Source organism: Canis lupus, chromosome 6, assembly GCF_048164855.1.
Source record: "Canis lupus baileyi chromosome 6, mCanLup2.hap1, whole genome shotgun sequence".
In the NCBI taxonomy this organism is placed as follows: domain Eukaryota; kingdom Metazoa; phylum Chordata; class Mammalia; order Carnivora; family Canidae; genus Canis; species Canis lupus.
This window is the reverse complement of record NC_132843.1, coordinates 65428261-65498930: the sequence shown is the minus strand read 5'-3', so window position 1 is coordinate 65498930 and position 70670 is coordinate 65428261. Positions and strand designations below refer to the sequence as shown.

General features: G+C 44.9%; 3 protein-coding genes across 9 annotated transcripts; 1 reads left to right on the top strand and 2 right to left on the bottom strand.

Annotated features, from left to right (window-relative positions):
- Positions 1 to 17228: 17228 nt before the first annotated feature.
- On the top strand, positions 17229 to 20692 carry LOC140636071 (interleukin-1 receptor-like 2). Its single transcript, XM_072831541.1, has 2 exons — positions 17229 to 17237; positions 18955 to 20692. Exons 1-2 carry the CDS (start codon positions 17229 to 17231, stop codon positions 20125 to 20127), a joined length of 1182 nt encoding a protein of 393 aa, XP_072687642.1. The 3' UTR covers positions 20128 to 20692.
- Positions 20693 to 26424: 5732 nt separating this feature from the next.
- Positions 26425 to 50446, bottom strand: RNASEL (ribonuclease L). 6 transcript variants are annotated; one of them, XR_012033124.1, is made up of 8 exons: positions 50289 to 50441; positions 45690 to 47362; positions 37571 to 37656; positions 36178 to 36383; positions 34983 to 35115; positions 32017 to 32150; positions 31711 to 31868; positions 28661 to 31319 (listed from the first exon to the last, which is right to left on the bottom strand). XR_012033124.1 is itself a non-coding variant. In XM_072830996.1 (7 exons), exons 2-7 carry the CDS (start codon positions 47164 to 47166, stop codon positions 27192 to 27194), a joined length of 2040 nt encoding a protein of 679 aa, XP_072687097.1. In that variant the 5' UTR covers positions 47167 to 47362; positions 50289 to 50441; the 3' UTR covers positions 26425 to 27191. The 6 variants fall into 6 exon arrangements, 5 of the variants coding, with proteins under 5 accessions (XP_072687097.1, XP_072687094.1, XP_072687093.1 ...); XM_072830996.1 differs by lacking the exons at positions 28661 to 31319; positions 31711 to 31868 and adding an exon at positions 26425 to 27195; XM_072830993.1 differs by lacking the exon at positions 31711 to 31868 and having other exon boundaries at positions 45690 to 47264; positions 50289 to 50446.
- A 7630-nt stretch (positions 50447 to 58076) lies between these two features.
- RGS16 (regulator of G protein signaling 16) lies at positions 58077 to 64021 on the bottom strand. 2 transcript variants are annotated; one of them, XM_072830976.1, is made up of 5 exons: positions 63850 to 64021; positions 62853 to 62963; positions 61820 to 61884; positions 61368 to 61534; positions 58077 to 59995 (listed from the first exon to the last, which is right to left on the bottom strand). In XM_072830976.1, exons 1-5 carry the CDS (start codon positions 63891 to 63893, stop codon positions 59774 to 59776), a joined length of 609 nt encoding a protein of 202 aa, XP_072687077.1. In that variant the 5' UTR covers positions 63894 to 64021; the 3' UTR covers positions 58077 to 59773. The 2 variants fall into 2 exon arrangements, with proteins under 2 accessions (XP_072687077.1, XP_072687078.1); XM_072830977.1 differs by having other exon boundaries at positions 61820 to 61881.
- Between the last annotated feature and the right edge of the window lie 6649 nt (positions 64022 to 70670).

Sequence of the window (70670 nt, the reverse complement as noted above, 5' to 3'; positions counted from 1 at the left end):
CTATTCCAGTTGATAAAGAGAGCCAACCCATGACTGCATTTGCGTGGGAAGGCAGATACGTTTAGTAGGTTACCAACAGGATACCTTAACAACTGTTCTATATGGATAGATGTTTCTATGATTTGTCCCACATAACTGATCAGCTGGACTCCACGTTTGCAACCAGACTAAGAAAAACACATAGTTATAGGGTAACTTACCCTGTAATCCAATTCCAACTGACCATCCCCATAAGGGCCCTCTGTATTCATAGGCTGAGTAACCAACCAGATTCCAGGCTGAGTAATGGGGTTTGTAGTTAAGCATTTACCCATGTGCAGTATGGAGCGAGCTGCATTTCTATCATGTTTTTATAGTTTTAAGGAGCCTGGGCTATGTGTGTCTGCCTCCCCACCCAGATTCCATTCTCGGGGTCCAGCCCAGCCTGGAGCAGGAGGGAATGTGAGGCAAGATTTATAACTTTTGGCATCCAGAACAGAAGGGCCAGTTCTGACCTGGAGGCCAGATAATATATTAATATATTTTAAATAACCAGGCTCCCAAGGTTATTCATGTAGCATGAGTCCCACAAACAATTTTTCTTCCATAATCACCTATGAACAATAGATCCATGGGTATCAGGTCCAGAGTTTAAATGAACAGGGACATCTTATAAGGTACACAGTGAAATTTATATAGGAAACTTAGCATATAACACATATCATGGTCCTTCATGGTATATATGAGGCTTCTATTTTATACCACATACTTCTAACCCAAGAATATGGGAACCCCGATTAGTAAAACTTGTCTCAGTCTTATTGGAACCTACAATAAATAGCAGCCTATGCCCAGAAATTTAATATGCAGGTTTTCCAAGCCAGATATAGATCCCCAAATTGTTTTATCTGTCTGTGTTTATGCCCAATTTACAACCTATGCCAAAAACAGATGCACTAAAAAAAGAAGGAAGTCCTTGCAGCTCCTTGTTGGACTGGTAGGAGGCTTAATTGGAGGCATACGTGTCCTGTTTTAGGTCCCAGACTGCGCTGACCTGCATGGCAGGCACATTGTGCAGTAGCCCGTCAGCCAGCCTTGGGTTCCAGGGGGCATTCCAGGCCTATGGAACTCCAGCTGACCCCAAGCACTTGAGTAGCCTCAGAGTGGAGAGCCCACCTCCAGAAAATCCTAGTGAGGCAGCAGCTTTAAACTGGCATGGTCAGTCCCCACTTAGATGGGTTGCCTGGTTGGGGCACCTGTGTGTCTCAGTACGTTAAGCATCTGCCTTCCGCTCAGGTCATGATCCCAGGGTCCTGGGATGGAGCCCCAATTTGGGCTCCTCGCTCAGCAGGGAGTCTGTTTCTCCCATTGCCCTTCCTCCTGCTTGTGCTCGCTCTCTCCCTCCCTTTCTCTCTCTCTCTCAAATAAATAAAATTGTTTAAAAAGAGAGAGACAGACAGGTTCCCTTATGTGGTCCTGGCCTTCTCTAGCAATCAGGGCTCTCAGTTACTTACATAGCTTTATATATGTAGGTATATGATGGCCATAACATACACTATATTCTTGGGGTGGAATGATCCAGCGTGTTTGAAACCACTGTTCTTATATCACAGTCAGTTGAGCAACAAAAGGGTCTGTGCAGCCAGCTGAAATGGGGAATGCAAAAACAACCACCCTTCCTGCCCTGTAGGAGCACAGTGATAACTCTTCCAAACCAAACTTACACTTTTCGATAGGCTCACACTTTGTTGCCGTGTCTTTTCAGATTTGCACCTAGGCAACAACCTATTTAAAAGAATTTTCCCCATTTCTTATAACTACTTGCAAGGCTTTGGATTCTGGTGAAGACTTCCCAGATATTTATAGCTCTGTCATCAGTTTGAAGGTTGTCCTATTTTTCAAATCTTCAGTCTGTCTACTTAACGTTTTTAAATAAAACTACTAGAAATAATAAAAGTAAAAGAAAAGGATTGTATATGAAAAAAATGGTTTTTAAAAAGTAGAATGAGCGCCCGGCTAGCTCAGTCGGTAGAGCATGAGACTCTTAAAAAGTAGAATGTATATTTTAGATAAGGAAGGGTATGAAGGACATGAGGTTTGGTGGTGGTGGTGGTGGTAAAGTAAAAAAAAAAAGTAATTTTGTGCTAAAGTAAAATAATTGTTCCAGAATACTTTTCTTAATTTTTAAATTTTAAATAGATATAAAGAAGGAATAGAAGGCTTATGGAAAAGAAATATTGAGGAAGGAATTCTATATGTAGTCAATCTAAAATTAGAATGGATTTAAGTTAAAAAAAAGTTTCGATATCAAAAACACACTGGTGCATAATCAGAATTTTCCTTCAGTTAAAAGAATAAAGTTTTCTTATAGGTCTGCTCTCAATATGAAATTGTAAACAAAGGTTTTCCTTTACCTTTCATGTAATCTGCATAGAAAACAAAGATTCTATGTTGTGGCTTCATCAAGTCTCTGAGTACTCAGAAAACCACATCTTCTGGATATTGAGAGAGCTACGTTTCGCTTACAACTTTGTGACCCTTTTTATTTGCCATTGAAATCTTTTATTGTCGGGACACCTGGGTGGCTCAGCATTTGAGCATTTTGAGTCTGGCTCAGGGCGTGATCTTGGATTTGTCTTTGGCTCAGGACATGGTCCTAGATTCTCGGGATCAAGTCCTGCATCAGGCTCCTTGCGTGGACCCTGCTTCTCCTCCCTCTGCCTTTGTCTTTGCCTCTCTCTGTGTGTCCTCTCATGAATAAATAAATAAAATCTTTAAAAAATATACTTTATTGTCACTTTGGTCAAATAGGTAATAAAATACTGCTTCATAATGATTTGTAATCCTATTTGGTCAATCTCCCAACACCTTTTGATGTTTTTGACAAACTTCCCAAAATTCAATTCTAAAGTCTTTTTACCTAAAAGTAACTATGAGTATCTCCACAAGCTCTTTAGACCTTCTCAAAAGTTTTGTTCCCTCTCCTTATAAAAAGGGAAATGTTACACTGTACTAATGAAGCTTATTTGATATGTTAAATTACATGACAACTAGTGTCAAAGAAATGACACTAAACCTTCTTTGATTGTATTTGTGTAGATACGTGTTAAAACAAGTGTTCTATAAATTGTGTGAGACTGCTAAAAATCTGATATGTTCTTATATGTTATTATCTTGAAATATGTCACAGAAATAACCAAATTCCCTTGCTAATTACATCATAATAAACTCTCATGAGATCTCTAACCATTGCTATTTTTAAGTCTTTTGTCATTTAGTTATTGTTTTAAGTACTTCATCTTCAAAGAGATTTATGAGAAAGATTAGACAGGTTCTAATAAATTTAAGATCATAACACTGAACTGGGTAAGAATTGCTAAAACTCTAATGGAAAATGGATTGCTTTAAAGTGTCATTTTCCAGATTTAAAGGACCTCTGTTTTATTTCTCCTATAAGCTATCTATAACTCATAGAAATTTGGCAAAGTATATCTATAAATGCCAATTAAAACATTTAACTTTTTCTCCTTATCTGATCCCTCCAGAATTCTGAAACTCTTATTTTTATTAAATATTTAATATTAAATATTTAAATAATTTTTAATCTTAAACTCTTATTAAATATTATTTATGACAATGTATGCATTTACATACGTTCAGTAAGAATCTGTTCTCTTTGGAACAGAATACCCAATACTATTCACCCCTGCTTTGACCCACAGTTGATAAAAGGAAATACAACAATATTATAAAGGTCTAATTGCTCCCATTAAAAATAATCATGCTTGGGGCGCCTGAGTAGCTCAGTAGTTAAGCATCTGCCTTTGGTTCAGGTCATGACCCCGGGGTCCTGGGATCGAGTTCTGCATCAGGTTCTCTGCAGGGAGTCTGCTTCTCCCTCTATCTATGTCTCTGCCTCTGTGTGTCTCTCTTGAATAAATGAAAATCTTTAAAAATATAAATAAATAAAAATAAAAATAATCATGCTTTGTAGAGCAAGCATTCCACAGCACACACCTGGAGGACAGAAACCTAAAACATCACCTTTATAAATTTACAACTTCATCTAGCGGAAAAGACATCTTTGGAAAGATCCTCTTCAATCCCATTGTTAAGACCTTGATCAGGTACTGTTATACCAACCCTTGTGCCACCAAACTCCAAAGAATAGATTCTTGTATCTATGTGTCAAATCTCAAGAAAGCACCAAACCTTGACTAGCCCTCCACACCGACTGGCGACCTCAAAATAAAGATTTCCAGGAGCTGAGGCAGACAGCTGAAGGAGACAGGTTTCTCAAGATGGTCAGAACAGGCCTGTCTACCCTCTTCTCACTGCTGCTTTTTGACACACACACACACACACCCTTCACTTGAAAAGACAATGCTCTCATCTATATTTCTCAGTCTGTTGCAAAAGGGGGAAACCTCTCTGAGTATTATCGGAAACTCCAATCTGTTCACAATGATGGAGACCCTTGGGTCTTCCCTGTAATTAGCTTCCCCTTAGTCCTAAATGCCACTGCCAGCTACACCTACAAGCCTCTGGATACTACCTGTCAGGTTAAGTTGTTACAACCAGGTGTCTCCATAGCTTGTCTCAACCTTTCCCCAGTCATGACTACTAGCTCAACTAAACACCTTCCTATTTGTCAGTTGTACAACTTTGTCCCCCTGTTCTTTTCCCTACCTAAGTCCCATCTCTGTTCCCTTGAACCAAAGGGAATACAAATGGGTTTATGCCTATTTGCAAGAACCTTAGAAAAGATTCTTCCAGGAAGGGATAGCCTCTCAGAATAGCATTCCAACTCCTCTGATTCATGGCTGGAAAGGATCAAATAGATCCTAGCTAGGGCCCTTACATTCCACCTGGTTTCATTTCTATCTGCAGTAGACAGCATTTCCCATGGGCATATGAATGTTTAAAAGCTGGCAAATGGGAGGTCAATGCATATTGGGACATTTAAGTGTTCCTGTCCACATGCATAACAAATCAGTGGCCTCCCACTGGTATATCCTTTAAGCCTCCATGACTATCTTAACTGTTGTCAACAAGAACTTCGTGGGCCACCAAGATTCCATTCCCATGGAATGGGACTCTCCCATCACTCTCCCAACACTTGCCCTGTTCCAGGTCTCTGCTTAGCTTGACTTGCATGACTGGTGCAGGTGCAACATACACCCAGTGTGCTGGCCTTGCAGAGCTGGGGCCCTCTCAGCATGGGGAACTTGGGCCTGTTTACAACCATCTGGGTAGACATGAGGCTTCAAAGCATCTTCAGAAAGTATGAGGGCAGGCAAGAGCAACTTGAAAGATTTTCCTGGTTGGCAGTTTGTCTCTGGTGATCTTATTGAGTGGCCCAGCATGACAGGAATGAAGATTGCCCATATATGAGATACTGTGTTGATTTCTCTCAAGATCACACCAAGGCATTCATAATTCAATTTACAGGGCTGGGGGTGGGGGAGGGTAGTTTTAGTTCTCAATGATTTGAAGTCAAAAAGGTGTGTGAAAATTGGAAATTCTATTTGGAGAGTTGTAGTCAGATATTGAAGGAAACTAGAATTCAGGATCTGGTCCAGTTTACAGGGAGAAAACAAACCTTAAAGTCAATAAAGTGAGAATCTAATATGCACGAAAATATGTTACTGAGATCATTTTTCTCTCTGAAGTCACCCTCATTTTCAAAGCTGCTCAAATTAAGACATTTTTGTAAAAAAAAAATAAGTTTAGTATTAATAAACCTGACCTGATTATTTACATAAGTACAGCAAGAATAGTAATTGATCATACAGGCTCTTTTAAATCTGCTTTGCTAAAACTTTTCATAAGAAATCTCAAGATTGGGACACCTGGGTGGCTCAGTGGTTAAGCATCTGCCTTCAGCTCAGGGAGTGATCTTGGATTCTTAGGATCAAGTCCCTCCTTGGGCCCCCGCAGGGAGCCTGCTTCTCCCTCTGCCTGTGTCTCTGCCTCTCTCTCTCTCTCTCTCTCTCTGTGTGTGTGTCTCTCTCTCTGTCTCTCATTAATAAATAAATGAGAGATCCTATGCCAACTGTTGAGGAGGAAAAAGAAAGAAAGAAAGAAAGAAAGAAAGAAAGAAAGAAAGAAAGAAAGAAAGAAAGAAAGAAAGAAAGAAAGAGAGAAAGAAAGAAAGAAAGAAAGAAAGAAAGAAAGAAAGAAAGAAAGAAAGAAAGAAAGAAAGAAAGAAAGAAAGAAAGAAAGAAAGAGAAAGAAAGAAAGAAAGAAAGAAAGAAAGAAAGAAAGAAAGAAAGAAAGAAAGAAAGAAAGAAAGAAAGAAAGAAAGAAAGAAAGAAAGAAAGGAAAGAAAGAAAGAAAGAAAGAAAGAGAAAGGAAAGAAAGAAAGAGAAAGGAAAGAAAGAAAGAGAAAGGAAAGAAAGAAAGAAAGAAAGAAAGAAAGAAAGAAAGAAAGAAAAGAAAAGAAAAGAAAAGAAAAGAAAGAAAAAAGGAAGGAAGGAAAAGAAAGAACGAAAGAAAGAAAGAAAGAAAAAGAAAGAGTTGCTGCTGTTCAGGACAAGAATTTCCTTTTGGTGGTGGGGGTGGGCGGATCTAGGAGGTATCTGCAAAGGACAATGCTTAGAAATGTGAAAGGGAATATAAGGGAAGGGAGAAGAAATGTGTGGGAAATATCAGAAAGGGAGACAGAACGTAAAGACTGCGAACTCTGGGAAACGAACTAGGGGTGGTAGAAGGGGAGGAGGGCGGGGGGTGGGAGTGAATGGGTGACGGGCCCTGGGGGTTATTCTGTATATTGGTAAATTGAACACCAATAAAAAATAAATTAAAAAAAAAAAAAAGGAATGCCTGAAGGAGGCAGAGCCTGATAACAGAGACCTGGAAAGCAGGAGCAAAGCTAGACTTACTACCAGTCTCTGGAGCTTATGTGAAATTCATTTCCTAGCTTTCAGCACTTACATGAGTAATCTGCGTACTTTGAACCTAGAGATTAGGCCAGAGTGCTCTCTGTAAATCATACAGGGAAAAGGAAGTTAAAATAGGTAGATGGGGACAGGTTGTGAGAAGGGGGATTTAAGTTGGATGTGGACATTAAATTTGGTCTTAAGTCTAATTTCTGTTCTTTCATGTTATCAAGGGAGTCCCTAAGGCTAGTTGTTATACTAATAAGACAATTGATTGACAATTGACAAAGAATTTTCTTTTCTTTCAAATATAACAAATTTAAAGGATCCATCTTCTGGCCATTAACAAGTGGGAGCTTAATTAATGTCAACATTGACTCAAACCAATACACCTTTTAGTGGAAAGATCCAAAGTCAACTTTCCAGGCTTAGACCATGAATGCAAGGGGCATGCTTAGAGAGGGCATCGATGATGTAGCCCTCGTGATCCAAAAGTTTACTCCCCAAAATACTCTGAGAAAGCAAAAGAGTTCATCACACAGGCAGTAAGGATGGTGTAGTAAAGACAGTATCTCTGTTCTCTCATGAAAATGTGAGACACCTCCAGTTACACACCTGCTAATCGGTTGCAAGCACTACTGGCATGGGACTTTCCAGTATTAACAAGCAATGAGTTGAGAGACAAAGGCTCTTTATGGGCTGGGACCTCTTGTGACAAACTCCACTGAGAGCTGGCATGGATGGACAAAGAGAGTGCTGCTGGTGGCCTTGTGTTCCAGAACCGCACTCTATTCCACTGGCCACCTAGTATACTCCAATAAGGGCATCAGAGAGGATAGAGACCAGAGAAGATATTCTCACTGGTCACAAAGCCAAGCTCTTAGAGGACATAGAACAAGATGAAAGGAAAAACTTTATCCTGTTTTAACAGAGAGGACCCATAGTTAAGTTTGTCTAAATAGACACCAGTCGTACAAGAACTATCAACTCGCCACTCTGTGAGGCTGGCTTGGACAGCAGGCTTTTATGGGCTTAGACCTGCGCTCTTTCCCTGTGGTAATTCATTTTAATGACAAATGACATGAAAGACAAAGAAAAACAGTGACCATCTCTGGAAATGGATCAGTCACACCAAGCATACTCCACCGAATTTGCCAGGTACTAAGCCCAAGAAACCAGTTCTACTAATGATTTATCTTACTAATCTAGATTGAGAAAGTGAAAGAAAATCGACTCTTCCCCCTCTCACTCCATCGGACCCTGCAGGAAGAGAGCCAGGGGCTGACATGTAAGGATTCCTACCTCTGCCAGCTATTTCTCAGATGTTCCAGGATTTCTCAGCTGTGGCAGCCTCATAGCAAACAGTGTCCAGCCAGGGAAGTTTATCCTGCTGGCTATGGCAACTGTTGAGGAGGAAAACTTTTCCTTCACCCTCAAAATTCCTCTAACTTGTTTAATAATTAAAGTGACAGGAGGCAGATTCAAGGAGAAGAAAACAAAATTTAGTTAACTCCCCATGATAAAATTGAGACCCAAAGAAATGACCAAGGCAAGGCAGCTTTTGTACTTTTCAGACAAAGAAACAATAAATCTGTGAGAAGCTGACAGAACAAAGAACACTAATGTGTGGGACCTTCAATTAGCAAATAATTTGGGCTGAGGTAATAAATTAGTGAAAGTAACAAGGTTTCTTTCTTTCTTTCTTTCTTTCTTTCTTTCTTTCTTTCTTTCTTTCTTTCTTTCTTCTTTTTTTTTTGTAACAAGATTTCTTTAAACAGCCTTCTCAACTCTGAGTTCTCTACCTCTGGGGATAAGGATGTCTCTTAGATCTTGGTTCAGGGAGGGTAACTCACACATGTGAGGTTTATATCCTGCCTTCTAGAGACAAAGGGGATCTGGATGACCTCCTTGCACTGGCTGATTCTTAAGTAATGTTAACTCAAAATAATATACCAAAGTGGCACATGGTAGGGTTGGCCCCACAGGTGCATCTTTATTGGTTGGAATAAGGCAGATGCCATGAACCCCCAAGAGACTACCCTTGAGATCTGGATTCTCCAGATACTGCCCAGTTCCAGGTCCCTGGTTTCCCAGACCTTTGCGGCCCATACCAGGACCACTAGACTTTGGCAGCGAGGGCCCTCCAACCCTGTGTAGCTTGAGCCAGTTTGCAACTATACTGACATGGCTTCCAGGGTAGAAATCCACTCCCAAAATCTTTGTGAGGCATCAGCTTTAAACTTGAAACTGTCAGTCTCCATTTGACTGGCTGCCTGATGGGGTTCTGGACTCCTTCAGCAACCCGATCTCTCGGGTGTCTTATACTAAAAAGTACCCCTCCACACCTGCCCAGCCCTCCCCTCACCAGGCATCTAATTTCCTCCAGCCCTGACTTCAGGGGAAATGTATACGTTTGTAAAGGTTAGGGCTTGGAATTAGGCGGGTACTTTTGACCCACAAAAGCCCTCACCAAGAGCACGGCCCCTCTGGACACTTGCCCTGTTCCCCAGCTACACTGACCCACATGGCGCATACGTGCACTGCATGTGCCCCATCATCTGGCCACAGGCAGCCAGGGCCCTCGGGCTCAAGCCACTACTTAGCTATTTGCATAGTCTCCTGGGAGGAGGGATCCCTTCCCCTTCCCAAGGTGGCAGCTTTACCCAGGTGAGAGTCAGACCACTCCTGGGCTGGCTGCTGCTGAGGTCCTGGGCCTCTCTAGCCATCAAAGCTCCCAAGTGTCTCCTACAGGAGGCTACCCTAGCCACTCTGCCTGGCACCACGCTGGCAAGGCAGTCCAGCTTCCTGCTGATCTGCCTTCAGGGGAAATAAGCACTTTTATCTAGGTTATGGCTTGGAATCAGGCAGATACCTATAAACCCAAGAGCCTGCTCTCGGGAGCAGCTTCTGCCGACATTTGCCCATAATACTCCCTGGCTATGCTGCCGGTGTGGACTACGCATGCACAGTATGCACCCAGAAGCCAGCCTTGTGCAGACCCATCCCTCCAAGCTTGTAGAACCCCAGCCAGACCCCAACCACCTGTAGATCCTCTGGGAGTAGGGGGAGCCCACCTACTGAAAAAAATTCTGAGGCAGCAGCTGCAAATGTGCAACAGTCAGTCATCTTGTGATGCCTGAGCGGATCCTGGCCTGAACATGGAACCAGGACTCCCAGGTGTCTCCTCAGGGAGGGACACCCTGTCCTCCTCACCCTGACTCTCTGGCAAAGCACCTGAAAAACCTTCAGCTCTGCCTTTAGGGGGAACGTTGTATACTGGATAGGTCCACAATTAAGGACTTACAATTAAGTCCACACTTTATACCACCAAGAGCCTGCACCAATGACATGGCCTCTTCTGATACCTGCCCTGTGCAGTCAGCACTGCTTACGCGGTCACTTTGGGCTGCCAGGGCCCTCTCAACCTGCGGAGCTAGAGCCCATCCCCAATCGCCTGCATTGCCTCAAGGTTGGAGGGAGCCCACACTCCAAAAATCACTCTGAGGCAGCAACTGAAATGGTGACAGTCAGTCCCCATGTGGACTTACTGTGGCTGGTTTCCCAGGCTTACCAGTAGTCTCTTAGGCTCCCAGGGGTCTCTCACAGAAAGATACCCTGGCTAGTATGACTCACTCCTTCCTAGCAAGGAGGTCCAGATTCCTGCAGCCTTGCCTTCGGAAAGAAGTGCATTTGTGTAGGTTAGGCCTTGGACTTAGGCAGATGCCATGTACCCCCAACATTCCACTTTTGAGATCTGGCTTCTCCCAAGTCTTGAGCGGTTCCAATTTCCTGTCTATCCTGAGCTGCACTGCCAGGGCTTGCACAGTTGGAAGCCCTGCGTAGGCTATAGTGGGGAGGATGCTCACCCTCTACATCTACAACTGCAAATTGGCCACTATAAGTCCCAGTTTAGACTTGCTGCCTGACAGAGTCCTGGGCATCTCTAGCAACTAGGATCCCAGATGTCTTATTAAATGATACCCCAGCCAGCACACCCACCCTGCCCTAGCTAGGCAGATCAGTATCCTCTAGTTCTGTCTTCAAAGGGAATATGAACAAGTATACAAGACAGAGCTTGATTTGAGGCAGATGCTTCTATCCAAAAGATCTTGTTCCATGACTCAGCCTCCCTGGATCTGTGCTTATTTTTCAGATTCCTAGATACCTTGAGTTGCTCTGACCGTGCATACATAGTTAGCATCCCTTCAGCTGGACTGAGGCTTCGAGTCCAGGCTGGTGGAACAGGGCCTGGCCCAAACACCTGCATAATCTTTGGTGTGGAGGGGGACCCCCAAAAATCACCCTGAAGTCACAAATTGACCACCATCAGTCCTGATTTGGACTTACTGCCCGAAGGAATCCTAGAATTCTCCATCAACCAGAACTTAATATGTAAGTTATAATCTTATTTCAGCTAGCCCTCTTGGCCCTGCCCTGGCCAAAGAGGCCAGTATCCTCCAGCTTTACCTTCAGGGGAATATGCACATTTGTATAAGACAGGGCTTGGAATTAGGCAGATGCCATGGACACGTTGGAACCCATTCTTCAGATTGGCTTCTCCTGACACTTGCCTAGTTCCAGGCCCCTGGCTTACCTAACCTGTGTGACCAGAACATGTATACTAGGAACCCCATCAGTCCACCTTGGGTATCTGAGGCCCAACACCAACCACCCTATGGCACCTAGATCAAAGGGAGCCCATCCCCAAAAATCTTTCCAAGGTAAAAGCTTTAGACTGAGGACAGTCTAGGTTGGCTGCATGGTGGGGTCCCAGGCTTACCAGTAATCAAGACCCCCAGATATTTCTTTGTGAAGAATACCCCAGATAGCCAACTGGCCTGGCTCCACACTGGTGTTAAAAAGAAAACCATAGTCATCACTTAGATTAAGGCATCAAGTCAGTAAACCAAGACTTAATACTTAACCTGACTGTAGTTTCAACCCCTCAGGAATATAACCTTTAACCAGTCAACATGGAATATCCTGGTCCATACCAAGAAACTTATTGATAAACCCCTTCCTCTCCCCTTGAGAGCACAACTTTGCTTAAACAATACATTCCGTGCTAATAAATTCCTTTCTTTTTTTCCCCTTTGGGCCTTATTTCTGCCTTTAAAAATCTTTCTCTTTTTAGGATACTTGGGTGGCTCTGTTGGTTAAGGGTCTGACTCATGATTTCAGCTTAGGTCGTGATCTCAGGGTCATAGGACCAAGCCACATATTGGACTCTATGCTCTGTGGGGAGTCTGCTTGAGATTCTCTCTCTACTCTCTCTCTGCCCTTCCCCCTCTCTAAAATAATAAATAAATAAATCTTTTTAAAAAAGTCTTTCTCAGTCAGTTAACATCTGCCTTTGGCTCAGATGATCCCAGAGTCCAGGGATCAAACCCTATATGGGGCTCTCTGCTCAGTGAAGGGTCTGCTTCTCCCTCTCCCTCTGCCATTCCTTTTTTTTTTTTTTTAAGATTTTATTTATTTATTCATGAGAGACACAGAGAAGAGAGACAGAGGCAGAGACAGAGGCAGAGAGAGAAGCAGGCTCCATGCAGGGACCCTGACATGGGACTCGATCCTGAGTCTCCAGGATCACACCCCAGGCTGAAGGCAGTGCTAAACTGTTGAGCCACAGGGGCTGCCCACCCTCTGCCCTTCTGCCCTTCTCGTGCTTACTCTCTCTCTCTCTCTCTCTCTCTCTCACTCTCAAATAAATAAAATCTGTTTTAAAAAACCTTGTTTAGCACAGTGGAATTCCCCTCTGCTTCCTAGACAGTGATGCTGCCTAAATCATGAATCATGATTAAAGTCAGTTAGATCTTCAAATCCACTCTGTTGAATTAAAAAAAAAAAACAGATTTAGTGACAGGGTCAGGATTCAAAGTGAACTTCTGGTGGCATTTGGGGACAATAAGAAACATGGGTGTGGCATCCCATGAACACTTTGAGTTCACTTTCTTGTCCTTTTTGAGGGCTGTTGGTTACCCCCATTCAGTCTGAGCTCCATTCTTTATGTGCTTGACCTACTGACCTAATTGGTTTTCCAGTCCAGGATGAACAGGAAAAAATTTTATGAGTAAAAGCAAATACATAGTAAAGGTAGTAGAGTAATTATTTATTAAGCTAGTATAAAGGTTAAAAGGCAAAAGTTATAAAATCAATTTATTTTTAAATTAAGGGGACAAAAAAGATTTAAAATATGGAAACATACACATAAAACATACACATAAAAAATGAAGTTCTTTTAGAATGTGTTTGAAATAAAGTGATCAACTTAATATGGACTGCCGTATACTGAGGATATTACATATGAACTTCATGTTATCCACAAACAAAAAACCTATAATACATACATGAAAAAGAAAAAGAAACAAATCTGAGTATAATACTAAAGAAAGTCATCAATCACAAGGAAAGAGCACAAGAAGAAAGGAATAGAGAACTACAAAACAAGTGGAAAACAATTAAAATGGCAATAAATGCATGCTTTTCAATTATTACTTTAAATATAAGCAGTCTAAATGTTCCAATCAAAAGACATAGGGTGACTGAATGGATATATATATATGTATATCTAGACAGATGGATAGATGGATAGACAGATATACATACACTGCCTACAAGAAATTCACTTCAGACCAAAATATACATATTGAAAGTGAAGAGATAGAAAAAGATATCCCACGCAAGTAAAAGCAAAAAATAAGCTGAGGTAGCAATACTTTTATCAGACAAAATAGACTTTAAAAAAAGAGACTGTGACAAGAAACAAAAAATGGCATTACATAATGAGCAAGGGGTCAATCCAACAAGAGAATATAAAAATTGCAAATATCTATAAATTCAACATTGGAGCACCTAAATGCATAAAGCAAATATTAACTGATATAAAGGGAGAAATTGACAGTAGCACAGTAATAGTAGGAGACTTTTATTAGTGAGTAATAATAAAGGTTTTCTTTATTACCTATTTACATTAATGGATAGATCTCCAGGCAGAAAATCAACAAGTAAACGGTGTCTTTGAATGATACATTAGACCAGAGGGACTTAACAGATATGTACAGAAAGTTCCATCCAAACAGCAGAACACACGTTCTTTTCAAGCACAACTAAAACATTCTCTAGGATAGATCACATGTTAAGTACAAAACAAGTCTTGATAAATTTAGGAAGAGTAAGATCGTATCATACATCTTCTCTGGCTACAACAGTATGAAATTAGGAATCAAGAAAAGAAGGAATAAAACATGAATGCATGGAGATGAAACCACATGCTACTAAGCAACAAATGAGTCAACCAAAAAATCAAAAAGGAAATTTTTAAAAAATCATGAAGACAAATAAAAATGGAAACACAATGATCCAAAATCTTTGAGATGCAGCAAAAGCAGTTTTAAGAGGGAAGTTTATAGTGATATAGGCCTACCTTAAAAAACAAAACAAAAAAAAAAAAAAAAACAAGAAAAATCTCAAATAAACAATCTAACCTTATACCTAAAAGAACTTGAAAAAAGAAGAACAAAACCTGAAGCTGGTAGAAGGGAGGAAATAAAGGCCAGAGTAGAAATATATGAAATAAAGACAAAAAATTAAAAACAAGGAAACCAAGAGGTAGTTCTTTAGAAAGATAAACAAAATTGATAAAACTTTAGGCAGACTTGGGGCACCTGGCTGACTCAGTCAGAAGAGCATGCAACTCTTGATCTCAGGGCTGTGTGTTCAAGCCCCATTTTGGGTACAAAGATTACTTAAAAATAAATAAAATTTAAAAAAAAAAAACAACTTTATCCAGACTCATCAAGAAAACAAAAGAGAGGACCCAAATAAATAACATAAGGAATAAAAGAGGAGAAATAACAACTTTCACTACAGAAATACAAAGTATTATAACATACTACAATCAAAAATTATATGCCAACAAATGGACAATATAGAAGAAATAGAAGAGTTCCTAGAAATGTACACTCTTCCAAAAGTGAATCCGGAATAGAAAACCTCAACAGACCAATTATTAGTAACAAAATTGAATCTGTAATCAAAAAACTCCCAAAAAACAAAAGGCCAGGACCAGATAAATTCTACCAAATATTTAAAAAAGAGTTAATACTTATTCTCTTCAAACTATTCCAAAAAACAGAAGAGGAAGAAAAACTTCCACATATACCCTATGGGCCTAGTATTTCCCTGATATCTAAAGCAAAGTCAGTACAAAAACAAACAAACAAAAACCTATAGCTCAATATCTTTGAGAAACATAGATGCAAAACTCCTCAGCAAACTTCATTCAACATTAAAAGGCTCATTCACCATGATCAAGTGGGAGATTTATTCTATAGATGCAAGGATGGTTCAATATGAACAAATCAATCAGTGTGATGCACACATTAACAAAAGGAAAGATAAAAATCATAAGATCTTAAGAGATGCAGAAAAAGCATTTGACATAATTCAACATCCATTTATGATAAAAACTTTCCACAAAAGAGTTTAGAGGGAACATGCTTCAACATAATAGAGGCTATATATGACAAACACACAGCTGACATTATATTCAGTGGTGACAAACTTAGAGCTTTCTCTCTAAAACCAGAAACAAGATAAGAAGAGCCACTTTCTTCACTTTTATTCAACATAGTACTGGAAGTCCTAGCCACAATAACAAGACAAAATAAATAAATAAAAGGCATCCAAATTGTGAGGTATTAAAACTATCACTATTTGCATATGACATGATACTATAAATGGAAAACCCTTAAGACTCCACCAAAAACTATTAGAAGTGATAAATGAATTTAGTGAAGTTGCAGGATATAAAATTAATATGAAGAAATATGTTGTGATCCTATAGACTAAACAAAATACCAGAAAGAGAAATTAAGAAAGCAATTTCATTTATAATAGTATCAAAATGAATAATACACCTAGGAATAAAGTTAACCAAGTAGGTGAAAGATCTGTACTCTGAAAATTGTAAAACACTGATGAAAGAAACTGAAGATGACATAAATGGAAAGACACCCTGCTCATGGATTAGAATTAACATTGTTAGAAGGGCCATACTACACAAAGCAGTATAGTGTGCAATTCCTATCAAGATACAATCTATTTTTCACATTGCTAGAAAAAACCAACCTAAAATTTGTATGGAAGCACAAAAGACCACAAACAGCCAAAGCAATCTTGGAAAGTAGAACAAAGCTAGAAGTATCACAACCCAGATTTCAAGACATACTACAAAGCTATAGTAATCAAAACAGTGTGGTACTTGCATAAAAATCAAAACATAGATCAATGGAGGGGGCCTGGGTGGCTCAGTCAGTTATGGGTCTGACTTCAGCTTAGGTCATGATCTCAGGGTCCTGGGATGGAGCCCCTGCATTGGGTTTCCCACTCAGCAGGGAGTCTGCTTGTCCCTCTGCCCCTACGCCACTTGTGCTTGCTCTCTCTCTCTCTTTCTCTCTCAAATAAATAAAAGTTAAAAAAAATAAATCAGTGTAATAGTAGAGCCCGGAATAAATACACACTTACATGGCTAATTAATCAACGACAAAGGAGGCAAGACTATACAATTAGGAAAAAAAAAAGAGAGTCTCTTCAATAAATGCTGTTAGGAAAACTGAATAGTTACAAATTTTTTTCAAGTTTACATGACCTGGGAAAATATTTGATATTAAGGCTAATTTAATGTCGTTGACTTAATTAAAATAAACATATCTTTAGATTTATCAGTATTAAATATGAAACTTTTATTCTTGAGATTACTAGCCAAGTATGTTACCTCTTATAAGATTTGTCAACAACAACAACAACAAAATAATAGCTTGGAATAATGGCTGACATTGTCTGATGTCTCATAAAATTTTCGTGGGTAATTGAAACATAATTATTGAGAGCAAATGATTTAGACATAACTAAAACAAGAGTTGATGGATACATTTTTTTCAACTATTATATTTTATGGAATATGTACTCAAAAACAGTTTCCCCAAATTTTTTTGGTAACCTGAAACAAAGTTTTGTTAAATAAAGTGCTGAGTTAAATTCATTAAATATCTAGAGTATTTCCACATAAGATAAACTACTAAACATTAATTACTAAACATGGGTTCATCTACTTTTAGCTTCTGTTACAAATAAATTTGGGTCTATTAGTAAACATGTTTTGTGCTTTTTGAAAGATTGTACTATGAAGAAGCATGTGTTTCTAGAAATTGTAAAATATATTTACATATTTATAAATCTAAAGAATACTGGTGTAACAGTTCTCAATTGTTTACTACTTAGTTTTACTGAGGTAAGGCTTCTCATGGTTAAAAATTCCAAATTATGTATGTAATTAAAGCTACTAAAATTAATAAGGGAGACATCTCCATGTACCAGGTAAGTAGGATGTGTTTTCAGTAACAGAAGGTATAAGAAATGAAGATGCATTTTTGGTTAAGGGTAAAGACTGTAACTTTGTCCTAGGGTGAGGTTTGCCACTAAAAATAAGTAAATAAATAAATAGATAGCAAAATCAGAAAGTAAAAAAGAAAGTTGTAAAAAGTTTGTAGAAAATAAATCTTTAAAAAGAAAATTTAATATGTGATCAAACTGGTTTTCTTGTAAAGACAGCAACAACAGAATCTATAAAGATTGTAGTACATGTAGATATAATCCATTCTGTTTCTAGAAAAAAAAAATGACCCTCACTGCCAGACTTTTACCAGCCTAATAAAACAGCAACAGTGTGCTCCTGAATTAGAGAAATTAAGGTGCATAAACAATGGCTATAAATTAAATGAACAGTCAGGACTATGCAAAGAGAGTCACTTGGTTCTTCCCAGCTCCCTAACAAATCCCACTGTTTGGTGTTTATACTCCTTCACCTGTTTAAGCTCACTTAAGATGTCTCAAATTATAAATATACATTAGTAGGAAAACTTCTATAAAATTGCAAAAACATTCTATAAACAATGTCTGACTGGTCAGATCCACTTAGGGCATATGTACTTTTTTTTATTTTTAAGATTTTATTTATGGGGGATCCCTGAGTGGCTCAGTGGTTGAGCACCTGCCTTTGGCCCAGAGCGTGATCCTGGAGTCCCGGGATCGAGTCCCACATCAGGCTCCCTGCACAGAGCCTGCTTCTCCCTCAGCCTGTGTCTCTGCCTCTCTCTCTCTCTCTCATAAATAAATACATAAAATCTTCAAAAATATTTTTATTTATGTATTTGAGAGAATGTGTGTGTGTGTGTGTGTGTGTGTGTGTGTGTGTACATGAAGCAGGCAGAGGAGTACAAGGAGAAGCAGACTCCTTGCTAAGCAGGAAGCCCAACATAGGACTTCATCCCAGGACTGCGGGATCATGACCTGAGCTGAAGTCAGACGCATAACCCACTGAGCCACCCAGGCACCCCAAGGGTATATAATCTCCAGAAACTGAGGCACCAACTTCACTGGGCAAATCATACAAGCCTTAACAAAAACCTTAGAAACTTCTTAGAATTGTCCCATGCTAGTAGAACCAGCTACTTAAATCTCTAATGTCTTATGTTCAAGCCCATCATCCACAGATTAAAGAAACCTTCCCAGGTTCCAATTCAGTGGATCCTGTTGGCCACTGAATTGGCCACCAGTTTAGAGCCTGGTGATTAGATATTTTATAAACTTCAACAGAGAAAAATAGCTCTTCAGCCCTATTGGAAGGGACCTTGCCAAGTACTCCTGACCACTGACACTGCTACAAAACTAGGAAGTATTAAGCCTTGGGTATCACATGCCAAATAAAGACTTCACTTGCCACTTGGTCCCATACAGACACTAGAGACCTCTAAACAAATTAATGAGGAAGAGAAGTAGCTGATATTTAGGTAGACTGTTTCTACCCAAGACAGCCAATCAAAGTGTCATACTTTAGCTAAACATTAAAGCCCTTCCCGGGGACTGCGGGGCGCCCCGGGCCAGCCCGGGAGACCTTGGGGAAGGGGCGGGGGGTGAATTCCCTCTCCGGGCGAAGGTGCGCAGCTCGGCCCACCTGCCGGGCCCGCGGCGCTCCCGCTCCCCGCCTCTTCTCCCGCCGGCCTCCGCCAGGTAGGCTGAAGCTGGCTTCTTGCAGGACTGTAAAGAGATTAAAGAAGGACGTTTTATTCGCTGGGGAATAAAGCTTTCGGGGAGCAGTGTTTCAGCAGAAGATGGAGGGAACTATGCATGCCAAGCCCGACTGACACACACAGGGAAACACTACACTGTTTTAAACAGCATCACTGTGCGTATCACAGAAACAAATGGATATGCAGAAAGAATTCCTAAAATCATTTATCCGAAAAACAATTCAATTGAAGTACAACTTGGCTCCGCCCTTACTGTGGACTGCAACATCACAGACACAAGGGATAACGCAAATCTCCGATGCTGGAGAGTCAATAACACCTTAGTGGATGATTACTACAATGAATCCAAACGGATCAGAGAAGGATCTGAATCCCACATTCCTTTTCAGAAACATATTTTTTACACAGTGAACATAACCTTCTTGGAAGTGAAAATGGAGGATTATGGCCACCCTTTCATCTGTCATGCTGGAGTGTCAGCAGCATACTTTATCTTAAAACTCCCAGCTCCAGATGTTCGAGCCTACTTGATAGGAGGGCTTCTCGCCTTGGTAGGTGCAGCGGTGTCTGTCACGTACATCTACAACATTTTTAAGATTGACATTGTACTCTGGTATCGGAGTGCCTGCCATTCTCCTGGGACCAAAGAAGATGGCAAGCTGTATGATGCCTATGTCTTATACCCCAAGCCTCAAGGAGAAATCCAGAGCCATGATGTGGACACGCTGGTGTTGAAGATCCTGCCCGAGGTGCTGGAGAGGCAGTGTGGATATAAGTTATTCATATTTGGCAGGGATGAGTTTCCTGGACAAGCTGTGGCCAATGTCATCGATGAAAATATCAAGTTGTGCAGGAGACTGATCATCATCTTAGTTCCCGAATCCCTGAGCTTTGACTTGTTAAAGAACATGTCAGAAGAACAAATTGCAGTCTACAACGCACTCGTCCAGGATGGGATGAAAGTCATTCTGATTGAACTGGAGAAAGTCAAGGACTACACAGCCATGCCGGAGTCAATTCAGTACATCAAGCAGAAGCACGGGGCCATCCAGTGGAGTGGGGACATCACCCAACAGTCACAGTGTGCAAAGACCAAGTTCTGGAAAAAAGTGAGGTATCACATGCCACCCAAGAGGCTTCCACCATCTTCTGCCCAGCTGCTGAAGCACACGTCCTGACACCTCATGGCTGGCTAGTGGGGGGCCGGTGTGGGGTTGGTTACCCATGATGGTGTTGGCAGCATGGAGTGGCTCACGGTTGGACAAGGATGCATTGCATTTGGGCCGACGACTTGAAGCTTGCCATTGTGTACTTGTTGCAACAGGGCCTCTGTCTGTTGCTCGTTTTAATCGGAGCTCCTTTAGGGGATGATGTCACCTTTCCAAGAGGCCCTCATTCACTTATGGGGTCTGAGGAACCCTCCCTGAACACAAAGTAGATATAGCATGTGAGCCCCTGGGGGATGGGACAGGGAGTATTATAGAGTGGCAGTTGAGATGTCAAGAAGTTTGGTGCACAGTGTGACACCCATGGGGCCAGATAGGGAAGCCAAGGGATGGCAGGAGGCAATGTGTGGTCCTAGGGAGGGTTGGCAGGGAGAACAGCACTTTTTTCATGACCACAATCTTAGTACACTGATACTGGAAGTCACTTAGAGGTCATACAAGTGTGGCCCCACTGGGATTGCCCATTAACTACCTTCCCATTGGGCCTCCTTGAAAGACTTTATCTGTCAAATCAAAATAAGTAACATTTCACTTGTTTTTCCAGCTGGCCTATGAACGCCAGGATTCTGAGCAACATGTGAGAGACACAGTTAGCACCTGGACATGATGCAGTTCTAGGCCATGTGAAACAAATTAATCTTTCGGCATCCCCTCATCACAAGTCAATTTATGGCTTAGCAAACAAGGCCCAAGGATTTTTGATGCTAAAAATTAGCTGTAAACTCATTATGACTTTCAAAGACTCTGACCTGAGGAGCTTAGATAAGAGTCCAAGTCTCTTGTTCTGTGGTTGATGATATCAAGCCCTAACAAGTGGCCTGCTGTGGTCAAAAAAAAAAAAAAAAAAAAAAAAGCCCTTCCCCTTCTTTTTGTTTCCTTTACTCTGGCACTGGCCTGAAAAGATAACACCCTCATCTTTAACTCCCAGGCCCATACAATCGGGGGGGGGGGGGGGGCAACCTCTGGAATTTAATAAAACCTATTATTTCAAGTAGAAGAAAAGCAAAATAAGACATCTCTGGGGTTGACTCCCCTGAATTTACATTATTGAGTTAAAAAGGCCTAGCAGGAGACTTTCACAGGGCTCATTCCTTTTGGCAAGTTCCTACCTCCCTGGTTAGGGATAAATGTAAATGAGGCTATAATCAAAGACTTTTCCTTAATTCTTGAAACTATTGCAGAAACTACAAATAAATAAAGCAACAACCGCTCAACAAAGATCTTTAGATTGGCCAAAGTTGTTCCTGGTAATAGGCCAGCTCTGGATTACCTTCCAACTGAGCAAGCAGGTGTCTGTGCTGTGGCCAGCACCACCTACTATGCCTGCATGAACACTTCTGGGGAAGTGAAAACTCAGGGACATCAGATCACGAAACAAGCCACTTGGCTTCGAGGGGTGACTCCTTCCATGAGGGTTTTACTGGGACTTGTTTAATTTTGATTGGTTTGGGTACCATGACTCCAAAATGTGCTCCAAACATTGGGAGTTATCATGGTTACAAAAATCATAATAACCCTTCAAAAGCTTTAAATGGGTTTTTAGAGCCACTCACCACGAAGCAAATGATCAACCTTACACTGGAATGTCAAAAAAGGCACAAGGAAGATGGCCAAATTAAAGAAAGTAAACCTCAAGTCATACTTGTATGTATCAGAGTTTAAGAAAAAAAGTCATGCATACCATGCAAAGGAACAACAGAAACCTCAAGAACTGCAGAGCTGAGGCTGAGAGTGGCACTAATGCCTGAAATTTCTATCATATCTCTCAGTTAAGCTGGTTCTGATCAAATGGAGGGAATTATTAAAAAGAAAACCATAGGCTCTAAATGACATCACTTATGTTAAGGCACTAGATCAGTAAACCAAGATTTAGGACTGAACCTAATTGCAGTTTCAATCCCCCAGAAATGTCAACATGGGATTTCCTGGTCAACACCAGGAAACTTACTGATAAACCCCTTCTACTCCCCTCTAGGAAAGCAACCTTGCCTAAACAATACATTCCTTGCTAATAAATCTCTCTCTCTCTCTTTTAAATGCTTTCTCTCTGCCTTTAAAATCTTTTCTCGTCTTATGCGCAGTGGAGCTTCCCTCTGCTTGCTAGATGGGATGCTGCCCAATTCATAAATCATTTAATAAAGCCAATGAGAGCTTCAAATTTACCCAAAAAAGTTTGACAGTGGCAAGGCAATCCAGTTTCCTCCAGCCTTGCCTTCTGTGGGTTTGTGCACAGTTGTGTGGGTTAGAGCTTTGAATATGCAGATGATTTATACCCCCAACAGCCATCTCCTGTGATCAGGCTGCTTCAGACACCTTCCCTGTTAACAAGTCCCTACTCACCCTAAATGCCAATACAAGCATTCACAGAATGCGCTCCATCAACCAACTTTGGGCAGCCAAAGGATTGCAGGCTTCGGCATCTCTGGCTGGTCCTCAACCACCTGCATATCCTCCAGGGTGGAGGGTGCACAACCCCTGAAAACCTTTCTGAGGCTTTAGCTTTAAACTAGAAAGAGTCAGCCCCCCACCCTGCCCCTTGGACTGGCTGCTTGATGGGGCCCCAGGCTTACCAAAAATCAAGATGCTCAGGTGTTTCAGAGAAGGATACCCTTTGAAAACTCTCAGATGTTTCAGTGAAGGACAGGGCACCTGGCCCCCTTTGGGCAAGGCTGTGCAGATGATTCCAGCTTTACTTTCAGGGGAAATAAGTGACTTTGTATACATTAGGGCTTAAAATTAGGTAGATGCCATGGACCCCCAAAGACCCATTCATGAGACATGAATCCTCCAATATTGCCCAGTGGCATGTCCCTGGCTTCCTTGACATGTGCATCCCTCGCATGAAGAGTATGCACCCTGTCACCCAGACTTGTTTGGCCAGGGTCCTCCTGGCCTATGGAGTTCAGGGCAATGTCAATCACTAGAATAGCCTCCAGTGTAAAGAGAGCCCAAACCCCAAAATCATCTTTTTTTTTTTTTTTTAAAGATTTTATTTCTTCATGAGAGACACAAAGAGGCAGAGACATAGGCAGAGGGAGAAGCAGGCTCACTGCAGGAAGCCCCAGGCAGGACTCCATCCCAGGACCCCAGGATCACGACCTGAGTCAAAAGCAGATGCTCAACCACCAAGCCACCCAGGTGCCCCCAAAAAATCATTCTTAAGTGGCAGCTTTAAACTGGTCATAGTCCAAGCGTGGGACTGACTGGCTTTCTGCTGGTTACCTAGACTTCAGCAGAAATTAAGGCCCCAGGTGTCCCTTACTGGACCTTACCCTGAGCAAGGTGGTCCAGATTCCTCTAGCTCTACCTTCAGAATGACTATGCAGTAACAGCTTGGAATTAGGTAGATGCCTTGTAAGCTTAAGCATCCACTCCTGTGACCCAGCCACTCCTGACACTTTGCCATCTCCCAGGTTTCTGGCTTCCCTGACCTGGGAGGCCCTGCCACACACGTATGCAGCTCACAAACCAGCCTGAGGCAGACCTGGCCATCCGAGCCTGTGAAACTCTGGATAGGCCCCAATCACCTGTACAGCCTCTGGTATGGAGGCTTCCAAAAATCAATCTGAGCCAACAGCTGCCAATGGGTGATAGTTCCCATGGGAACTTGTAACCAATGGGATCCTGGGCCTCTCGAGGAACCAGGACTCTCAAGTGTCTCCAAATGGAGGATACCCCTTCCCTGCCTGCCTGGCTCCTCACTGTCAAGGTAGCTGAAACCCCCCCTAGCTCTGCCTTAAGGATGACTATTAACCAATGGGTAGGTAGCCCCTATGCATTAGACCAATGTCTTGTAACCCTAATAGCCCCCCTACTGTGACCCAGCCTCACCCAACACTGCCCTCTCCTTATGCCTGGCTAGCCTGACCAGCACAGTCCACACACTGGCAGCCAGACCTGGGCTGCAGGAGCACTCTAGGCCTGTGTGCATGTTGGCCAGCACTCAACCACCTAAATGGCCTCAGGGTGGAGAGAGCCCACCACCCAAAATCCTTCTGAGGTAGCAGGTTGAAACTGGCAACAGTCAGTCCCCATTTGGACTCTAGGCCCGATGGAGTCCTGGGTTCTCCAGCAAGCAAGTCTCCCAGATGTCTGTTACTGAAGAATATACCAGATGGCCTCCCCAGCCCATAATGGCAAAGCAGTCCAGGTCCTCCCGCTCTGCCTTCAGCGGGGATATGCCCATTTGTGCAGGTTAAGGCTTAAGATTAGGCAGATGCCTGGTACTTCCAATAACCTGCCCTTCTCAGCCAGCCTCTCCTGGTACTTGCCGCCTTCCATGTCTCCAGTTTCTGTGAGCAACACATGTCACACCTGTGTAGGATGTGTCCCATCAGCCATCCTCAGGAAGTAGAGGCCCTCCAGGCCTGTGGAGCTAGGGCCCATCTCCTACCACCTGCAGATCATCAGGGAGGGAGGGAGCCCACACCCATCACTCTGAGGTGACAGCTAAAATGGGCAACAGTCAACGCCCATGTGGACTTACTGTGTGCTGGGCGCCCAGGATTCTGCAGCAATCAGGGCTCCCAAGAGTCTCTTATTTAGGATTCCCCGCCAGCCCACATGATCCAGCCCTGGCAAGGCAGTCCACATGACTCCAGCTTGGCCTTGGAATATGCAACACCTGGATAGGTTAAACTTGTAACCAGGCAGTTGTTTTTTTTTTTTTTTTTTTTTTAATTTTTTTATTTATTTATGATAGTCACAGAGAGAGAAAGAGAGAGAGGCAGAGACATAGGCAGAGGGAGAAGCAGGCTCCATGCACCGGAAGCCCGATGTGGGATTCGATCCCGGGTCTCCAGGGCCAAAGGCAGGCGCCAAACCGCTGCGCCACCCAGGGATCCCCAGGCAGTTGCTTTGTAACCCCAAGAGCCTACTCCAGGGACCCAGCCTCTCCAGAGGCTTGCCCTCTTTAGCAACTTGGCTACCCTGACCTGCCCCGCCCACACATGCGCAGTAAACACCCAGAAGCCAGCCTCAGGCCAACCTGGAACTCCAGCCCAGAGATAACCACCTCATAGCCTCAAGCAGAGAGGGACCCAACATTCTGAAAATTGCTCTGAGGTGGCAGCTGCAAATGGGTGACAGACCCAGTGTGGGCTTGCTGTCTGATGGGGCCCGGGGCTTTCTAGGAACCGGGACACTCTCAGGTACCTCCAAGAGTAGGATGCCTTTTCTTGCCTGGTTGGTTCCTCCATCACAAGGCAGTTGAGAAGCCTCCGGCTGTGCCATCAGAGTGAATATTCCACATTGTTAGATAGGCCTTGAGATTAGGCCCACGTTTTGGATCTCCAACAGCTCTGTGCTATGACTGAGCCTCTCCTGACACTTGCCCTGTTCAGGTCCCTAGCAAGGCTCACCTGTGCCTCCCACACATGTGCAGTACACATTTCATCAGCTCCCCTCGGGCAGCTGGGACCCTCGAGGCCTTTGGAACTACAGCTCATCCCTAAACAGCTGCATCGCCTTAAGGGTAGAGGAAGCCCCCCTCCCTCCTGTCTCCATCAAACTGCTCAGAGTGGCCACTGAAATGGGCAACCATCAGGCCCCACGTGAACTGGCTACCTGATGGGGTCCCAGCTTCTGCTGCTATCAATTCTCCCAGGTGTCTCCTATTAGAGGATACCCCAGCTAGCCCACCGAATCAGGCAGTCAGGCGTCCTCCAGCTCTGCCTTCAGGGGACTATTTACATCAGGTATGTTAAGGCTTACAATTAGGCAGCTGTCCTGTACCCCCAAGAGGCCCCTCCTGTGACTGTGCCTCTCAGACATTGCCCTGATCCAGGTGTCTCACTGTTCCCTATCTGCATGGCTCATGCATATGCGGTCCTGTTGTCAGCTAGTTTGGGCTTACAGGGGGCACTCCAGGCCTGCGAAGCTCCAGACTGACCCCAAGCACTTGATTGACCTCAGAGTAGAGAGAGCCCTTCCCATGAAAATCTTTCTAAGGTGCCAACTTTTAACTGGTGAATTAGTATCCCCCCTCCCATTTGTTTGGACTGCCTACCTGTGGGGTCTCAGGCTTCTCCAGCCATCAGGGCTCTCTGGTGTCTCCTACTCACAGGTGCCCCAGCAACCCAACCCTGCCCACCTTGGCGAGGAAGTCCAGACCCCTCCAACTCTACGTTTCAGGGGGAATATGCACATTTGTATAGGTTAAGGCTTGGAATTAGGCAGATGCCAGGTATTTCCTGATATGATTTTCCTGATTTCCTTCATGATGCAGAAGTTGGTTGGTGTTTTTTTAATGTGAATAAATAGGTTTGATAATTTCAGATCGTGATTAGTGCTATAATGTCTTCAAAAATAATGACCGTTGTGAACAACAGTTTTGGAGAAGGAAGGCCCGTCAAAGGACAGCAGCTGAGGCCTAGTGGATGAGAAGGAGCTACCATGCCAAGGTCCGCAGGATAAAACTCCTGGCAGAGGGGGATCACAAAAGCCACAGCCTTTGAGGAGGCAATGGTGTCAGCATTCTTGAGGAACAGAGATAAAGCCAGGTTGGGAGGAGGCAAGACAGGAGAGTGAAAGCAATGAGCACAGAGTTCAGGGCCCTGTATGTGATGGTGACAGTTTGGGCTTTATCCTTACTGCAATAAAAAGTAATTGGAGGATTTTAGATAGGGAAGCAACCTAATCTGGTTTTTTCTTTTTCTTTTTTTTTTTTTCTTTTTTCCAAGATCATTTTGTGGGAGAAGGATTATAAGGGGACAAGTATGGCAGCCCAATAGTCCATTGTGAGGCTTGTGCTTCAGTCTAAATGAAAAATCATGGTGGTTTGACCCAGGCAGTGGACCCAAAAAGTTGTGAGATTTGGGATTTATTCTGGGGGAAGAAACAACTAGACTTAATCGATTCAATATTTGGGGGGTGGGGTGGAAAAAATAATCAAACATGACTAATAATATGGGGGCAATGAGGTGAATAATGGTAACATCCATAGATGGAATCTGAATTTTCAAACATGGATATCATCTGCTGATTTATGATGATGTTAGTCATGGTATTTGAAGAGATCACCTAAGGAGAAAGGAAAAAAGTGAATTGTTTGAATTGTTTGTCAGGGACACTCGATATTTAGAGGATGAGCAGCAAAGGAGCTGGCAAAGGACACTGTGGAAGAGCAACCAGTGGGGAGAAAAAGCAAGTGAGTGTGGTGCTAAGGATGGGTGACAAAGCAGAAGAGTAGCCAGCTGTTAGGCTGATGAAAACAGAGAAGCACCTTTGGATTTGGTGCTATGAAGGTCGTGGGTAACTCTGACCACCTAGGCTTCACTGGGAGAAACAGAGGAAAGCCCCAATAACTCCTACTCACAATGATCACCCAACCTGGCCAAATTCACCATCTTTGGCACTCCAGCAAGACCACACCCTATGCACTCATAGACCTGGGTTTGCATCCTAGATCTTCCACTTACCATTTAGGTGAACTTAGGCAACTTATCAATCCTTTCTGCACATTAGTTGCCTCTTCTATAAAATAGGAATAATTACATCTTATAGAATTGTCCTGAGTGTTTCTGGATGTCATGTATAAAAAGCATTAGATTCCTTTTTAAAAAAAAAAAAAAAGATTTTATTTATTCATGAGAGAGACACAGAGAAAGAGAGAGAAAGAGAGAGAGAGAGAGAGGCACCGGCACAGGCAGAGGGAGAAGCAGGCTCTATGCAGGGACCCCAACATGGGACTCAATCCCCGGTCTCCAGGATCACACCCTGGGCCGAAGGTGGCGCTAAACTGCTGAGCCACCCAGGCTGCCTGTATAAAAGCATTAGGCACTGGGAACCAGTAGGTGTTGAAGAAGTGATGATTGCTACTTTTACAATTTTCTCTCCTATGTTGCTTATCCAATACATTCTAGGTGGGCAATCTCCCCTCTTCTCTATGTAACTGGCACTTCTGCTTGACAAGCCCAGGCACAGACTCACTTTGCCTAACATAATACCTAACATGAGCTACAAACTCGATCAAATGTTTGTGATAATGATGACTGTATGAGAAATATTTGCAGTGTCCACAGAAACCTTCAGAGAATCAAAGCAGAGGGTAAAATGATCAGTTCTTCTTTCCTCTCTACAAAGACACCCAGACTGCCTATTGTTCCAGAATTACTAGAGGGTGAAAATAGGCTTCTTTTCCCATTACTAAAGAGCAAGATGCCCTTTCTTAAAACTTACCCAGGAATTATTGAGATTTATTTATTTATTTATTTATTTATTTATTTATTTATTTATTTATTTATTAAAAGATTTATTTATTCATGAAAGACAGAGAGAGAGAAAGAGAGAGACATAGGTAGAGGGAGGAGCAGGCTCCATGCAGGGAGCCTGATGTGGGACTCAATCCCAGGACTCCAGGATCATGCCCTGAGCCGAAAGCAGACACTCAACCGCTGAGCCACCCAGGCATCCCTGAGTATTTCCTATTGTAGTTATCAGTCCTCTTTATAGTGAAAATATCATTTACAGAAAATCAGACTTAATATAATGATTCCAAATTTTATTGAATATGCTTTACAAATGGGCATTTTGATTGACATATCCAGGTGATTACTACAAATCAGAAAACCAAAATTTAATTTTAAAATCTAAAGCAATATTCCTGCTCCTAAAACCTTATAGAACAGCCTTAAGTTTCTTTCTTCCAGTACTTTGTTTTTTGTTTTTGTTTTAAACAAAGAGAAAATGATCCATGCAATCATGGGTGAGAGTGGAAGATAACAGTGTCAATTTTGTTTAGTGTAACTTCCAACACTTCTTGACTTCAATTCATTTAGTGACACCTAGTTCAGACTACCATCTCTTTAGAAAGAACCTAAGATACTGCTTTTTTCCCCCAGATCTGCCCATTACAAAGTTCCACCTTGACCACCATAATGAGGATAAGTGGAAAATACATCAGACTTAATGCCAGAAAATATGTGCAAATCAAGACAGTGATACTGCCTAGCTATGTATTAGAGTAAATCAACATGTCTCTATCCTCATCTGTAAAATAAGGATAACAACACTTACCTTACATGATTGTTTTGAAAACTAAGAGAAAATATGTAGATGTAACTTATAGATTATAAAGCACCATTATAATGTATGGTAGTATTATTATTCATGTATGAAGATGGTTCATTCATTTTTCCGTGAATATTTATATGGCTGATATTTTGCTAGGCCGACATTTGCTATATAGATATATATCATTATATATATATATGTAGATATAGATATGTATATATAAATAGATAGGCCCTTAAGATCTTACATTCCAGTGGAGAAGAAGCATGCTAAGTTGGAGAGAGGCATGCTCTGATGTGACTATGGTGCTAGGGAGCCAGAGAGAGAGCACTCGGACTGGCTCTCTCTGGAGCCAGTGGAGAGTGAGGGCATTTGGGGGGACTTCCTGGGGAGATGACACTGGAATTGTCTCACTAGAAATTCAAAAGCAAGAAAACAAATCCAAGTTACTCCTCTGTGAGGGGGTCCACGTAATCCATGGTCGTGGGCCCCAAGTCAGCTCAGAAGTGTCCCAATCACTTAAGGCAGAGCTTCTCAGCCTTGGTACCACTGATATTTTAGGCTAGATAATTCTATGTTTGGGGGGGGCTATCCCATGCATCATAGAATGTTTGGCATCATCCCTGACCTCCATCTACCAGATGCCAATAATACCCCCTTATCTCCAGATTTGAAACCAAAAACATCCCCAGACCAAATGGCCCCTAACAGGCAAAACTGTCTCCAGCTGAGAACTACTGCCATAATGTCATGGAAAACCAGTATAGATTCTAGAAGGAATGGAATTCATACAATTAGTGCCTAGGCTCATTCTAGGTGCTCCACAAATACTGAATGAATGAATAAGTGGAGTCAATGAATGAATGAACTTCCCAGAGTCCTTTTGACATATTCCTTTTGGGATCCATCCAGAAGTCCCCTAGGCTAGTAACTAAGTTCTAGCTTAATAACAATAGCACGACATGCATTTATACAGTGCTCTGTGCAAGTTGTATGATCTTGAGCAAGTAGTTCAAACTCTCTGAGTCTCAAGTCTATCAATTCTAAATGAATATTTATCAGCAAATATTTATTGAACATCATCATGTGGCAGACATTTTGCTAGGCAGTGCCCAAGTCACTAGGTGCCCAAACCAGAGATAATAATAACACCACACACATTTATACAGTGCTCTGTAAAAGTTGTATGATCTTAAGCAAGTAAGTCAAATTCTCTGAGTCTCAGGTCTGTCAGTTCTTTCTCTCTCTCTCTCTCTCTCTCTCTCTCTCTCTCTCTCTCTTTTTAAAGAATTTATTTTTGGGATGCCTGGGTGGCTCAGTGGTTGAGCATCTGCCTTTGGCTCAGGGCATGATCCCATGGTCCCAGGATCGAGACCCACATCGGGCTCCCTACACAGAGCCTGCTTTTCCCTCTGTCTCTGCCTCTGTGTCTCTCATGAATAAATAAAATCTTTAAAAAAAAATGAAGATTTTATTTTTAAGTAATCTCCACACCCAACATGGGGCTCAAACTCACAACCCCGAAACTAAAAGTCCTATGCTCCACCAGCTGAGCCAGCCAGGCACTTCAGGCACATGAGATCTGCCAGTTCTTAAATGGAGATAATAAATCCTAGCTTGCAAGGTCATTGGGAGAATTAAATAAGATAATCAATGTAAAACATACAAGAACTAGAGGCCTAGGCATCCTTTGGTGCACCTGACAAGAGGTGTCTTAGCAGGATGCCCCTTACCCCAGCTCCTGCCACTAAGTTCTACCTGTAAGAACTTAGTGGCAGGGGTAGTTTGGGCATATGCTTTTTTTTGCTATCAACATGTGGGGAATACTGGGTACTGTGTCAGGACCTGACACATCTGCTCTCTAACTTATCCTTGCAAGCAACCAGATTAGTTAATAGGCCCAGAGACTTGTGAATTGCTCAAGATCACACAGCTAAAAAGTCTCCCTGAAATCTAAAGCCTCAGCCACCACTCAGGGCTGACCTCCATTACATCAATCCTTGTTTGGATTGTGAATTTTGGGGAAATGCTTTCTGTATTCCGTGTTCTGTAGTTTCTTATAGACATAGATGACCAGATCAGGAAATTTCATCTGCAAATACCGGGAAGGTTCTCCAATTATCAACCTCATCCTGAAATGAAACACAAACATATTGGCATGGTTGCCCCCCAGATTATCTTCCCCTTTTATAGCATCTGGGCCCAGAGAGCTCTTTGTTCCCTCAATTTCTAGAGCAGAGCAAGTAAGGACTTTGGAATCTGAGAGAACAAGATTCATCTCCTAACCACTCTTCAACTAATTGGCAGCTTAATGTTTGTGAACCCCAGTTTCATCATCCATAACATAGAAATGAAACAGTTCCACAATCTCTTATCTACAGTTCCAAAATCCAAAAGAACCCTCAAAACTGCAAGGTTTTTTTTGTTTGTTTGTTTGTTTGTTTGTTTTTGTGAGTTTACAGCTAACATTTTGGGCAGCTAAAGCTGATTTTACCAACACGGCTCTACTTTTTAGACACTTACAGCACTACCTTCACCTTATCCAGCTGTCCAGTCCCCTGCATTTCTTCCCACAAGGGAGTCACTACCCTCCTGTTCAAGAGGCCTTGGCACAAGTGAGAAAGAAAGATGAGAACCTGCCAGGCACGTCCATCACTCATTGTAAGATCCTTGTGTGGGTCCTTTTCCAAACAGAAGGAAGGAATTACTTTTCATTTCATCAAAATACATTTTCTTCTAACGAATAGCAGATAAAAATTTAAAATGGGATATTTTTTTTTAATCATCCTCATTTCACCTCTTACTTACAGGAACAGAAATAATACTTACTCCTTATTTTTATCTTCATTAATATGTTCTCCCAAATTCCGGATGAACTTTAACAGATCACTCGGAGTATCCTCATAGAAATTCCTTTTTTTTTCATAAAACTTATTCATTACAGTCATAACATACTTGTCAATCTAAAAAACAAAGCATAATGCAAAACTGTGGTAGCAACACAAAATAAATCCTCACAAGATGCTAATACAAAGAGGCAAAATACAAATTTGAATACATCACCCAACTACCACTAATTAATAAAGCAAGTTAATAGAAAGAAGCAAATAGAAGTAAATACTATACACCAAAATGCTAACTGTAGTTGTGTCTGAATGTGGGATTATAAGTAACTTTACATCCAGTATCTATTTTCCAAGTGAACTGTTTTCATGAGAAATTCAAAATATTGAAACACAGTTTAGAAATTCTTTGGTTACGATACTAGGAAATTTGCTGCTCATACTACACAATATTTTTATCCTTGTGGCCAGGCACCTCAGGCCTGGACAGGGCCACCTGTCCAAGTTGGTAATTGATGGCATTTCCCCTTTGAAAGAGGATCATTCAGACTAACATCAGACCTGACAGCCATTGCCAAAGTGAGCGTGGTTGTTTTTGTTTGGATTGGTTTTGAATTTTATTTCCAAAGGTTTCATGTCTCTCCTTGCCTCCTTGCCTTGTCCCAGAGCCACTTCCCTCAAGTCAATGCCTTTCTCTTTGTGCTTGCACCTTTGCAGATGGCTGTCATATTTAGAAAGCATTTGGAGTAAGAGAACAACAAGCAACAACCATGAGGCCAGAGGTTCCCTCAGAAAGAGAACCAGTGACCAGACCATCCTAGTGAAGACCTGCTCAGACCGACTAAGCGTGCCACACGCAAAGCATTTGGCGAAAGGGCTGAGCAATGTCTATGTGGTGGGAGGGAGTAGCCTGTGAAGAGGAGGCAGGAGTCCACACTGGGAAACTTGGCTCCTCTGTGCTGCTGCCACTAAGCTGAATATATGACCATGGAAATGGGCAAGTCATGAAAATCAGCAGAAAATCCAAGTCTCGGGGCACCTGGGTAGCTCAATGGTTGAGCGTCTGCCTTTGTCTCAGGTCGTGATCCTGGGGTCCTGGGATCAAGTCCCGCATCGGGCTCCCCGTGGGGAACCTGCTTCTCCCTCTGCCTTTGTCTCTGCCTCTCTCTGTGTCTCTCATGAATAAATAAATAAAATCTTATAAAGAAAATCCCAGTCTCGAATGGGACTAAAAAAGATAAGACTTGAAGTCAGTCAAAATTCAGTAGAAGTCAGTGAAGTTTAGGGGAAAGAACTGACAAACTGAGAAACAAAGAATGGGCTTTCCTTCACAGCTCCGCCAACCTCTGCCTCTCTAGTCCTGGCTATTTCAGGTCACACCCCTCAATCTCAACATGCTCGGCAATTAAATGAGCTGGTGGCCTTGGTGGCATCATAGCTTCATGCAGTGAGTGGCTTTAGTACACGGCTTCCGCAGCCAGACTGCAGCCCAGCTGCAGATTCTGTTGCTGGCTCTGTACCGTTGGAAAAAAATGATTTGTCTACGCCTCCGTGTGTCCCTCTGTGAAATGGAGGTAATTAGTTCAGGGGTTGCTATAAGGATTAACTGTGGAAACTGCCATCAAGTCCGAGAACTCTAACTGCCCTATAGTCAGCACTACGGAACTGTCAGCTGTTATTGTCATCTGCTCTGGTTTCAGACTTCTCTGTTTCCGCAAGTTTAAGTTTTAGCCAAAGTTTTATAGACGTGTATTTAGCAGAGTCATGGCACAGCTACTCCATGTCAGGAATTCAGTAGCGGACAAGACAACAGTCTCTGCCTTCATGGAATCTACAGGGTAGCAGGAAAGATGGACACCAAGGCAGCAAGTATGAGTGTGATGTATCATCTAGAAGCAAACGAGGGAAGGAAAGCAAAATGAGACCCAGAAACAAAGAGGTGTGGGAGAAGCAGTCCTAGATTGGGCATAGGATAGGGAAGCTGTTGGTCTCAGTTAAAGACCTGAGGATTATGGATTCTTCTGGAGTGCTCTGCACAGTCTCTGGGCTGCTCAGCATGCATCTCACACAGTCAATGTTTCTGTGGGGCTCTTGGCCCCCACAATGGGCCATGCCGTACTCCTCTTCACATGCCCACAGCCTGGCATGGGTCTAGCAGGTAACCAGTATTTGACAGATGTCTGCTAAGTAATAATGATGAAAGTTCTGGGGGGTGTCTGGGGGGCACAGTTGGTTAGGCATCCAACTCTTGGTTTCAGCTCATGACCTCAGACTTGTGAGACAGAGCCCTGCCTCAGGCTCCTCACTCAGCGCAGAACCTGCTGAAGTTTCTCTTTCTGTCTCTGTCTCCCGCTCTCCTACTGGGGGGTGTCTGGGGGGCACAGTTGGTTAGGCATCCAACTCTTGGTTTCAGCTCATGACCTCAGACTTGTGAGACAGAGCCCTGCCTCAGGCTCCTCACTCAGCGCAGAGCCTGCTGAAGTTTCTCTTTCTGTCTCTGTCTCCCGCTCTCCTACCTTCTCTCTCTCTAAAAATAAATAAATAAATCTTTAAAAACAATGCAATTTCCTATAGCACTGACTACTAGATCGAGATGATGACCAATTTTTTCTGTTTTGCTCTATTTAGTTCAAGTTAGATGGACAATTTCCTAAAGAGGAGGAATTTGGAAGATGTTTTCTTCATGGGATGTTTTCTCAGGCATTATGCAGGTGTACGTGTGGCTGTCCAGAGCTGGGCTAGACTCAGCCATCAGGGGCAGCCAATCCCTCCCGGGACCGAGAAGCCTCACTGTGAGCAGCTCCTTGGGTTAAACTCTCATGTAATCAGCTGCTTTGGTCACAATAGTAATGGGATTATTGGCCAGGCCTCTCTTAGAACCAACGTGGAGGGAAAGAACCCTAAGAAAGGAAAACGCTCCTGGGCTGGGACGAGCATAGGAACTGTTCATACCTTAGAAGTCCACTGGGCAAAAGTTCTGGAACATTCCGAATTTTCAAGTTGCAGTAGTTGGACAATCCTGCTATTACGCAATCGCTGTTTAATGTCGGATTCATTTCCAACATCCCTAAGGGTCCTATAGCGGCTAAGGATGACAGAATTATCATGGTCATTCCATTCTGCCCTCTTCAGAGAGAAAAACAATGTTACATTTTGTTTTTTTTTTTATAAAAGTCATAAAACCGTATCTCTAAAAATTCTGTGTGAGGGAGGAGGCAGAGGCATCTTTCTCTCTCTCTGCTCTTCAGAAAACAAAACCAGAATCCAGAGAGGTTAAGTCACTGCCCCAAAGAGACACAGCCAGGAAATGTCACACTGAGAGGAGAGCCTGGGTCAGTTGGTTCTCAGCCTGACCCCTTCCCACACCACCTTTCCACTAGGGTTAATTTTTCGTGTTAACTTATTTGGCCACAAGGGGTCCCGATTAAATATTATTCTAGGTGCATCTGTAAGGTGTTTCCAGGTAAGATTAGCATTTGAATTGGTGAACTCAGTAAGGTAGATCACCTTCCCCAAGGTGAATGATGGGCCTCATCCAATCCACCGAGGGCCTGTTTAGGGCAAAAGATGGACTTCAGCCCTTCTTGTCTGATTGCTTCACTAGGCCATCAATCTTCTCTTGCCCCCAGCTCTCAGGCCTTCAGACCCTAAATGGAATCCACATCATCAGTGTCCCTGGCTTTTAGGTCTTTGGATTTGGACTAAATTTCACTACAGACTTTCCTGGGTCTCCAGCTTGCAGAGGCAGATCATGAGAATTTTCAGCGTTAATATTGCATGAGCCATTTCCTTTAAAAAAAATTAAATATGTAGGGTTACCTGGGTGGCTCAGTTGGTTAAGCATCTGACTCTCGATTTTAACTCTGGTCATGATCTCAGGGTCCTGAGACTGAGCCCCCATGTCAAGCTCTGTGCTCAATGCAGCATCTGCTTAAGATCCTCTCTCTCTCTCTCTCTCTGCCCCATCCTATGCACATGTACACAATCTCTCTCTTGCTCTCAATTGATAAATAAAATCTTTTAAATATATATATATGTGTATATATATATATGCTTATGTTTATCATTTGTATACATATATATCATGACTAATATACTCATTGTCTCCCTTCTGGAGGCCTGGAATATGCCATCAAGTTTTACTTACTTCTCCCAACTCCAAAAGAAGGGATGACCCAGCAGGCCACTTAGGTGCTCCAGCACATTGTCTCCAGGGTTAAACAGATGATAAATGAGGTCCCGAGTTTCCTCATCTGGAGAAAGCTGAATTATTTTTTCATGACTTTGTGTCTTCAGTGTCACAAAAGGGACCTCTCCCTTCTTCACCACATATAGAACCAGAAGTCCAAGGGCCTGCAGGAAAGCCACAAATCAAGCCAAAGGTATTTCTGAATTATTGCTCTGTATGGAGGATGCAGTGTAGGTTATAATCAAATGGAAAGTGGGAGAAATTTCAAGGGGTCCACGGGCTCGTTAGGGAGAGAAGACATAGGTTCTCCTTGGAGAATCCTTCAAGACAGTATATAGTTTATACATAAACCCATAGTTTAGGTCATTAAGGAACAAAAGATAATCCTGGGACAGAGTTGACAGGGCAGACTGCTTAGAGGAAGAGGAATTAGAGCTAGACCTTAAAGTATAGATAGAATGTCGATAAACAGAGGAGAGGAAAAATATTTTAAACAAAGGAAATGCCAGGACTCTAGCTGGAACTGGGACTTTGGGTCAGGACTATGTCAGGCAGCAGATAAAGGAGCTAGTCCAGGTCCAGGCCATGGCAGGGAAGAAAGGCCAAGAAGCAGGCCAGCATCTGAACTTCCCTACTGCAGGCAAGAAACCAGTCAAGGAAGGAGCTCAAATCTAGAGCCTTTTAGCAGCAAAGGCCGGATGTACATAGAGACCTCTTGCCCCAGGGGTTGAAAGATCTGCACCCTGGAGAACCCCCCAGGACAAAGCTGCCCTGGCAAGGTCAGAGTCAATCTGGAAGCTTTGGTCTGCAGGGGTCAGGCTCTGTTTCTGCTGTCTCCTCCCAGGAGAAACAAGCAATTTCTGGCTCTTAGCCTTTGTGGCCAAGATTGGTCTTTTTGGGGATCAATCCCATCCCTCCTATGTGTTCCAGAGGGCCTTAATATCTGTTCCTCCTGGAGTTTAGCACACAAGTCTGAAGGGAATGGAATGGAAAAAGAAATCCCATTTGCTTTATCTTCAGGCAGGAAATACCTCCTGCAGGAATTCTGGAGGTAATTTGGACATACCTCCTGGAGGTAATTTTAGAAGGGATGTGCCATGCTCAATTTACTACCTAGCTGAAGGAGGAAGAGAGAGACCCAAAGAGACACAGACAGAAGCCACAGCAACCCAGAGAAATGCCATTGTCTGCAAGGGAGTAAAGGCAGTGAGCACTGGGATAATTAATGCCTTGAAAGTTAGTTAGAACAGTTAAAATAAAAATAACACTTAATTGGCATAGGAAATAAGAGAATGAATAAAACAAATAAGGAAGCAGAAAGATGGAAAAGTAAACTAATGGTAGAAATTACCTCTAGATCTTTCCTGATTTCTTGTGTCTCTCCAGTCCACTTGATGCTTTTATCAAAATCTGCCAGGCAAACAGCATTCTTGGAATCTAAGGGATAGTTTGTAGAGATGCAGTGAAAAATCCTCTTTTCATATTGTAGTTACATAGGTACCACAATGCAATATTATCTCTGAAGAAGGCAGTAATAAAGCTTATATCTGCATGGCTGTTTACTCCTCAAGACAGTGACGTGCACTGTGTCATTGGACCTATTCAGTATCTGCCAAGGGCAAGATTTAAATTTCGCCAACAAGTGGCTCCTGCTTCTGGCTTGAAGGAGTATAAAAAAGAAAACCGGGTAATTCCAGGCAGGATGATGGTCAGGCCAACTGTATGATTCTCAAACCCCTTTTGTTCTGAACTTAAATATCAAAGATGAGTGGAAGCCCACAGCCTAACAAAGATGAACCCATGAAATCATTCAACAGGGGTCTAGTGAGGAGAAAAAATGACCATGAAGGCAGAAAACACCGCACAGATCCTATGGAATCCTAAGTCTCTGAGCAAGGAAATAGCTACAGAGTGAATACTTATACAGAGAAATGTAAAAATTAATTGCAATTTTAAAAATGCTAACCTAAAGTACAGAACACTCTGGAAGTGCAGAACAAGAGCCACAGGGCTGTGTGTGGGAAAGAAGTCCTCCTTAAGGCAGGACACTTGGAGAAGATTGGTAGAATTTGTACGGAGGAATGGAGCAGAGGAAGAGAGAATCCCAGACAGGAATTCCCAACAGGAACGGAGAAAACTCTACTCTGCCAGAAAGGAGGTCCCAGGGCCTGGAGATGAGGGAAGGGAAAGCCTGCAGTGAGGCTGAAGGGGCAGATGGGGAGCAGACCGTAAACCAGGAACTGTTCTCAGCTATTCCAACTAATAGATCCCCTTCCCTGTGGCCACCACTTTGAGTCCCCTGCTACTTAAATTTGCAAGTGCCTCATGGAACACTTCACACCTCTTCTAACACTTGATTTTTTTAACAAGCCCCAGTTGGTTCTTTTTCTTCTTCTTCTTCTTCTTTTTTTTTTTTTTTTTTTGGTTTCAGTAGACATTGTTCAAGTGCTATAAAAATGTTAAACTCTTACTCTTAGCTTCTGTACTTACAAAATCACAGACTATTAACAGTTGATGGGCAGAGTTAGGATACAATCAGCCCACTTCACCCAGGTGTCAATGAATCAGGAACCTCTTCATCCTCATTCCCACCAGAGTGATATCATCCAAGGTGATATTTTTTTTATTAAAAAGTTCACTAAATAAATAGATAACTAAACTTTCATTTAAAAAAATTTTAAAAACACATATTTAGGGTACTTAGACAATTAATTTTTTGCTTATTCTATGCTTCTTATAAGTCACTTACAAGTATTTTCTCAGGTTCTCTGTCCCCTTCCTTATGCATATCCTCTAGCAGTTCTTTCATATCGTGGCTGTTGGTAGAAACTCTTCCAGGAGCCTTACATGTTTAGAAAATGTATTTCAACAAATGGTGAATGCAAAAGAATGAAAATGGACCGCTTTCTTACACAAAAATAAACTCAAAATGGATTAAAGACCAAAATGTGAGACCTGAAACCATTAAACCTTTAGAAAAAAGCAGGCAGTAATTTCTTTGACATTGGCTGTAGGAGCATTTTTTTTTTTTAGATATGTCTCCTCAGGTAAGAAAACAAAAGCAAAATTAAACTATTGGGACTACACCAAAATAAAAAGCGTCTGCACAGCAAAGGTAACCATCAGCAAAACAACAAGACGCACTACTGAATGGGTGAAGATATTTGCAAATGACACATCTGATAACGGGTTCATATCGAAAATGTAAAAAGGGCATATGCAACTCAACACCAAAAAAGCCAAATAATTCAATTAGAAATGTGCAGAGATCCCGAATAGACATTTTTCCAAAGAAGACCTACAACTGGCCAACATGAAAAGATTCTCAGCATCAGTCATCATCAGGGAAATACAAATCAAAACCATGATGAGATATCACCTGTCAAAATGATTAGAATCAGAAAGACCTGAAATAACAAGTGTTGGCAAAAATGTGGAAAGAAAGGAACCCTCGTGCACTATGAGTGGGAATGTAAATTGGTGCAGCCACTGTGGAAAACAGTATAGAAGTTCCCCTAAAAATTAAAAATAGAAATAGAATTACTGGATCATATGGTAAACAAAAACACTAATTTAAAAAGTCATATGCATACTTTTGTTTACTGCAGCATTATTTACAATAACCAAGATATGGAAGCAGCCGAGGTAAAGAAGATATACATATACACACAATGGAATATTACTGGCCATCAAAAATGAACTCTTGCCATTTGTGACAATATTGATGGTCCTAGAGAGTATAATAATACTAAGTGAATATAATAATGCTAAGTGAAATAAGTCAGAGAAAGCCAAACACCAAATGATTTAACTCATGTGTGGAATTTAAGCAACAAAACAAATGAACAAATAAAGATAAAAGGGGACAATAGAAAAGCAGACTCTTAAAATACAGGAACAAATGGGCAGTTTCCAGGGGAGGTGGGTGGGACAATGGGTGAAATAATGGGGATTAAAGTACACTTTTGTGATGAGCACTAAGTAAGGTACAGAACTGTTGAATCATTATACTGTACACCTGAAACTAATATATGTTAATAACATTTTAATCAAAATTATGTATTTATTTTGAATCATGTGTGAACAGTAATAATTTGTTCCCTTAGTTCTGGATGCTATAACAAATTGCAATAGATGGGTGGCTTACACAACAGAAATTTATTTCTCACAGCTCTGAACATTGGAAATCTGAGCTCAGGCTGTCCACAGGATTGGGTTCATGGTGAGGGCCCTCATATTGGTTTATAGACAGCCATCTTCTTTGCTATATCCTCATACGGTAGAAAGATAGCCATCTAGCTCTCCTTATAAGGGCACAAATCCATCCAAAGCAATTTTGAGTAAGAACAAAGCTGGAGGCATCATACTTCCTGATTTTAAACTATTTTACAAAGACCTATTAATCAAAATAGTATAGTACTAGTATAAAACCAGACACATAGATGAATGAAACAGAATCAAGAGCCCAAAAATAAATCCACACATATGCAGTCAACCAATACTTGATAAAGAAGCCAAGAAGGCTCAACAGGGAAAAGATAATCTCTTCAAAAAATGAGGTTGGAAAAACTGGATAGTTACATGCAAAAGAATGAAAGTAGAAGACTATCTTATGCCACTCACAAAAACCAATTTGAAATGGATTAAAGACTTCAATGTAAAACCTGAAACCATAAAACCCCTAGAAGAAAATATAGGGAAAAAGCACCTTGATATTGGTCTTGGCAATATTTTAGATCTGACACTAAAAGCAGAAGCAACAAAAGCAAAATTGAACAAGTGGAACTACATCAAACTAAAAGCTTCTGCATAGCAAAAAAAAAAAAAATCAACAAAATGAAAAGGCACTGTATAGAATGGAAAAAATATTTACAAATCATGTATCTGATATGGAATAAATATATATATGAAACTCATTCAACTCAATAGCAAAAATCAAATACTCTGACTAAAAAATGGGCAAACGACCCGAATAGATTTTTTCCAGAGTCAACAGGTGCATAAAAATGTGCTCAATACCAGTAATTATCAGGGAAATGCAAATCAAAACTCCAATGCAATATTATCTCACATATCTGTTAGAATAATTATCAAAAAGACAGATGATAACAAGAGATGATGAGGAGGTAGAGAAAAGGGAACCCTTGTGTATTGTGGGTAGTAAATTGGTGCAGCCACGGTGGAAAACAGCATGAAGGTTTCTCAAAGATTAAGAACAGATAAAGCAGAAAAGCATATCTGAAGGAAATGAAATCATTATCTTGAAGAGATATCTGCACTGCCGGGTTCACTGCAACATTATTTATATTAGCCAAGACATGGAAGCACACTGTGTCCACTGACAGATGGATGTGTAAATAAAAGGTGGTATACATTTACTGAATATTGTGCAGCCATTAAAAAAGAAGGAAATCCTGCCATTTATGACAACATGGATAAACCCTGAAGGTATTATGCTAAGTTTAGTAGTAGTTTAGTAGTAGTCAGACAGAGAAAGACAGATGCTATATGATCTCCCTTATATGTGGAATCTAAAAAAAACTAAACTCATAGAAGCAGTGAATAGATTAGTGGTTGCCAGTGGTAGGGGTGGGGGAAATGGCTAAAGGGAGTCAAAGGGTACAAACTTCCAGTTATAAGATGATTAAGTCCTGGGGATGTCGTGTACAGCATGGTGACTATAGTTAACAATACTGTATTGTATACTTGAGGTTGCTGAGAGAGTAGATCTTAAAAGTTCTTACCACTCGCACACACAGTGGTAACTATATGTGGTAATGTGTTAGCTAACTGTATTGTGGAAATCATCTTGTGACATATGTGTATATTATATTATCACATGGTATGCCTTAAACTCACGCAATGTTATGTGTCAATTTTATCTTAATAAAGCTGGAAAAAATTAAAAATATGTTTTTGATAATGAAAAAAAGGCACTGATGTCATTCATGAGGGCTCCACACTCATGATGTGATCACCTTCCGAAGGCTTTACCTCCAAATGCCATCATATTGAGATCAGGGTTTCAACATATGGGGAGTACTACTATTCAGCTGTTCGATAAGTTCTCTCTTATCAGCTCCTTCTTTTTGTATTTGGGTTGCTGATGAGAGAAGTCTCGTAACCACTCTGATTCTGGTTTTTACATGGTAATTTGTTTTCTCTTGGGAGCTTCTGAAGTTTTCCTTCCCTTTTTTCCCTTGATATTCTGATATTCTTTTAAGATGTGACTCAATGGTATTTCTCCCTTACTTATCCTCAGCTCTTGGTGAGTCTTTTCAATAAGAGAACTATATCTATCTATAATTCTGGGACATTCTCAACTATTTTTTTTCAAATTCATTCTCTTCTTCTCCCTGGAATGCCTATTAGAACTTCTGGATCTAATTCTTGACTTCTAGACCATTTTCCCTATCCATCTTTATGCTTTTCTATTATTTCCTAGAGGAATTTCTCAGGTAAATCTCCTAGCTCACTAATTCAATCTTCAATCTAGTCTTGAGTTTTAAACTTTTAAACAATTATATTTTAAATTTCCAAATTCTCTATTTGTTTTTTTTCGCAAAGCTTATCTTTGCTTCTTGGATGAAATAACCTATCTTTGTTCTCTGTTTTTTGTTTTTTTTTAATTATACTTACTTTAAGTATTGTGGTTACTTAGTATGGCAAACCAAGTAAATGCCCACGTCTTAATCCCTGGAATCTGCAAATATTACTTTATATAGTCACACACACACACACACAAGGACTTTGCAGATGTGATTAAGAATCTTGAAACAGGGGTGCCTAGGTGGCTCCGTCAGTCAAGTATCTGACTCTTGATTTAGGCTGAGGTCATAATCTCAGGGTCGTGAGACAGAGCCCTGTGTCAGGTTCTGTGGTGAGTGGGAAGCCTGCTTAAGATTATCTCTCACTTCACTCTACCTCTCCCTGCTCATGCTCTCTTTCGAAAGAGAAAGAAAGAAAGAAAGAAAGAAAGAAAGAAAGAAAGAAAGAAAGAAAGAAAGAAAGAAAGAAAGAAAGAAAGAAGAGAAAGAAAAAAAGAAAAGAAAGAAAAAAAGAAAAGAAAAGAAAAGAAAAGAGAAAAGAAAAGAGAAAAGAAAAGAGAAAAGAAAAGAAAAGAAAAGAAAAGAAAAGAAAAGAAAAGAAAAGAAAAGAAAAGAAAAGAAAAGAATCTTGAAATAGGAGAGACTATCCTGGGTTAGCAGGGTGAGTCCTAAATGCAATCACACATATCCATATGCAGGGGAGGCAAAGGGAGATCTGACAACAGGAGAGAAGGAAATATGACTACAGAGGCAGAGATTGGAGTGATGTCAAAAGCCAAGGAATACTAGCTGCCCCAGAAGCGGGAAGAGCCAAAGAACAGTCTTGCCCCACAGCCTACAGAGGGAATTTAGCCTTGCAGACATGTGATGTGGGGCCAGGGGAACTGATGTTCATACTTCTTGCCTCCAGAACTGTGGGAGAATAAATTTCTATTGTTTTAAGCCACCAAGTATTGTGATTATTTGTTTCAACAACCATAGGAAACACACTCAGTTAGCTTTGTTTCTTTGGGTGTAAGTTCTATTTCATGAATCTTTTTCATGGTATCAGCACTTTATAAATACCGTAAGTGATTTTTGAATGTAAGCCTTACTTTGCAGTTGAGAATCCCTGATACCCTTTGAGTTGCTTCTGTTAATGCCATCCAACACAAGGGAGAGATGGAGGCAGTTGTCACAACTTCTGCTTTGCATTTTATTCAGTGAAACTTGGTGATAAGCAAGATATGACACTTAGGAAGGTGCTTTGGCAGAAATCTTGTGGATTTAACTGCTCTTTGTTTCTCTTGAGATCATCAACCACCCAGTATCTCAAGTAGTAGCCCGGTATGACAACAGACAGACCTGTCTGTGGGAAATGCACAGGGTGTGATCTTCCTAGTTTCTACTGATGAAGCAATCTGCCTGTTAGCTGGTCTTTTGTCCTCTCCTGCTTCTGGCTTCCATTACTCCTGAGTGGTACTTCTTTGCACTATTCCCACTTTTATGAGCTATATTTAGCTATGGCATCCTGCTTTTGTCCTGGGCTCCTGTGTCCTTTAATCCTATCCTACTGTGTTCAGTCTCTTTATGATTCCTCAAAGATTTTGTCCTGTAAAACTTCTTTTGTTGTTTTAATCTCAGCTATGAATTCATTTAACAATCTTTCCCCATCATTTTAGGGATTTAATACATGGAACAGTCTGTAGTATGTGTTAGGTTCACCACCTTGAGGCAGAAAGATAGTCAACTTTCTATTGTTCAAGCTTAAGAATAGAAGAGGTGGTTCCAGAAATTCCCAAGAAATGGTGGTAACCGGTAATTTTTCTTTAGAACATGATATATGACTCTTTTGCATCAAAATCAGAAGTTAGAACTGGAAAGAACTCTGCCCTTGGCTGCCTCTAGATGACTCTGCCTTCACTTTGTAGAGCTGCACATATTTCTGGCCTTTATCAGTCTCCCCAACAAAGTTGCTTAAAACCAGGAAGCACCTGTCCTCAAACTAAAAGCCACATTCCAGTAGTATTCTCATGTATACCTACTTCTTTCCAAGTCTTGTCCAGGACCTTACACTGTTCTCTGCCTTTTAATTCCTCTTTTTGTCTTATTCTCTTACACCTACCTTAAATCTCAGCGCACGTCTGTAGATTGGGTGTCTGTTTCTGCTTAGCCCTCTAGACAAGTACCTGACCTTTGCTGAGCACCTACAACATACAGGTAACCCTGTCTAACACGCTGCATTTAGACCTCATAACAACCTTAGGAAGGAGGTATTATCCATCTTAAATGAGGAAACGAAGGCTCACAGACCTAAGTGACTTGTTTGAGGCTGCGAAGCTACAAAGTTGGCAGGACTAGGCTGCAAGCCTCCCTACAAGTGGCTAAAGTCAAGACTCTTTCTACTGCACCACATTGCTTCCTGGGACTTTACACTCAGCTCTGCTTCTTTCCTTTAATGCTGTTTTCATTTATTTTGTTTTTGGTGTAGGCCAGTGGGTGCTGGCTTGTTCTGTCTACTTGGAGTCTATTTCACTGGCATGCCCAATTTTGACCTTGGTTTTGCCATTAAGTTTCACAGTGACTACCATCTTGCCTGAAGGAACACACCTTCAGGATTCTCTGACTCGCAGGCTACCTTAGGAATTCAAATATCGGGGCTGACTCCATCCAAAGACATACCTTCATACTTGTACTTGCCAAAGGAAATATGAGGTTAGTTCGGTATTCCATTGGCATTTGTGACCTCCATGTGGGGTAAGGATTATACCTGGATTATACCTGGTAGCAGGAGAGATAGCACTAGAATTATGAATCTGTTGCATTCATCCTCAAACTGAATAATCCACATTTACTCTACTCCTTTCCTATCGGTAATGAAAATCCTTTCCTTTTGTAAATAAAGACCCTGCAATATCTAAGAGAAAAAAACTGGGGACTCACCTAGTAAGATGTTTCGTGGCTGCAGATCCTGGTGAGTGTATCCACATCGCACGTGTAGTTCTTCAACAGCCTTAAATACAGATGAGAGGACGTTTCGGGCAAAGCTGTCTTCTTCATTTTCCACCACCTCCCTTCTGTGGTTGGCCAAGTACTCTTCCAGTGTCTGCTCACAGAGGGCAAGGCACACATACAGACAGTCCCTGTAGCTCTCACTCCCATAGAATGTCACCAAGTCACTGTTTGTTCGGCTACTCTGCAGACAGGAGACTTCCTGTTGTCCATGTGCGCTGCCTTCATAGAATCGTTTCACAGCTACTTCTTGCCCTTCATAGAACCCCAGATAGATGCCCCCTTCGGATGTGTCAGCAATTTTATATTCATCATCAATAAAGATCTTGAGTCTGCCAATCATAGGGCGGTATATTCTACGGAGATGTTCCAAGGCCTCCCCCCAGCGGGCACTCTGAGGCTTCCAGTCTTCAGCAGGACGGCACCAATCTTCTCTGGCCCCATAAGAGAGAAGCAGCCTTGCAAGGGAGTTGTCATAATTGCGCCTTGCTATCATAACCAGCTCCCCACAGTCCATGTTGGCTCCTTTGTTGCATAACAGTTTAACAATTTCCTCTTGTCTGTACTGGACAGCCAACAAAAGAGCCGTGTTGCCCTCACTGTCTGTGTCATCAACCTCTATATGTTCTTGTTCCAGAAGCATCTGCACCAAACCCAAGTGTTTCTTTTCCACTGCCAGGATCAGGGGTGTCTTCCCTTTCTCTCCCCTCACATTGACATCAGCCCCATGGTCCAGCAGAAGGCGAATGATGCCCTCCATGTTTCTACCATCAGAGCTCCTAAACACATGAATCAAAGCATTTCTGCCCATATTGTCACAGACGTTGACATCTGCTCCCATCTCATCAAGGAGGATCTTCACGACCTCTACATGTCCATGTTCGGCAGCATCCATTAGAGCTGTGGCCCCTCCTTTTTTAAGCCTCTTTTGATCCTCCTTTGTCCTTCGACTCAAATTCACATTCGCCCCATTCTCATACAGGAATCTTAAGGCTTCAACCCTATCTTTCACAGCGGCTTCCATGAAAGCTGTGAAGCCATTAGCATCACACTCATTGACATCTGCTCCTTTAGAAAGGAAAAGCTTGAGCAGCTTCACATTTCCCACAATCCCAGCGACGATGAAGGGAGTAGCCTCATTCTTCTTCTTCAGAAAAGGGTCAGCACCATAACGAAGCAGAAGATCCACGATGTCCTCCTGACAAATTTGTACCGCATTATGCAAAGGTGACCAGCCCCATTCGTTTTCCTGGAAGTTGACATCAGCCCCTTCTTCAAGCAACTGCTGAATCAGCTTAATGTCTTCTTTTTTAATAGCTTGGATCAACTGATTGCCATCCACTGATGTCCTCCTATTGCTGGAGGGTGTAGGTCTCTCCTGAAGGTTGTTATGGCTCTTGGTCTCCATGAAGGTAATTATCACTGGCTACAACTCTGTGCCTTTTCTTTGAGAATATGAAAATTTATCTCCTTGGGACTTGATCAAAGAGAGTTGGAGCTTTTGAACTATAAAGGTAAACAAGGATTATCTGGCTATGGACCAGCAATACAAGGAAGGAAATACTCTTGGGAGTCTTCCGACATTCCACCTGGAGTTGAGAGCGCTATTTTGTAATTTTATAACAGTGAGAAAGCATCTGAATTAGAAAAATTAATTTTACTAGTAACTTTTTCAAAATATATCTACTTATTTATACAGAACTTTTACTATAGAATATTATAAACATATATAAATTAAAAACAAGAAAATTATTACCCTCTAGTCCCACCACCCAGAAACAGGTATTGCTAATATTTTTGTATATTTCTTTTTAAAATGTTTTGTATTTATTTAGAGAGAGAGAAAGTACAAGCAGGTGGAGGGGCAGAGGGAGAGGAAATCTCAAGCTGACTCTGCACTGTGCATGGAGCCCACCACAGGGCTTGAGCTCATGACCCTGAGATCATGACCCAAACCAAAAACAAGAGTCAGATTCCGAACCAACTGAACCACCCAGGTGCCCCTATTTTAGTATATTTCTATGAGTTTTTTAAAAATAGTTAAAATTATGCTATGTAAAGGATACTGTATAAATATCCTGCCTTCTTTCATTAAATGCAATAGTATAAATAATTTCCTATGTTATCACAAAGTCTTTTAAAACACTTTTAATGGCTATGCAATATGCCACCAGTCAGTTGTTTCGTTTCCCTATTACTGAATAGTTTTTAAAAACAATTTTTAAACAAGATTTTTAAAATTAGAATTTTCAAACAACTCTAAATAATGTTGCAGTAAATTCAGCTTTCTAAAGCTTATTTTGTTATTTTAAATCTTATAATAGATTTCTTATGATAGACTCCCAAGAATTGAATGACTGGTCAAAGTGTAACAGCATGCCAACAGGTCTTAAATGTTAATTTGCTTGAAGCTTATCTACTCTTTGCTTGCTGACCTAAGTCTCTTGATCTGTAGCAGAACTTGCTTACTTTCCTTGAGATATCCTTGAGATTTCCTTGAGACCACTGGCCTTGAGGAGGGAAGGACCAGATTTTCTCAGAAGGCCTGACTACAATCAGATACAGCTGCCACATAATCCAACATGCCTGTTGAGGGTCATATTGACATAAAACAACTATCTGGGCCCCTGCTGCTCCTGCAAACAGCCATGCCTTTCCCTGTTAAAACCCTCTCTCTGGATGGGGAAGATGCTCTTTGAGATGTTAGTTTGCCATCTTCCCAGGTTGCCAGCTTCCTGTATAAAGCAACCTTTCCTTTCCCACCACCACCTGCCTCTCGAATACGGAGTTTTGAGGAGCCAACCACCAAACCTGAGTTTGGAACTGGTTCTCTGTCCAGTAACAAAAGGATATAATTGTTTTAAAAATTCTCCACCTATGTTAATAAATTTCTTCCGATGTCATATAAACACACTTTTACTAGAAACAGACGGTCTCTCAAAAAAAAAAAAAAAAAGTGTTCTGTGTCAATTTGCATTTCTTACACCATGGGAAAGTTGATCCCTCCCAGGGCATTCCAGGCTCTGTGCGTGCCTTCTTTACGCATATGCGCTTCTATTCAAAGTAGTATAAGAACAGTGGAAAGAGCTTAGCCTCCAATCTCACAAGATTTTAAGTTTGAAATCTTGGTCATTTAACCTCAGACTGTTAACTTCCTAATTGTGTCACATGATGCTATTCTCAAGTTTCTGTTCACCTCAAAGGGGGGGCAACAATAAATGCAGTCATGCATGCAGAGTATGGCAAATACTAGGCATTCAATAAATGAGAGACTTAGTAATATCCCCTCCTGAAAAAATTCAGCAATTCCCTCTCTCCCCATCCATGTGCATACACACACACACTCTACACAAAGCGGGGGGGGGGGTCCCGGCGGTGTTTAGTCCAACGGCGTCCCCCCCAGATGCGAGCAACAGAGCCGCAATTCAGGCATTGCGGGGCACCAAACCGTCACTGGCCTCCGTACCCCCGCACCTGCGTGCGACAGAACCGGGAAGCACCGTCTGCCCGCGCCCGGCCGCCCGCCGCCTCCCAGGCCCCGCCCTCCGAGAGCCCGGGTCGGGGGGCGGGGGGGCTGCAGTCGGAGAAGTTCCCGCTGCAACAGGCGGGATGGGCCGGCGGCCCTCGGTCGAGGAGCAGAGACCGGAGGCAGGTCGAAGACGCCGCCGGGGGACACGCCCGAGCGAAGGCACAGCGCAGCGACAGCCGCCCACGGACAAGCCCGTTTTCAGTTTCGTTTCCTCCCGGGGAGCAGCCGCACCCGCCAAAGCCACAGGGCTGGGACCCGCGCCGCGCCGACTGGCAGTTCGCGGGTCGCCCAGCCCCCGCGCCCCGCCGCGCCGCCCTCCGACGGCCCCGCAGCCCGCAGCCCCCCGCAGCCCGCAGAGCCCGGAGCCCCCCGCAGCCCCCCCGGAGCCCCCCTTCCGCCCGCAGAGCCCGGAGCCCCCAGCTCCCCCTGCAGCCCCCCGACCCCTCTCCTTCTGCAGAGCCCGGAGCCCCCCAGAGACCCCGTCCGCCCGCAGCCCCCAACCCCCCCGCAGCCCCCGGAGCCCCCCCCCTGCAGCCCCCCACCGCCTGCAGAGCCCGGAGCCCCCAGCTCCCCCTGCAGCCCCCCGGAGCCCTCTCCTGCTGCAGAGCCCGGAGCCCCCCAGAGACCCCGTCCGCCCGCAGCCCCCAGCCCCCCCGGAGCCCCCCCCCTGCAGCCCCCCCACCGCCTGCAGAGCCCGCAGCCCCCCCCCCAGCCCCCCGGAGCCCTCTCCTGCTGCAGAGCCCGGAGCCCCCCAGAGACCCCGTCCGCCCGCAGCCCCCAGCCCTCCCCCAGCCCCCGGAGCCCCCCCTCCGCCCGCAGAGCCCGGAGCCCCCAGCCCCCCCCCAGCCCCCCGGAGCCCTCTCCTTCTGCAGAGCCCGGAGCCCCCAGCCCCCCCGCAGCCCCCCGGGCCCCCTCCTTCTGCAGAGCCCGGAGCCCCCCGGAGCCCGCAGGGGGAGCGATTTCTCAAGCTCTCCCAGCTCTCCCCTTCGTGCCCCTCTCACCTTCTACACTCAGACGCTCTCCCTTTGGGAGCATTCAGCCGCCCAACACTGCCGCCAGCCCGAAAGCACTTCCTCTCGGAGGTCGCCGAGGCCGCGGGGAGGAGCGGGGAGGAGCGGGGAGAGCGAGCGGGGAGGAGCCGGGAGGAGCCGGGAGAGCGAGCGGCCGCCGGGAGGAGCCGGGAGGAGCCGGGAGAGCGAGCGGGGAGGAGCCGGGAGCACGGCCGCGGGGCGGAGCTGACGGCGCCGTTAACCCTCGGGAGGACCGGGAGGCCTCAGTTCTGGCCGCAGGGGCGGATCGCATGGCCAAGACCCAGCTGGCCGCAGTTTGGCCCCTTAGGCTTCCAGGCCACAGCTTCCAGCGTCATCTCGACCACGTCATTCCAAATCCCCTGCCGCCTCCTTTTTAAAAAATCTTTGATTTAGGGATCCCTGGGTGGCTCAGTGGTTTAGCGCCCGCCTTTGGCCCGGGGCGCGGTCCTGGAGTCCCGGGATCGAGTCCCGTGTCAGGGTCCCTGCATGGAGCCTGCTTCTCCCTCTGCCTATATCTCTGCCTCTCTCTATCATGAATAAATAAATAAATAAATCTTTAAAAATATATATTTTTTTTATTTAAATTCAATTTGCTAACATAGTGTAACACCCAGTGCTCCTGCCTTCTTGAGGCAAATGAGTGCTTAATCAGTATTTATGGAACATCACCTGCGGTGTGCGGGGCGCCCTGCCCATTGCTCTGTAAGTGACAGGACCCCAGTAAAGCCCTAACAATCCTGATGATGATGAAACTGAAGCTCCCAGAAACTACACCAACCCAGAGCCCAAGCTCCCTCACTCACCAAACCGTCTCAACTCTCTGTCCTGAAGGCTCAGAGGCCTCCTCAGAAAGGCCCCGGGCTCACAGTGAGGGACTCTGTCCCACAGCCAGCACTGTGGCTGTTTAGGGGAGTGGCAGTTCTGGGGAATGGCAGCAGGTGGGGCGGATGGTTTGGCTATGCTGAGTTTCATATGTTTTTTGTTTTTTGGTTTTTTTGTCATATGGTTTTTTTAAGACTCCTTCCTGCTCTAGAAGTTCTGTTCTTGCCATTCTAGCACTGTGATGCCTACTGTGTACTGAATGCTACAATGGGAAATATTCCTGTCCTCAAGGAATATCCAGTTGTGGAGGCCAAGAAAATTAGGGCCATTCAAGTTTAACATTGGCACAAGTACAGCCATTGTAGCTTCGGCAGCCATCTCAGGCCACTGTGACCAGGCCACTGTGACCAGGTACTGAACTCTACCTTACCCCGGCTACAGGCAAAATTAAAAGGACGCCCTTATCGGAATAAGGAAGCAAGAGCTTGTGAGACCTCTTTACTGGAGATTCTCACACCCACACCCTTACTGAAAAACCCCACCTTACCCCTAGACCAGCCCATTAAAACCCAGCTGTAACCCACCTCAGGGTCCAAGTCCCTGCTCCGTTATGTCAGGTATACTTGGACCCAAGCTCAAGCTTGTTAATAAACCCTCATGTACTTGCATCGGTGTCAGCTCCTTGGTGGTTTTCTCGGATTTGCAATCTTGGGCACAAAACAGTCTTGCTGGGGAGACAAATTCCTGACCATCTTGAACCAGAAAAATCAAGGAGGGGTGGTCCAAGAGACATGTAGGGTGTGACAACTGTCCTGGTAGGAGAAGACTTCACACTGCCTACAGGGCCCCCGGGCATGAGGCTGAGTCCAGAGCTCCAGACTCTGGAGAAGGAGTCACCACCAAGAGCAGAGGCAAGCAGGCACAGAATTTGGGTGGGGGGGCGGGGGAGGGGGTCGGGGGGCAGACACCAAGTTGGAAAACATGCAGAGGAACCTAGGCCAAGGCTAAATATAAGGATGTCCCTCTCTGTCCCTTTGGTTTCCCCTTTTCACACATGTTAGATATTGGGACACAGTGTCCTCACTGTTCCCTTCTTTCGACCAGAAAGATCCCTAAAGCCACAAGGATTAGCTCTAAGAGTGAGAATAAACTGCATTTTACGGATGAGACGCTCTTCTTCGATCTTGTCAAGACAACGGGGTCAAATTGAATCAGATATATTACTGATGTTCTCACAGCTTCATCACAAATTTGCTAATTAAATCCAGATTTTCCTGCTCTCCTTTGATTGTAGTAAACATTAATCTTACCTATTCTGTGACCTGTTAAGAATAAAATAAAGAGATGAGAAAGTAGAGATGTGGCTAAAACAGGAAATTAAAATTTGCAACAAAAACAAGAATGCACTGGACCCAAGTGATCATAAAGCAGAGTTCCAAAAGAATAAACAAAGGAGCAGCAAGAAGGGTAGACCAGGCATAACAGTTGGCATAGCTAGAAACTCTAGCACTTGCACTTGAATCAAAGCTGTTGTCAGGGCATTCTGTGCTCATGGGCAGGAGCGGGAAATGGCAAGACTCTGACTAGCAAATGTCAAGGCATTAAGTCTCCAGAATGCTTCAGAGCAAGGACTCTGGAACCAGACTGCCTAGATTCAAATCCATACTCTCCCACCACGATAGAATAATTACAAAAAATAGCCACATTTTTTTCAACCCTCCTGATACTTATGCCCTTTGCAATTTAACTTCATATCTAATCTCATTATTACTCCCCTCTTTGGATCTGGGCTGCCCTGGTGACTTGGTTGGCCCAGTCGAATGTGACAAAAGTAATAGTACACCAGTTCCAAACCTAAGCATGTTTTCACTCTCTCAAGACCCAGCCACCATGTGAAGAAGCCTGGATTAGCCTGCTGGGCAATAAGAGAGACACATGGCCCAGATACCACCATTGCCCAAGGCAACAACCAGCCAATCCTTAGATATATGACTAAGTCCATCCTAGACCAGCCAATTCTCACCAACCCTCCAGTGAATCACGGACACAAGAACAGGCCAGTTGAGATTGGCTGAGCCTGGCCCAGATAAACTGAAGTATCTAGCTGACCAACAGACTCATGAACAATAATAAATGCTTATTATTTCAAGACATGGAGTTTTGGAATGATTTAGCATGTAGCAATACCTAACTAATATAGCCACTGGCTAATTCTTTGAATTTGGGCAATTTACTTAAACCTTCCAGACCTTGGTTTCTACATCTGCAATATGGTGATATTAAGTAATAATACACATTACCTCAAGGGAACATTGTGAGGATTACAGACATGAATATATGTGAAGCACTTGGAATAGTGCCTATCACATATCAGTAGCTACAATTTGTGGATTATTATCTGTGGAGCACTATGCTGAATATTTTCCATAAAATTTCTCATTGTGTCGTCACAAAAGCTCTATGAAACCAGTACTATTGTTGTTTACAGGTAAAACAGGGAAAAGTGAGGCTTTGAGAAATCCAGTAATGTGCTGAAGATCACTTGGCTAACAAGTAGCAGAAGTGGGACTGAATTCAGAGCCTGCTGTGTAAAGCTGGATCTACGTTGTCTGTGAAACTGCCTCTTTGAACTGGCAAGATGCAATAAGTTAGGACAGTAATACTCTCCAGCAAAGAATTCTCCCTTAAGTGGGGGCCTATTGCAAATAAAGGACTAATCAACACTTTGTTGCTTTTCTTGAAGTTTAAACCAAATCCTTGTCTAGATTGGTGACCAAAGCTTGGGAATCACCCACACTGTAAGTCAAGAGGTATCTTTTCTAGATGGAGATTCAAACTCCATTATCTAGCAGCTAACAGCATTACATCCCTCACCCTTGGGATCTCTCTTCTGTTATTTAAATTTCAAATCTTTCTTTTCTTCCCTAAAGCGATTTGAAGAACTGGACCAATTTAAAAGTTTCAGTGAAAGGGAATTACCTTGAGATCAGCCCTTAATATGCCCTGAACACCTTTCTCTCTTTACCTAACAGTTTTTAAAGTTCATTTAGCCCTATTGACTTAAGAAATATTGTTTTAAATCCTGTACCCACTTGTTGTCTTAACAGTCATGCTAATTATTCTCATTTAGAGTAAACGTTCACATATTTACTAAAATGCGTTAGTAAACAAAACTATAAATTATATCCCTTGGATATCATTCCAAAGGAAGGAGTCAAAGGAAAAGGGCAGAAGTCAAGCAACAACCAAGGAAAAAGTCTGCATTGCCTGATATGGCCACAGGGAGGCAGCAGAGGGTGAAGGACCAGCCGGTGGGGAGAGGGGGCTTCCACAGTCCCTTGGAAGCAACAGCACTGATTTGGAAGGAGCATTAGCTGACCCGGATTTAAGGGAGTTGATGAATGGTTCAACCTTCGATTCCCTCACTCGAAATTCTGTAATGCTCTGCACATCAGATGATATACAACATGAAACAGCTCTACTATTCTTGAAAGAAATGTAGACTTAGAATCTGGTCCTTCCATTTTATTCAAAATGGCAATAAATGATTTCTGGCTGATACCTACTGTGTACAAGGCATATGCTAAGTACTGGGAATCGATAATAATAGTAACTAATATGTATGGGACAATAACACTTGCCAAACATTTCATTCAATATCCCCTATGAGAGGTGCACTCTTAATATCTTGATTGTACTGGTAAGGGAACTACCATAATAACTTCCTAAGGTCATACAGCGAATGAGCCAGGATTCCAATCCTAAAATTTTGACCCAAAGGCCAGGGCTGTGAACTGCTTTGCTGCAATCTGTTCTGCCCATCTTATCACGGTAAATAATATGGTTTGTGACCTTGAAGAGACCAGTCGAGGGGAAGGAAATAGCGTGAAGTGCGCTGTGCAGTATGGACCACAAAGTAAAAAGAGTGTGTCCTAGAATCACAGAAGTGGGAGAGATTAACTCTGTGCAGTAGACATCTGGGAAGGTTTCACTGAGGAGGTGATTATTTTTGCTGAATTGAGAGGAAGGCAGTCTTCTCCTTATCCACCCCCACCCCGAGTTTAAAAAAAGAAAAAAAGAGGAAGAGGAAGCCAGCATTCCAAGCAGAGAGAACAGCATGTGTGCGAAGGCCATCTAGGCAGGAGATAGGTCAGAGAGGGACTTGGGTCAGCTCACAGTGAGCCTCAGATGCCATGGTCAGATCTGGACCTTCTCTTATGGTCAGAGGGGAACCCTGAAGGAGGTTTAATGCAGCCAGGACGTGCTCAGATCTGGCCTTTATGGATGATGACAGGCGGTGTGGGAAATGAATGGGAGAAGCTGGGGGAAGGAGTGGACCAGTTGGAAAGTGGTCTTTATAGCTCAGACTGGAGAGGACAAAATGCTCCTCTAAAGAAGTCTCCGTGAACCTGGAGAGGAGATGCTGGACTCAACCCATTTGCAAAATTGGATAAGATGACATGTGCAAGAGATGAGCCCAAACATGGATGGCCAGCACTTCTGTGTTATCAGGTTAGAGGAATGGGAGGCAGTGCCTGTCTGTGAGGGATGATGATGACCTTGGTTTCGAATGTGTTATTTATGAAGAGCTTGTGGGACATCTAGGGAAGGTTTAGTAGGAAGCTGAACGTTGTAATTTAGGCTTTTCTCCAGCTGGGTTTAAATCTAATCATTAACTCAAGAGCCATTTGCTGAATGCTTATATGGGAGGCCCTGCGGGGAGAAAGAGACCCGCCTAGTACCAGGAGCTTGCCAGCAGGTGCAAAAAGGCAAAGATCAGGGATCTAAGTACTCCAGTTCGGGTGAGTATCAACAGCAGTGCTCCAGGAAGGAGAGGCATCCATAATCAGACCCAAAGGCTCAGGGAAGTCTCCCCAGAAAGATCCTTGAGTTGGCCTTTGGAAGTTGCCTCCCTAGCTGATTAAGGAGATGGAGGGTAGCAATGATGAGAGAAGGGGACACATCAGGAAGATGGTCCAGGATGAGAAAGTAAGGAAACTTGAAACAGTAACAGCAAATCTAGGAACTGGGACAGATTTGTTTTCAAGGGACTTGGGAGGGAGTAGGGAGAGAGGCCGGGGAGGCCAGCCACAGCCTACTTAGGAAATGCTTTGCCTGCTGAGCCAAAGTCTAAAGATATTGGAGACACTGGCTAGAAGTGTGATTGATCTTCAGGAAATCACTTAAACTCTTAGCCAGTCATTGTAGCGTGAAAGTATTTTGAACGGACACCTGGGACACGTAAAGGTCAACAAAGAGCTGCTCTTCTCTCTTAGATGGACCTACCATCTTCAGCCACACCATGGAAGCGAAGACCACTTTTTATGTGAGAGGGAGCATTAGGGAGATGAGGACAAGCCTTGAGGATGGTCTCACTGGACTGTGGGGCCTGCCCGCACACACTCCCGCCGCTGAACGTCCGTCATCCCCATTCATTTCTCTCTCACTTGCTGATTACACCTGCCTTTTCCTACTCGCTGCCCACGTTTGCTTCCAAATACGCACATTGTGCCCTTGTCCAACCATATTTAAAATCCTCACCCACTATTGAATAAATGAGGTTATCTTCGGTTGAAAGTACAGCTACTGCTTTTGGTTTTCTGCCAGACAAACGGGATACACTCAAATGCATGTAAAAAGGCAAAAAAAGATGGAAGGAAAGAAAGGAAAAGAGGACAGTGTGGATACCTCTTGGCCTCCCTGAGTGCCACATTAATCATCTCCTCACTCCAGTCTTTTACACACTGGATACCCCCTGATTGTAGAGCTGCTCTCTTCTGCCGGCTCCCTGGAGCAGGGTCCTTGCCCCACGAGCCTCAGTTCCCCGTATCACAGGCTAACATAGAGCTGGTAAAAGGACTCCATGAGATCAGGGCCTACCACAGCCTCTGATCTAACCTTCTTCCTCAGGCCCCTCAATTCTGAATCCCTCCTGGAGTTGCCCACAGAGTCATTGGTCTCTTACACCTGGGCTTAGAGTGCGAATCCACCAGGTTTCCTCCCTGGCATCCCTGGAGTCTGGTCACTTACTCAGACTAACACCAGGGAAGAAATAAAAGCCAATAGAAGGTCCAGATCTGTGGACAAACAGATAATTCAAGAAAAGTGCTGGAGAAGATGGCAGTAGGAGGACCCTGAGCTCACCCCGTCCCACATTTTCAATAGATATCATCCACATCCAAGTCAATGCACCAGAGAGTACGGATAATTCACTAGAGAAGAAACTTTTAAATAGTGGTAACTGGGGAGAGGGAGCGGGGGGCAGGGAAGGAAGAGGATTAGGATAAGAAAGAATAGGCTATTGGCAAAGGAAGAGCAGTTATGATCATTGCAAACCTACCCCCAGATTCCTTCAAGCCCAGCTCAACCCTCTTGCTCCCTCAGCCCATGGAATGGAGCAGCCTCATGTACAGACTGGCTTCCCGTAGCTCATCCCAGAGACTTCTACGAAATTATTTGAAAAAATACTCTTGAGTTCATATGAAATTCTAATGCAACTTAAAAATGGGCAAAAGTGAACATGCCCCCAAAGCCACCATCTAACTGACCACCTGAGGCAACTCAGCCAAGGGGGCCTCCCCTTGTGCTGTCAGAGGCCAAGTGGGGAACAGTTCGCTGTGGGAGAAGGACATGGGCTCTCAGATCCAGGCTGACTGGGTCCATTTGACACAACACAACAGCCAGACACAAGTGGAGGCCATCATCAGCTAAAGGAAGTTGCCAGTGTTGGTGGCCACCCTCAGCACCTATCCCCTTCTCGTCAATTCTACCCAGGCACCAGGCAAACATAGGCCTTTCACTTGTACCTCTGACTGTGACACGAGAGCTCTCCCATGTGTGGGGAGGGATCTCCTCCGGAGGCCAGCTCCCCCACAAGGCTCTCCATGGCCTTTCCTCTTCCCTCTCCCTGACCACACGGCCCTTGCAGACAGGATCTCATATTTGCGTTTCATTTTTATTTTACAAGAATATATAACATGCTGAAACAGGGAAACAAGGATTGAGTACATCATTCCTATCGAGGAAACCAGCTCCATTGTCAATAATAAATAAATATTTAAACAGTGAGGGGTCCCTGACAGGCGCTAAGAGGTTCCCAGCACGTTCAGAGGTAGAGTCTGGTGGAGAGGGAGACAGTCAGGCTGCCAGCTCCTACTGAGATTCTCCAGCAGAGGCAAACTGAAATTACGATAATAAATAACAGCAACAACACAACAGTAATAAAAATAATATGCCATGACAATTGTCACAAAACCAACAACACATTATAAATAATTTTCTCCCAGAGGACCTCATAGTGCGGAGAGAACAGTGTTGCTTTTCCTGGGGTATGAGGGGGCCGCCTGGTTCATTCACCTCCCCGGCGTGGGCTCCTGCAGAAGTCCCACCACAAAATGTGCATTGGTGTTGCCCTGAGGTGACAAGCAGGTTCGGATTCCCGTCATCATCATCATCATCATCATCATCATCTTGGGGCTCTTCCAAGCAACCTCTGTCCCCAGCTGCACCCCCAGGGTCCTAAGGTCTTCCAAGGGTCATCAAAATCCCTGGCTCGATGTCCCCCAGAGACACCAGTAAGTGCACCTCACATCCACAGGAAAGAAATGGAAGGCTCCCCTTCCGCTCTGGGCATCTCTTTTTCCCCTCTTCTCACGCCCACCAAAAAGACTGGCTTGATTTCAATGGAACATTTGGGAACTGCCAAGAGATTTATGACCCTTTTCTCGCTCACTCCACACTGCAGAGCACAGGCGCTGGACTAGCTACTCACTGAGGGGCCCCACACCTTCCTCCTCATGGGCTCTATGTTCAAGGGCAGCCCGGAGCCGAGAGGGCACGGCCCAGCAACAGGCCCTCACAGGCCCTGCTCACAGGTGGACCTCGCTGCAAGCACAGGGTCAGGGACCCCCTGCAAAGGTCACCAAGAGCACCAGGATGAATTTCACAGGAGCAAGATGGCCCCATTTCCAGGCTCTCTACTGATGCAGAAAGGGGCTCAAATGGCCAGTTTTTGAGGTATTTAAAAAAAAAAAATCTCATTTTGGGCAAGCGTCAAATTGGTTCTCTGGCCTTGAGAAGACTGTGAGGCTAGACACAGGAATGTGGAGAAGTGCAAGCGAAGGGAGCCTCGGGCGCCCCGAGGTGGGTGAGGAGGACAGAGCAGGAAGGCACCACATCCGCAGCTGCCTTCTGGGTCCTAGGACGGCCGGGAGCTAGGAATACAGGAGGCGGCCCGAGTCAGCTCCTCACCAGCCCCAAGAGCCCATCTTGTTGCCCTGCTCGGGCTCGTTTTCAAGTTCCCTTTTCCATGCTTCCCAAACCACCCCAAATACATCCTGCCCCGGGGAGAATGACAAGAGCCAGCGATGGCTCCTGCACCACTTTTCCTTGCCCCGGACAACCCTCAGCTTCAGCCTCTATCCACTGGGATGCCCACTGGAAGTGGGGGTGGGAGGGCCCCTCTCCTGCATGGAATCCAGTCCCACAGTATCTGGAGGAGAAGGTGCTTCCCAACCAGGCTGCCGGATGGGCTTTTTTCCATCACTGTCCTCTCGGGCTCACTCGGTAGAATCTGCCTCAGGGATGGGTGACTCCACCTCTCTTCCCGGCCGGCTCCCTCACTGCCAGGAGGCTCAAGTGTGTAAGGGCTCCGCTGGGCTGCAGCCGGACTGGGAAGCAGAGGCGGCTGACGCTTGGGCAGCCAGGTCACGGTAGGCAGGTGACTTCAGGAAGCGCGGGTAGGAGTCCTTCTCCATCAAGGTGCGGATCTTCCCCTGAGCCACATCAAAGCACGTGGCCGTGGCAGCCTGCAGGTTCTTCTCGGTCAGCTCCCTGGTCTCGTGGTCTATGTTCACCTGTGGGAAAGAAGGCCAGCACATGGTGGGTCAGGGGTGGGCAAGGCACAGGGTCCAGAAGGCCAAGGGGGGCCTGACCAGCAGGTGCAGCAGGGGAAAGAATAGCCGATTCTGAACCAGGAAGCTGCGGTCTCCTGAGCTGACCATTAACTAACTGGCTTTTCAGCTCTGGGCCTGTCTGAAGATCCAGTGTCGGCCCTCCAATCTCTCAAAGTTATCAAGGAGATATTAAGAACGTATACAAATCTAACACCTTTTTGTCCCCGCCTCTGGACCTCCCTGGTGCAGTTCCCCATCGCCTCTCTCCTAAGGCCAGTGCCAGAGCCTGCTAACTGGTCTCTCTCTCCTCAGCCCTCAGGCCTGCGGTCTGTCCTCCAGCCAGCGGCCAGGGTGAGCCCTTTTAAGCCCTCAAGTCAGCTTGCCAGCAGCAGTGTTGTCCTCCGATATCACTCAGAGGAAAAGCCAAAGCGCATGCTGGACCCACATCTGGCCACCTGCCTGACCTCATCTCCTACCCTTCCTTCCTCCCTCTCCGTGCTCCACAGGAGCCCACTGCCTGGTGGCTTTTGCACTTGCCACTTCCTGTGTTGGAATGTTCTTCTCTCCTTTCTCTTATGCATCTGTTCATTTGTCACCCTGTGGGACAGCCTGCCCCTACTCCGGTGCTCCCTTTCAAAACCTGTTTTCTTTGGATCAGAACATGTACCATCACCTGACGTGTTTATTCATTTAATCGGTTATTGTCATCTTCCCTCCTTGGGGAAGAGACCTTTTGTCCCTGCTACGTCCCCAATGACTGTAACAGTTTCTTGCATGTAATTGGTGCTCAGTAAGTCTTTGTGGAAGAACGTGGAAAAAATCAAAATGCAATACAACGCATGGTACAAAAGCAAGACATCGCTATTCTCTCTCCACAAGGTGGCCTCACTCGCCTTACCGAATGCTGGTGTCAGGCAGCAGAGACCTGACTGAAGGCACAAAAATTCAGGGCCCTGCAGACCAGCCAGCCTGAGGCAGGTCACCCAGGGGACTGAGGCAGGTCACACAAGGTCCCCAGGTTGACTGGTCTCCCCACTCATGTGTTTTGAGCCTCTAAAAAGGCCTTAGTTGGCAAAAGTGGGTATGGACAGAAGCCAAAACACCCGCCCAGCCATCTAACCCCATCAGTGAGTCTGAGGGGAATAGCACCCAGGAGAGGCAGAGAGCCTGCTTTCCTAGTCTCTGGCCACACAAGCCCATTCACCCCTGTGCCAAATAAGATCACTCTCTCAGCTCAACCCTGCCCCGGCTGGATACCTCCCCATCCCCAATCCTCAGCGGGGAAAGGGCAGGCAGGGTCTAGAGGACCCACAGAACATGCTGAGGCTCTGACCTCTTTAGGGGCTTCACTGCGGATGAATTCCTCAAAGATCTTGTGAGCCCGGGAAGCCAGCTTGGCAGCAGATCGGAGCTTCTTAAACTCTTCACAGGCCAGCCAGAACTCCAAGTTTTCCTCACTGAACTCTGTCTTCAGGAAAGCGTGGAAGGCAGCCACTCCATCTGGGGTTGAGGGGAGAGAGGGAGAAACAGGTCAGATAGCAGGACAGCGGGGAATAAAAGAAGAAAGACAGCAATTGTAGTTAATGGTTCTATTTTTAGGATGTAATTTTCTTGAACAAGGACCTGCCTTTGTATTCTGAACAGAGGCTGGCACACTAGGGGATCATTATTATTATTACTACGACTATTATTTTGCCCACGCTTTTCAGAATCCCTCAGGCTGGCTCCAAAGCACATGGGTACACATGTGCCATCCGCAGACAGACACAACGGGGTCCTACTCACTTTTACTGCTCAGTAGCGAGTCAAAGGACTCTTTCCACCCCAGCACATCTTCTGAGAAGTTTCTGCTAAAAAAAAATATATATATAATAAATAAACAAATAGCCAAGATTTTAATTTAAAAAACCCAACATACTAATGCATAGCATAAATCCTAGAACTCTGATGGGAGTTGTATGTTCACACAGAGATTTGCTCAGTGATTATTGGAGCCAACTTCTCGAACCCTTAGTTGAGGCCGCAGGTATTTTTCTGGAGGACAATTCAGTAATGAGAAACCAAAGCCAGGGACCTTCCGGCCCTCAGTAAATAACTCTCAGACTGTCTCTTCACTGTCAAAAATCATTTCTATTCCTCTGACTCTGAGCTTTGTTTTCTACACTTCACCCAGGAAGTAAGGGCTTTATGGAATAGAGGCTAAGCCTAGCCATAACCCCAGAGCCTAGAGCAGCACCTGGCACCACTGATGTTAATTATGAAAGGGCTTGGGGATCCCTGGGTGGCGCAGCGGTTTAGCGTCTGCCTTTGGCCCAGGGCGCTATCCTGGAGACCCGGGATCGAATCCCACGTCGGGCTCCCGGTGCATGGAGCCTGCTTCTCCCTCTGCCTATGTCTCTGCCTCTCTCTCTCTCTATGTGACTATCATACAAAAAAAAAAAAAAAAAAAAAAAAGAAAGGGCTTATAGCCAAAGTGCATGCTAATGGAAGCAGAATCACTGACCGAAAAGCCTCAAGTGTTCTTAGACCCCGTCCTAGACCTGGTTGCATGGACAATGACGTCTCCAGGTGGGAGAGTCTGGTAACTGGACATTCCCACCTTGGGTACACACAGCTGTTGGTGGCCTCAGAACCCTGGAGCCACCTACCCAGTCACCCATAGCAGACCAGCAGGAAGCTTCACCAAAATCTCCAGGAAGGGGTCACCAGGGCCCACCCTTGCATGTCCTAGTTTCTCCTTGTATTTTCTCTCTTGTGGCTGTTTTCCTAAATCTGGCTCCCTCCCCCCTAGGGCCCTAGGCTGGCTTGCAAGACTTACCCATCTTTGCTGTGTTTGCTGCTCCACTCGAACTTGCCAACATTCCCAGTATCTGAGCCCAGCTCTGATTTGTGAAGAAAGATCCCCAGTCGTGTCTTGAACTCTTTGGCTCTGGAAGACAAAGCAGGAACATATAGGGATCCTACATTTGCTCAGCCAGGGCAAAAAGGTTTATGGGATCCCGAGGAGTTTGGGGCTGGTGCCACCCTAATTCCAGCCTCAAGGGTTCCTGGGAAACTTCGGCTGTTCCCAGGGCTTAAACTTTGCTTGTCTGTTAACAGTGAAAGTCATGTTTCAGCTGTTCTTCAGCAGGACTTACACTTTCTGAGTTCAGGGCACAGCACACTCGGGTCCCCCCCCCCCCCCCCCATCTAAGCACACTGATCTATCTTTGTGCCTGTTGATCGGCAGAAGGCCGGTGGGCACCCTCTAGACTTGTCCTGAATATTTCTCAAACTGTGTGGAAATTGATTCCTGCTTCCACCTTCTTCCCTTTTCCTTCCCAGCCATCAGCTTCAGCAAGGACTAGAGGTGGTTGAGTAGCTCCCTGGGGAGTGGGCACATCCCTCACGGGTGGACCCCCCAAAAACCCCTCCCTGCCTTCTCGGGGCCCCGCGAGGGGCATGCTCCCAGGTCTGGGCTGTAGACTGAAAACCAAGCGCTTAAGAAACTAGAAAAGGGAACTCTGCCCGCCGATGCCAATGTGCCCCTCCTGCAGCCGGTCTTCAGCAGGTCACCTGAGGACTGCCACTTGTCAGAGGATGGGGAATGGCAGTCCACGGTGATTCCGCTGCTTCCCGCTGCTTCTCCTTCTCGCTTCTCTTGGCCCGTCGCTCCTCTAAGACTCTAGGGGAAGCCTCTGAGAATGTGGAACCTCCGCTTCTCTACTCCAGTCGCTCGAGTCCCCCCGGGGCCCGTCCGCCCCGCTCCCGAGGGACTGGCGGGACCTGGCCTTCCTGCGGGCGGCCGGCAAGCTCCGGGGACGAGCTCCTCTTACCTCTCCAGGCAGGTGGTGGGGAAGGCGGCCAGGGTCCGGCACATGGCTGCGGGTTCGGGGCAGCACGTCGTGGAGAGGACGGTGACGGGCTCCAGCGGTCACCACGAACCACCGCGGACGCCGGGCGGCAGGAGCGCAGGGGCGCAGGGGCGGGGGCGGGGGCGGCGGCGGCGGCGGCGGGGCGCGGCGGGCTCTAGCCTGGCGGGGCTGCACTCGTCGACGCGCGCCTACCGCGGCTTTTATTCCCTCGGAGGAGCGGGGCGGGGCCGGGCGCCGCCGACCAATCGGAGGGCGGTGGGGGCGGGGCCGGGGCTCGAGGGGCGGGGCGTCCGCAGGGGCCCGCGGCGCGGCGCACGTGGCTGCGGCTCCCCGGGGCTGAGCGGGCTGCGGAGCGAGGAGCGGCGGGAAGTCACACGGCCTGAGAAGCGCCCACTCGGCTCAGTCGGAAAAAAACCCGGAGGCCTCCGGTAAAAGCCGAAAGCCGACTCCGCGGTAGCCGGCGGATCTGCGGGGCGGGGGGGGGAGCGCGTTGGGGATGCGCACAGCGTGGATCTCGCGCCGCCTGCGCCTGCCTGAACCTGCTGCGTCTTGACCCACCGCGGCCAGGGCTGCAAGCCCCGCAAGACGACGCCACGATGACCCTGATAACCCCCGTTTGCTGTGCTCCTCCCCGAGCGGTCGGTCAAGGGGGCCAAGTCAGCCCTTTACCGCAGCTCCTCATCTCATCACCTGTTTCACAGATAAAGAAACTGAGTCAGAAAGTTAAAGGGACTTGCGCAAGATCAGAGGGTTGGAACTGGCAGACAAACGGCCGGGGGGGGGGGGGGGCGGGGAGGAGCGCTCTTTATGGAGCATCGGTGTGCCAGGCGTTTTTACTGAGTTAGGACCAGCGAGGTGAAAGAATTTGCTCGGCGTTTCACGATTAGTGTTATGCCAGCATTCAAATACGAATTTACCACGCTTTTTCCACTGCCCTCCCAGCCAAAATTAGAATCCCAGCACCTCTGTAAGCTGATGAATGATCCTGGGTTCAAGCAGCAGCTAGTTCAGTGTCTTATCTCTGAAGTCCAGGTAATAAATGCCCTCCCTCTCTCCCAGCCTTCCCATAAAGGCCTCACAGCAGCCCTCCCCTCCCACCGTGGCTCCTCCGTTCCCCTTGGGATTGCTATTTAATGAGGCTGCGTGTGAGGTTTGCAGTGTGGAATCCAGAGCTGGATTTCCAGGTTTCACATCATGGCTTCACCACGTACTGATGGGGGAGACCTTAGGGCAGCTTCTTAACTTTTCTGTGCCTCACTTTCCTTATCTCTAAGATGAAAATAGGATGCACCTATTTCTTAAAGATGTGAAGACTGCGTAAGTTCTTAGTCTGAGTTCCCCCAGGAGGCAGGAAACAGTACCCTTGAGGTAGCCTTGCTGGGGAGAGTTCTCAGACCAGAAAGGGAGTGGGGGAAACAGGGTTGGGCAGAGGGAGACATTAAGTGTCCTGTTTGCTGCAACTAGACAGCGCAGTTGGCCCCAGGGGCTGCCCTCATTGAAGCAAGGGGGCAGGCGTTTGTACCCCACAATGAGCACTCACTGGATGTGGTTGCCCCAAGAACATGACTTAAATTTAAGCAAGGCAAGCTGTTAAGGCCAAAGGGGCTGTGCTGGCAGCCTACAGCAGGCAACAGGCTGAGGATGAGGGCATAGGTCCCAAACGGGTTGGTGGTGGTGTGTCAACAAGGTGCTGAGGTCAGTGCTGAACACATAGTTAGCACTCAATAAATGTTAGCTCTTGGGTTTATTGACTGGGGAAATGGAATTGCTAGACAATAAGGAAACGCAGTATGGTTTTTGGGTCTTTTGGAATTGAGGTTTTCAGTTCATGAGGGCCATCTAAGAGGTGCCATTCTTCAGCAAGGCCTAGAAATAAAGGGTCAGGGAGGGGAGGAAGAGAGACAAGAGGAGAAAAGGTCCCTACCTGAGGAGCTAGGTGAGACAGCCCAGAAAAGCTGGTCAGGGAAGGAAAAGTTAAAACCACAAAGCGGGGAGGGACACCTGGGTGGCTCAGTGGTTGAACATCTGCCTCCAGCTCAGGTCGTGATCCTGGGGTCCTGGGATCCGTTCCCATGTCAGGCTCCCTGCATGGAGCCTGCTTCTCCCTCTGCCTGTGTCTCTGCCTCTCTCTCTCTCTGTGTGTGTGTGTGTGTCTATCATGAATAAATAAATAAAATCTTTTTAAAAATTAAAAATAAAAGAAATAAAACTACAAAGGGGGAGAGAACAGGAAGTCCTGCAGATAGCAGTTGAGCAAAAGAGGCCCAAATCAGAACAAGGGCGGGGGGGGGGGGGGTCATCTGTCAAAGCAGATCCTCCTGTTAAGCCAGGGCCTACCGAAGATGACCCAGTTAGTCAAAACATAATGCACTTTGAAGAGTGTAGTCAAATCCTTCCCCACTCTCCCTGGGGGTTAGTAGACAGAGGCAGGTGTGGAGCAGCTCACACATTGGCAGCACCGTCTTCAGATGCCAGCTGCCCACCTTCACCTCCATCACGGGCTCTTCCTTTCTCACAAGTGCAAAGCTGAGTTTTAGTGGGCACAGGGAGAGGGGTGAGGGTTCTGATGTGCAGCCAGGCAATGGAAGGATGCCTTTTGAACATCTGTGTTTCTCAGCCCAATCCTCCATCCAGCCAAGGAAGCAGCCCACCCCGCACCCCCATCAGCAGCAGGACGTTCTGCTGGAGGAGTTGGTCAGTTGAGGTGAGGCCTGATGTTTCACCCGTGCTGCTCAGGCTCCAGTACGAGATTGTATTATGCAGCTGCCAGGTGGGGATGTGGGTGGTATCTGCGACAGTTTTTCTTCAGGCGACGAAAACAAGTTTATGGATGGATTGAATGCCAGGTCTTGCCCTCAGTAGCACCATGTTGGAATCAGCCCAGATGTAGCCACATAACAACAATAATGGCGATTATGCACAGAATCTCCCTAAACCTTCCTGTTCTGTCTACATGCCTGTTAATAGGCCAGAGGAGGCTTTTAATTTCCATTTTGCAGACAGCAAAACAACCAGTGCCTAAGGTGCCCTCACTTAAGTGCCCTGGATCTGGAAGCAGCTGAAACATGGCCAGCTCTCCAGATTCCTGAGCTGGCGCTTTCTCCTACTTGACAAAGAAAGCAAAAGAGGCAAGAGAGACAAAGCGGTGCGTGCAGTCTGGCAAATCCAATCCAAGAGCACAAAGGCCAGGGCTCAAGAGGAAGAGCCTTTCTGAGTTCAACCTGCCTCCCGGTTGCCATGGTTACCTCTTCAGTTTCCAGGCAGAAACTTTTTGAAGTTCACAATGTATCCCAAATTCTCTTCCCAGCAGGTAGGCTGGTTCATGTCTGCAATTTCAGTAATGACTCAACAGTTGCTGTAAATCCAGCAAATTGAGCCCACCTGTGCACTGGCTTTGACATGAACCTGACCTTTTTTTTTTTTTTTTTTTTTGCCCAGCACTGGCCACACAGCTGTGCTGTCTTTCATGGAGGGTGTGGGGACAGGGTTCCGCAGCCTGGGTCATCTGGGATCGGGATTAAATACCCCAGGCTGTCCCAGCCCAGGGTCTTCCACTTGCCTCTTCTCCTCTGCCTCCCCACACTCCCCCCGCCCCAGCACCATGCTCCCTCCCCAGCAGAAGTCCACAGAGGACCTTTACCTGCTGGAAGTGGTCAGGGGAAATGGATTCCCTTTCTTGACTTCTGATTTGGCACAAACCATCTCCACAGGGGTCTGGATGTTCCCAATTCAATCATGGATCTACCAAAAAATATTAAGAATTTATTGTGTTCCCTCACTGGTGGGGAAATCGCACAGCTTTTAGACTCTTCGCTGAGTTTAATGACCTTCTTCTTCTTTTCTCCCTGAGGAAATGGAACTAGCATAGCAGGGAAGAAGAGGTGAAAGGAAGTTATGGACAGTCCTTGCTAGAGAAGTCCAGGAAGGGGAGAGTTCAGGGAGGGTCTGCAGTATTGAAAGAGGAGTGAGTGGGGTTTGACCAGGATGGAACACAGCCAGAACCCTCCGAACATGTAGGAAGGAGCAGGCTCCAAGTGGGAGGAAAGAGCTAAGAAAAGCCGGTTGTAGTTTGGCAGTGCGGAAAGATTTAGGAATCCCCTGTATACAGCAGAGGCTCTCAAGCATGTAGGATGCACAACTGGATGTCAACTGTTTGGTAGAAGCATAAAAACAGCAGAAGCAGCACACATCGTGAGGCGGCTGAGTCAGGAGAGAGAGAGAGCCTCTGAAGATGTGAAAGAGGGGCCATCGTCCTGGAGGGTCATGGCCAAAACTACAGGGGGGTGCGCCCTCCTCTCGTGGGCAGCGGGGCGGGGGGTGGGGGGGGAGTTGCAGGAGGTCAGCCTGGATACAGCAAACAATTGTTTTTCCCCAGCCATCCTTCAGAACAGTGGGGACAGCTCACTTGGATGGCTGTTTTATTCTTCTCCCAGTCTCTTCCTTCTTCCTCTTCCTTGTCTGGAAGGAGCTCTGGGGGAACGGAAATTTGGGAGGCCTGCTTTTCTTTCCCCCAATGAGCCCAATGGACCCCTAGCATCCAAGGCAGGGCAGTCTCAGCCCCTTGGGGAGGGGGCTGAAACGTGTCAGTGGTACTCACGGCTTGTAGGAGCATGTCTAGACTCCTCTGCGTGGAATAGAAGGCTCTGACCACCTGATCTCACATCCTCCATCTCACACCCTAACACCCAGCCAAACTCAGCAGTTGGTAAGTTCCCCCAGTTCCACACTGCCTTACACCTACAAAACCCCGAGTGTGAGGTTCTCTTGGCCTAAAGTCCCCTCTCCTCTCTGTACCGCTCATTTTCTTTTTTCTTTCTCTCTCTCTCTCTCTCTTTTTCTTTTTTTTTATTTTTATTTTTTTTTGGTACTGCTCATTTTCAAAGAAATTACCTTCATGCTCCTTCCAGCCAGCCCCCACCTACCCCACCATCAGAGGCAACCTCTATTCTTACTTCTAGAACCAAAGGACCAGCATCGACTCTTCTTGACTTTTTAACTTAATTTTACTGCCTAATTTTGATTTGCAGTCTGTCTCATCACGAGCTCCCAGAGGGTGGAGACCATTGCCTTGGTCTCCAGCCCCTAGCGCCATGTCCAGTTCAGCGTGTGTTCCAAATAAATGTTGGCTAGATGGATAGCTTGTTGCAACACAAATTGCAACAGCTAGCATTTATTGTACACCTACTATGTGCCAGGCCCAGGCTCTGTTCTGTGTGTTTTTCCCTGAATTATCTTTCAGCTCTCATGAGCGCCCCGTAAGATGATTACTGTCTTGTCCTCATTCTACACTTGAAGCAGAGATTGGTTAAGTAACTGGCCTCGGGTTGCACAGCTACTTAGTGATCCAGCTGGGTTTTGATCTCAGATGGCCCACCTCCAGAAGCTGTGTTCCCGGCACACATCCTTCTCCAGAAGGCAGAATTTGCTCACCAGGAGAAGAAGAAAGCATAAGTTTGGGAAATCATGACAGGATGCTATAACTCCTTGAGCTGTCTTCTGTAACTTCCTCTTATATTTCCTCTCCCTCTCACCATACATTCATTTCTCACCATGCACATCTTCCGCTCTCTATCTTTGCCCTTAGCATCTGTCGTCACTGGCTCTGGGCTTTTCTGCGTCTTCAGTCCCTCATCTATGCAGTTCCCAAGTACAGCTGCAGAGAATCCCTTTTTCTGCTGAAGTCCTTCCATTAATAGCTGGGCTCTGACTTCTCTTGGCAAGGAAACTCAGAGTGCCGTTGCTTTGCCCTGCCACCCCCACCAGCTGCGCTTCCCATCCCTCTTTGCTCACGTGGGAGCCTGGTTCCCACCTGGAGGGAGCCCTGGGGCAGCTTCCAAGGGAGGCAGATCTTCAGCTCCCAAGGTCTTGGGGATATGTTGGGCCCCGGGGACCTTGGCTCGTCTTCAGCCTCCTGGGAGCCTGCCTGCTGATAGATGGAGCGTTCAGTGTTTATGCTTTGATGATTCTTAAAGGCTGGCTGTGGCCCTTCATAGGCCCTTTGCTGGGTGTTTCGTGATCTGACCCACACACAGAGGCTTGCCCTCCTGGCTGCGAGGGTCTGTCCCACCCCACACCCTAACCCACCATCCGTCTGCCTCAGACCCCCGAATCCTCCCCGCAGCATGACTGTCCCCAGCCCGTCTGCACACTCGTCCCTTGCTACCTCCGCTCTCATATACGAATGCTCCTGCCATCGTTTTGATGCCTTCCCTAAAGTATCAACTAAATTGATGGCAATAAGCGAGCCCCATCTCATCCTAAGCCTGCAAAATAGGAGAAGTACTCAAGAATCCTGGGTTTCTAAATGACTTCCTCTTTCTCACCCTTCCTCCTCATCTCTGTTCACTTTTGTCACGAATGTCATATTTCTGAAAGGATTTCACTTCCACTCACTGAGCATAGGAACAAGTTTATCAAAATGTGAATTCTTCTCATTTAATAATTTGTCATCCTAAGGCACTACTTAGGATGAAAGATCAGGGGAGAACAAGGGACGTTGAGGATTTGCACACTACCGAAAAGTGATCTTTGCAATTCCAACGCCCTGCTCCTTCCCAGGCTGAGGAGTTTTGGATTCCAGAACTGGAAAGTCGGGTGGGTGCTGCGTGCTGGACTGTGCCTCTCTCCGGGTGGGAAACAAGCACGGGTGGTGGTGGTGGGGAGAACCTAAGCGCCACCACCCCCTAGTTGTGGGGTAGAGGGTCTGCCCAGCTCACTCTGCTGTATTCCTCAACCAGGGCAACCACCTGCATTGACATGAATAAAGAGAAGGCTCTCTGGGA

Excerpts from the sequence above, each read along its gene's own strand:
- RNASEL (XM_072830993.1), bottom strand. The coding sequence starts at position 47,166 with ATGGAGACCAAGAGCCATAACAACCTTCAGGAGAGACCTACACCCTCC. Across the intron at positions 35,116-36,177 it reads TTCTTTTGGAGTTGGGAGAA|CCGCTATAGGACCCTTAGGG; the intron begins GTAAGTAAAACT and ends TGTCATCCTTAG. Across the intron at positions 32,151-34,982 it reads TTGCCCAGTGGACTTCTAAG|ATTGACAAGTATGTTATGAC; the intron begins GTATGAACAGTT and ends TTTGTTTTTTAG.
- RGS16 (XM_072830976.1), bottom strand. The coding sequence starts at position 63,893 with ATGTGCCGGACCCTGGCCGCCTTCCCCACCACCTGCCTGGAGAG. Across the intron at positions 61,885-62,852 it reads AGCAAACACAGCAAAGATGG|CAGAAACTTCTCAGAAGATG; the intron begins GTAAGTCTTGCA and ends ATTTTTTTTTAG. Across the intron at positions 61,535-61,819 it reads CTCGCTACTGAGCAGTAAAA|ATGGAGTGGCTGCCTTCCAC; the intron begins GTGAGTAGGACC and ends CCTCAACCCCAG.